General features: G+C 36.6%; 2 protein-coding genes across 2 annotated transcripts; both read right to left on the reverse strand.

Annotated features, from left to right (window-relative positions):
* Positions 1-2548: 2548 nt before the first annotated feature.
* LOC145632898 (uncharacterized) lies at positions 2549-4437 on the reverse strand. The gene is made up of 5 exons (XM_081685224.1): positions 3901-4437; positions 3699-3827; positions 3514-3572; positions 2883-3125; positions 2549-2807 (listed from the first exon to the last, which is right to left on the reverse strand). The coding sequence occupies exons 1-5, from the start codon at positions 4435-4437 to the stop codon at positions 2549-2551; spliced, it is 1227 nt and encodes a 408-aa protein (XP_081541350.1).
* A 4580-nt stretch (positions 4438-9017) lies between these two features.
* LOC145630735 (uncharacterized) lies at positions 9018-23525 on the reverse strand. Its single transcript, XM_081682910.1, has 3 exons — positions 23093-23525; positions 22820-22925; positions 9018-9425 (listed from the first exon to the last, which is right to left on the reverse strand). Exons 1-3 carry the CDS (start codon positions 23243-23245, stop codon positions 9343-9345), a joined length of 342 nt encoding a protein of 113 aa, XP_081539036.1. The 5' UTR covers positions 23246-23525; the 3' UTR covers positions 9018-9342.
* Positions 23526-72089: the final 48564 nt, after the last annotated feature.

Genomic DNA, 72089 nt, shown 5'->3' on the forward strand with positions numbered 1-72089 from the left:
CCTATGGTTGTCCCTTAATAGTGGTTTCCTTTTATGATCCGTGAACGGTTTACAAGTTCCTTAAAAATTTGTTGGCGGCTCCCTACTTTCCTTGTCCCTAATCGTATACGTCAATTCCCACGCATATTCACACATGCTTTAACGTAGGCGCACTTCGAGCGACGTCTACAATCCCCATAAATCCTAGAAAGAAAACTACTCACACATAGTTAAATCTAAACTAATCAAAGCAATTAAACAAGACATGATGAAATAAAGGAATTAAATTACTGAAAATAATAGCGAAGAAATCGTTATCAAAATTAACACAAACAATGGATTGAATTAAGTACAAAGTTGTAGAGTTGTAGAGAGAGAATAATAATCTCAAAACTAAGTAGAGAAAGAAAGCTAAGAGAAAAGGTATTAAACTTGCTTAACAAAAACGTATTTATATTAAACTCGAAAATCCTAAACTTAAATGAACTAAAATCGAGCCTAATCATCCTCCAAAAACACGCGCCCAGTCGGGCACCACAGTACACGGCCCGGTCGGGCGCGCCTTTTCTTCATCATGGATTCTCTCGCGCCCGACCGGGCACGAGATCGGGCGACTTATGTTCTTCTACCTTGCCCAGTCAAGCACGCCTCCGGGCGAGGACGGCTTGACCGGGTAAGGCCACTTGGGCAACTTTGGACTTCTCGTTTGGGCTATTACTTCGGCCCAAACTAAATTACTTCCTTAGGGCTTAACTACTTGGTCCAATGCTCGTAGTCGCTTCATAAAATCCTGGGAAAATTCTCTAAATGTGCAATTCACTACAAAACTCAACCAAAACTACAAAAACACTATAAAACACCAATTAGTAATAAAAGTGGCTCTAAAGAGCCAAAAACACTACCAATTATGACCAAGGGATGGGGGTACAACACTACATAAAATAGACATATCAAGTAGTGGGAAAATGTCTCACCTTAGGAGCTCCGCCTGTCGGCTACTCCTCGTTCGACCGTTTGCCCAAAATGGACGAACGGTAGTAGGTTGCAGAATGTGCAACCGGTTTCTTGTTGGCCGAGAGCTATTTCTTTGCTTTGCCTGCACACAAAATAATAAAGAGTTAGAAACTCAGACAAAAACAAATATTATCAAGAGCAGCTAAGCAAAGTAAATCCAAACGGCCTACTACCTCTCACCCTTAGAGCTAAGACCACAAGCGACCAGATACATCCTGTCAAATAGCCACTCATAAGGGGGAATGTAGCTTTGTGGGGTTACCTCCTTCACCCCTGTTTCCTTGTTAGTTCGAACGGCCACAATAAAAATGCCTCGATCCAAGATTTGCCCCTGCTCCTACCTTGGGACAGGCGGTAGGGCTATCTTTCCATCTAGCAAAGGAGGGTCCCGGTTACACCAGTTGTACCGCTTGTTTAGCAGGCGGTCGGGGGAGGAGACTATGTAGAACTTTCTTCTCTAGTCTTTCCATTTATTCTCCTTCCCCACTGTCATCATAAAGCCCTTATTGCTAGTAAGGGTGAACCAGCCGACCCCGCTTAATTGGGGGGTCTTGCTCAAATAGTGCATATAAGTGAATGCTTCAAAGCTTGGGTCCACCTCCAGCATCTCACAGGCGGCAACATAGCCCAAATAAAGTATTTACCCAAGAGTTGGGGCTAGTTGTCAGATACCTAATTGGTATCCATCAAGAATTATCTCCACTACCGGATGGAGAGAGAAGCTAAGACCATCTTGTATGGTTTCCTCATAGCAGCCGAAGCACTGATCGTCGTAGTTGACCTTCTTTGGCCAGACGACTGTGTCCTTGGAATCCGGCACGGACAGTAGAAATTCATGTCCCATAACATGATTGAAGATAAACTTCCCAAAGTCCTCCGTCATTTTCTACCGCCTGCTCTTGGCAACGTGCAAAAAGTAAGGAGCACGTTCCAGCCAGCGCGAAGCAGACGGCTCCTCCCACCTTTTTCCCATATCCACTGACAGGGACTTTCGGGCATCGTTCAATTTGGAACGCGCCTCCTCCGAGTCAATGGAGGCGCTATCAGAGGATGATGATCCAGAGTCATCATCAGAATCTACTTCAGAGCCGGGGGCCTGCTGACTAGTGTCAGCAGTGTCCTCCCCCATTTCTACATCCAGCATCGATCCACTTGACCCGGGGATTTGTTATTCGTCATCCAACTCTTCCAGAATTGAGGAGCTCGGAGTGCTAATGTTGTTGGGCGGGTCATCACGAACCTCGAAAACAAGTTCCCTAATGGAGCCTTCTGAGTAAACGGTTAGGTCCAACAGTATCTCTACTTTGTAAAAAGTTAAAGCAAACATACATTCCATCAATGACAGGACAAGAAGTTCACAAATTTTAAACAAAAAAGAAACAGAACAGGTTGTTGACATTAACAGCAGCCCTCTGGGCCTTCTTTCTCCTCTATTCCTACAGCCATGGTGTGTTATGGATAGGCTGGGTTGAAACCTTTGGCTCAGAGGTTGTTGTGGCTTCAGACTTAGGTGTAGATCCACAAGTCTTGGCATAATGACCAAAATGATCACAATTTATGCACCTTTTTTGGAACTTTGGACCCTTTGGTTATGCCTCTTTGCTCCCTGCTGCTCCTTCTCTGATCCCTTTTCTAGCTTTATCTTCTTTGATTTAGGCCTTCCTAACATTACCTTAACTGCAGGTAGTAGTGGTTGTCTCAAGTCTATCTTCTCCCAATGTTTGGGGCCTAGCATAGGGTTGATTGCATCTTGATATGCAAGAAGATAGGTTGCCCTACTGTAGTAAGCATCCACATAGTCATCTAGATCCACCCTTTTGTCAAGTATACAAGCATAGGCATGTACACATGGTATGCTAGTCAGCTGCCACTAATAACAAGCGCATGACCTCATCTTTAAGTCAACCATCACTTTATCACCGTTCAATTCAACTTCATAGCTATCCCCTCTAGACAACTGGACAATGCAATATCTAGCAGCCTTTTCTAACCTCCCAAAAATCTTACTCACATAAGGCATGTTTTCCCTTTCCATTTTTTGAACTGCCTCCCACTTCTTACAATTCCTCTTCATCATGTCATTTCTCATCCACTCCATCTGAGTGAGAATGGGCTTATCTCTTGCATCTGTTCTAACAGCATTGAAGGTTTCACAAAGAATTTTGACAGCATGTTGGACTTACATCAATCAAGAAAGGCATATCTTGACCAGTGCTTGTGAGATATTTGTTAAGTACTCATATGCATCCTCTGACAAGAATTTAATGGACTCCATTGCAACCTAAAGTCAAACTATATCACATACATAATAATATGATAAAACAACTACTAACACAACACAAAGCACGCCAGAACACAATAACAGAACACATAGCATGACAGAACATAGTGCCCAAAGGATAACATAACACAATTAATGACAACAGAAACTTACCAAAGTGGTTTCCCTTGCTTTATTCCAGAATAACTCCTTGAAAGTAGATCCAGTGAATTAGAGCTGAAAAAGTAGCCTAAATATGCCTTACACAATATCTCTTCTCAGCATTTGGGACTAACTCCTCAAAGGATTCAAGAAATCCCTACATGTATAAGTGAAACAGACAAGTCAGTAGTTGTAAAATCAAATGTAGCATGCTAAACAAGAAGGAAAAGAAGCATTCTTTCAAAAAGGTAAACTTTTTCTATGTCACTCATGAATGTCATACCCAAGCCTTCACTGCAATCTCCAAGATCTTTCTGCAGGTAGTGTATGAACTAGCCCCATGTGTCTTTGTTCTCCACCTCCAATGTTGCCCATGCAAAAGGGAAAATTTGATTATTCCCATCCTTTCCAACTGCAATAAGAATTTGACCATGATAGGCCCCTTTCAAATGACAGCCATCTAGGCCAATGAGAGGCCTACAAACTCTATTAAAACCATTCTTCAATGTTGCCAAACACATGTATATCCTCATGAATAAAGGGGGTTCTAGTCTATCTGCTCCCTCAACCACCACATACACCCCACTACTTGTATTATACTTGAGAACAACCTTTCCATAATCCCAAACCCTTGCATATTGGTCTGCTGCAGAGCCATAAACCATAAACTTTACTCTGTTTCTTGCTAGCCAAGCCAAAGAATACCCAATGTGTATTCCTAAGTCACTCAGAACCCTAGCTCTAAATGTCTTGGTTTTCCAAGAGGGATTGCTCCTCCACTCCTCTACATAATTCTCTTCCAAGTATTCAGTTGAAATACATGCATTCCTCCTGGATCTCATACACTTGTGCTTTAACCTCAGCTCCTTGATTTGCCAAGCACAAATATCATACAATCTCCTTGCAGACACCTTAAACTCACACTTCATCACCACACTTGCATAGAGGCAAGTTGCTTCTCTTAAGATTCCACTCACAATTGCACCTTTTTCTACAGAAAATATTGATCCACTTTCCACCATTGTGCAGGTAATAAAACTCATACCTTTTCTGTACAGCATAGGTTCTCAGTGCGTGCTCTCCTTAGCATAGTACTGTTGCTAAACTTTTTCTTGTCGAAAAGAACAACTGGCTTTTTAAAGTCAGTGTCTTCCCTGAACCATGGGCTTGAGTCTTCTTATTCATCTGACCCATGAAGACTCCTAAGTTCATCTAAGTCACTTTCCTATACCTGCAGCTTAAGATCTTTGCACCCAATGTCTTTCATAAGCTGGTGTAGATGCTTCTCTGAGTGCTCAACTACTTTCTTTGAATTGTCACCAGCTTGTACAACTTGTCAACTCTTTTCCACCTCACCTATTATACCCCTTCTTATCTGGATATGCCACTGTTCCTTTTCCCCATCACTACCTTCCAAATCTTCTTCACCTTTCTTCCACTTAATATCCAAATCACTTAGCTCTGAAGAAGATGATCCAGATTCTGATCCAGAATCTTCATCTTTGAACATCCTCTTTGTACTCTTTCTCAAAGATTGCCTCTTCTCTTTCACCTTCCCCTGTTCACATACCTCACAAGCTACACCCTTTCCCTTCTCCTTGACACCACTCACACCCTCTTCCTTCTCCTTGACACCACTCACACCCTCCCCCTTTCCAAAATCTTTAATAAACCTAAGGCTTCTCCTACACATAGGGTGAATTGGTTTCCTAGGCTTTAGTTTTGTTCTAGGTAAGGCAGCTGTAGGTGTCTTACTCTCAGCAGACTTAACATTCCTTGGGCTCCTCCTAGTCACATGGGCTTTGTTTGGTTTTGGGGTGTTTGCAGATGCAAGCTAAGTTTCTAAATTAGTAAGATGATATGTTTGAGATGGTATGGATTGGGATGGGTTTGAATTAGAAGGTTGAGATCCTTTATCATTTGGTTTTGGGTCATTTGGATTAGAATGGGGTGGTTGTGATCCAGATGCAGATGGGTTGGATGTGGATGGGTTTGACAAAATTAAAGCAAGAGGGTGATCATACCTGTCCCACTCTTCTAACCCCACAGTTTGAAATAGCTACATATGCCCTTCACTGTGTTTGGACTCTAAGAAACCCCTAACATCATCATCATTTTCAATCCCTCTCTTCCCATTTACCCAAGTCTTTCCTTTCTCCTTATACCACAAGCTATAAATCTTAGGAACCTCCGAGCCCAAAGCTATTAATCCTTCACTTCATAGATATCTTAACTAATTCACACTCCTCACATATGACACTGGGACAGCATACTTCCAATAAACAAACTCAGCTTCATAAACCAAATACTGCTTTCCCCTACGATGCTTTTCCACAAACCCTCCAAATAATCTAAGCTTAATGTCAATAGTATCATCGTCATCATCCATATTTTTCTACAATTAAAGCAAGTGAAACATACAACAAATAAATTTTTATTTCACCCATCACAGTACACAAAGTAAAAATTATAAACAAACACAACATAACACGTGACTATAAACCCACACATGATTAATTAATTGCACAATTAGGGAATAACTTGAGATAAGCACAGAAATCTTGGGTTTATTAAAACATCAATTATGTCCAAATTACCCACATTAACAGTATTATATTGCAAATTGACCACCATTGTTGCTTTGTTGGACCACTACAAGTACGGAAAAGAGTTCTTACCTGTCAAATGCTATCGGAAGATTCTTCAAGCTTCCACTTTAACAATGAAGTTAACACTGCTTCCACTTGGACCTCCTCCTTCAATCAAATTCTTACACACACACACAAACCCTAGATCTGAGGATAAATTAGAGAGAGAAACGAATCTACCAAGTGAAAGAGAGAGAGAAAGAGAGATTCGAAAAGAAAAAGGGGGAAAAAATTTCAATTTGGTCTTATGAAGGTTCAGATAAGTTGATGGGAGAAGAGAGAGAAAGGAAGAAGATAGTTACAAGCAGAGAGAGGGAGTTAGGTGGAGGTAGTTAATTGTGTGGGTCCCACTAACATTTCTTTGACAAAATCCGTTAAGTGATAGTTATTTTAACAGTTAGTGTGTTTATGTGGTAGTAAAATAAAATAAAATAAAAAATTAAAGAGGTAGTAAATGTGAAGTAGGGTGCTTTCCCTGGTAGTAAATGTGAAATTTTTGGATAATAATAATCAAATTACGTATCATGGTAATATTTAATCAACAAATATTCTTTGGTATATGAATATATATACTTTAAGCCGCAATTCATAATTTTATATTATTCGATGCTTTATGATTTGGGTATTTATACCCCATCAAGTGGCCCAATGAGCGTGTGACACGTGTCGCTCTAAGAGGCGTCCAAATGGACTCCCCAGATGTTGACATGTGCCATGCATATATGGTTCTTGGGAAATGATGGTCTTCAAGGCCTAAATCCCAAGGTAGCCGCAAATCGGCGCTGCCCTAATTCCTAGGTCATTATCAAACCCTAGTGCAGGGTACACTTTTCTAGGACCCTATAAACAGGGAGATTCCCCCAATAATTGGGGCAACGTCTTAATCCTTATGACATTTATTGCTCACGAATATAGAGAACACCTGATCTCGAAATCCGAGAAGATACTTACTTTCCGCACGTTTTACTCCGAATCCGTACTAACTTAATCTTCGAAGTCGGACCTCCGACCATCCGGATCTCCTTTCATTTTGTAGGTACAGGCGGCCTTGTCGGATCCAGTCTTCGAGTCGTAACTCTGCCAAGGGACATAAAAGCACCCGAAACACTTTAAGTTGCACAGTGATGCATATCTCCTTAACAAACTTTACCTAGTTCACTATAAAAAGCCACATATAAGTTTCAAACAATTAGGGATGGTTTATAATTGATAATTATATTACTGACTCTTATAAACAATACTAGAAACAAATCCATATATTTCACTTATAGTTTAGTAAGTCAGAAGTCACGAATTCAATTATTGTAAGATTCTAATTCAATACATATTGCAACATAGAAAAATATTAATTGTGAATCGACTGAATTAACAAACTATAATCACATGTACATAACTGAAAAGATTTAGTCAATTTTTAGGAATTCCAAAAAATAGTGAGAAAACCATGAACTAAGAATAACAATTGTATACTACGTGTACACTATACATAGATTTTAGTATTATAACAGGTAAATATTGCTTTATTTTAAAATGATAGAAAATAAATAGTTTTTTTAGAAAATATGAAAATATCTTTTATAACCATCTTTATGTTATGTATTTATTTATTTTTTTTTTCCAATTTATATTTATAACAAACTCCTTATTTGATCTTGAGATCAGGAGATAAATTTATTCTTTTGGATAAAACTTTTTAAATATAAATCGAACAAGTGCTCATAGCTTTCATGCCGGTTCAACAATAGGATAAGATGTATTTAATAAGATTGAAGATTCTCGCCACTCATGGACTCCACATCCTCCAGGAGCTTAGCGTGAAGAAGTTAAAACCAATTTCATCATCCCAAAATTGTATTATATTTAGATTAATACCACAAAACAATAATAAGCCCAACCGATTATTGTGACACGATTATTGAATAAATTGGAACATAAGTTTGAGCATTCAAAGGAATTATTTAAGGGTTGGTTTCTGGTGGCTTAGAGCTTGATGCTGATAACGTGTTGTAAAATAAAGGGAACATGAGAGAAATTGGGAAGAGAATGGACCAGTCTATATTATTCCATAGAGTGGGGGTATATATACATACAATATAAGTAGGGTTTGCTTAGATAACAAAAAACCCTAAATCTAGAATATTGTGGATGATAAAAGGAGGATAATGGATATCCACACAAATATTTCAAACAGAAACGTATATTTAGATTTTTTTTTTTTTTCTTTTATTAGAAGCATATCCTATGAAAGCTATGAAATATATTCTAAAAAGTAATACATCTTGCCTAAGCTAATAAAGCATAAAATCTAAACTAAGCATACTTAAGAAAATAAAAAGAAAAGGAGAGGACAAAGTCTCTGTAAACAAGAAATCCCCCCAAACTAGATTAGACAACGTCTTCATAGGCTTGAAGGGAAGTTAGTAGTCTAGATGAATACCCCTCATCAACAAACTCGTAGCCACCACTATCCCAAGTATTGCAAGATATCATTTTGATACCATTTTGGTTAAGAATGAAACAAAGTTTTAGCACGCAAAAGACCAAAATTGAGTCATGTACAATATTTTATAGGGATGGCAGTGGATCGGGGTAAATTGGAGACCTATCCCATCCCCGCCCAGTGGGGCAGGGATGGAGGGAAGTTTAGAGGTTAATGGGGTGGGGATGGGTATAAAAAGTGTAGTCGCCACGGGTACGAGTTTTAGAGTAAAGTTGCCCCTACTCTGCTTTGCCCCATTTCCCACCTCCGTCTTTTCCCCCCTTCTGCAGCCAAGGAAATAGGATGTCAAGTTCGTTACCAGTCGTGGATATGGCACACTGCTCCTAAATTGGTGTCACAATCTAATCATTTATCAAGTTTAAGATTTCAAAAGCAATTGAGGCCATCAAAGATGCAAGTCATGCAACAATGCAATAATCAAACAGAATTTATGTTCATTGTTGAAATCGCTAACTTGCTAATGGAGCCACGATAGACCTCTGCATTTAATCAATATTCAAGAATCTGGAAATACAATAAAGCATCAAGGTCAACAACTATCCAGCGAGAAATAGCTAACAATTAAAAATTAGTCCGGTTTTTCAAATCCTAGTCAAGAATAAACAAAGGCATGATTCAGGGAGTAAAATGTACAAGCATAAGGATGTTTTTCTTAGACACTTCATGCTAGGGTTTCAATGGTAATACATAAAGGAGCTCGTCAACATATATAACACAGCGCCATGGTGTCACAGATCTTCATCTAATAGCATCACCCTCAAAGGAAATCCTTGGCGTCATCAACCAGATTTGAATAGCAATACAGCCTTCTGATCCAAATAGAAGTAAATAAAATGGTTCGTCTCATGAGTAACATATGAACCTGTTTCAAAAGTCAAAGACAGAAAAATTAAAAAACTGATATAGAAGATAAACATAAAAAATTTTACAGTAAAATCCCATGTTCCCAAACAATATCACTATGCTAGTTGGTACATGCCAATCATCACCAGATTTAAAGAGAGCTCTCCCACTCTAAACTTAATGAGAATAGTTTGCAGATATCACAAAATAACATCATAATAAACATCATAATATAGTAATATTAATCAAACTGATTTGCACAAACAAAAGAGCAATACATCTTGATGAATTTTGTAGAATAACCACAACTACTGTTCATTGAAGGATTTCTCCTAAAATTTAACAAGACAGAGGTTCCAGGACACCCCAAGAAATTGAGATTAAAATTCACGTTTCTGACCTAGTGAGGATTATCAGAGGCTGTAAAATAGGGTCAGTTCTACAGCCGGAAATGTTACTGCAAGTCCTTAAGGCTTATAGATATTCAACAACATACTCCCCACCCCCCCGGAAACCCAACTCTAATCCCCAACAGAGAAGAGTAAAATAAATGTAAATAAATAAAAAAACAGCAGTAATTCAACAAGTATTATTGTTTTGGCTATGTTTTCTTCACCGTATTCCCATTGTACCAAATAAATTTAAACCAGACTAGACAAAATTCAGACATTAAATAAAAAACAAACCAGAATTTCAAAATTTCAGACCAGGACACCTTAATAAAGTGAAGAGAATCAAGCCTTTGAACTAAAACAAAAACAAGGTGAGAGAGCCACAAAAGTCACCAAATGGCCAGATTTTGACCTATTAATATGTCTATTCTTCATTCGGCATTTGAACCTACTCATGAGGCTCAAAAAATGGAAGCAAGATGTTCCTTAAGTACTAGATTAGAAACACTTTGTGCTAGAGGAATTTGCATACTTTTGCTGCCTTCCTATTGTAACAATACTCACATTTCTCAAGCTGCAATGGACGATACTCCCTAAAAGTTGCATATTAAGATGTTGAGATCATTAAAAGAAAGAAACAAAGACCGTAAGATATAGATTCCATCCGCTATCTTGTATCGTCAAAAGCCCTTTCAGCCAATTACAGAGCATATATTTTGACCATTCACAGCACCACAAAATATAGAAGTTGCATATTAAGATGATGAGATCAATAAAAGTAACAAAGTCCCTAAGATATAGATTATATCCGCTATCTTGTATCGTCGATAGCCCTTTCAGCCAATTACAGAGCATATATTTTGACACTTCACAGCACCAGAAAATATTTATCATCCCATCCAAAAAGAAAAGAGAAAATAAGAGAAAAAGAAACTGATATAAGGGGGAGAAAAGTTTAATTTAAGCATAAAGCTCACAAAAGTACGAAGTAGGTCAAAGTATGAGTTGTAGAAAAGTCTTCTAGATTGCAACTTTTCTTTGTGATTATGCGATCTGATATTGTTGTTGATGGTTATTTTCCTTTTGCAGCCACCACAATACAGTTCAAGAGCTGAAATGATAAATTTGCAGCTGAGTAATGCAAGACAGCAAGAGATAGCTTTTCATCATCCCACCGTCACACCAGTTGTCAGGATATGCTTTGTCTCGATTCAAAGCATAGTTTCCTAATTCCATTCTATCTAGAATACCAATGAGATAATATATAGCCAAATGCCAATTTTACATTATAAGGAGAGTACACATACACCAAGCATGATTGCCTTTATAACTGGCCAAATGAAAAAAAAATGATTTCAAGAAAGTATATATCTATAAATTGAAAGTTAGAAATTAAAATTGTTTAATAATAGCAGAGTGTATACTCTGCAACACTGATAACTAAAGCATGTTAAAACCTAGTATGATGACTTGACAATAAAAATTTGACTTGTAATCTGTGTAGGCTACCAAAAAACTGTAGCACAATGCTTCTCAATGTCCCTAAGCACCTCATTTGATTCTGTCAATGGCTCTAGATGGTATGTTGTGCCACAATTCTGTCTAGAAGTCAGAAAGACACAAAAGCAATTTCATGTTTTTATCCTCAATATCGTCATGCAAGCATCTATAAACATATATCTTTCAAGTCTATATGACCTTACTTTTCATAGAAGAAAACTAGAGATGCAATTGGCAAGAAGATAATATGGAGTCAGATATCACCATTCTGGTACAGTCAATTTAATTCTTGGCTTCAGATTAATAGTCTATTACAGTGATGATGAGAAAATAAGCAAAGTTCTCAATGACTGAACTACTATCCAAATAACATATTGAAACATTTTCCATCCCAGTCATACATATGTCCATTTCTATAGCCCCCATGAGTCAATCTTAGTTTTAAAAAGCGCAAGGCACACCAAGGCGCAAATGGTCCTTGCAGCCTAGTCACGCGCAAAGCGAAGGCGTGCGCCTTTTGTATGCAAGGCGCATGTATTTATATATTTATTTCAAATTATTTTTTACTTTGATAGTACTTAATACCAATTGAAAAGATTCATAATATATTAAGTAATGATATATTAAAAGCTAAGGTAGTCTGAATTTGAAAAAATGTCCATCATTCTTCAATTTATAACTTAAATCTTAGTTATTTTCCTTCAGGCGCAAAAGCGCGCCTTACCAAAGGCACTTTGAGGCGCATGAGGCGCGCACCTTCCGTAGGTGACTGAGCCTCACCTAGCTAAAGCCCATTTCTGGAGTGAGGCGCGCTTTTTAAAACCAAGGAGTCAATGACTAAAAACTTTACATATTTTACCAAAAGAACATCTAAATTAATTCCATTTTAATTAATAACATGGCAAGAGCTAAGAACTAGGTAGGATGTGTCAATTAACCAGGCTATAATTACCAAAACTTGGGTCAAAGATTGTCATGGATCAGACTTGCTAATTTCAGGGATGTCATAGATATCATTAAACCTAAAGTTACTAAGAGATAAACCAAATAATGTATCCAGGACTGAGACTAGGTTGGAATGAAGATTTGTAGTAACACAGCTCACCACATGTCCCACAGAATACCAGAAGCCAACAATGCCCATTTCAAATACCACTATATTAAGCCAGCCACTTTAGTCCAACATGGGTAGACATACTAAATCACAGCCATATGAGTCATATGAGTGTTATATTCTTTAATACTGTTGTATATTCTTCCAACACAAATGGCCAAAGAATCAATCAATCAATCAAAGCCTTAATCCCAAAAGTGGGGTCGGCTAACATGAACCAAATTTGATTATTCCGTGTAGTCATCAACATAAATCTTTCTCCTCCATCCCTTACGATCCAAAACTTCATCCTCACGTAAATCCATGCACTTCATATCCTTCCTCACTCCTTCCAACCAAGTCATCTTTGGTCTCCCTCTTCCTCGTTTAATCCCTCCATGGTCCCACTCTTCCACTCTTCGCACCGGTGCACCCTCGGGTCTCCGTCTTACATGTCCAAACCAACGCAGACGATTTTCCCTTAATTTATCTACAATGCCCGCCACACCTACTTTCTTGCGAATAACCTCATTTCTGATTCTATCTCTTAAAGTGTTTCCACACATCCACCTTAACATGCGCATTTCCGTAACCTCCATCTTTTTAATATGCTCTTTCTTAGAAGCCCAACATTCTGTACCATAGAGCAACACTGGTCTTATGGCAGTCCTGTAGAATTTTCCCTTCAACTTTAAGGGAATGCTGCGGTCGCATAGCACTCCCGTGGCCGCTCTCCATTTAAGCCACCCTGACTTAATCCTGTGGGTCACGTCTTGATCAATGTCACCATTCTTCTGGATGATCGACCCTAGGTACTTAAAACATTCACTCATGGTCAAATCCTTTCCATCCAAACTCACCACTTCATTGCTTGTCCCCCTCTGAGTGCCAAAACGACATACCAAATATTCAGTCTTACTCCGACTTAGCTTAAACCCTCTAGATTCCAACCTTTGCCTCCATTGCTCCAACTTGACATTAACCCCATCCTTAGTCTCATCCACCAAAACGATATCATCTGCGAACAGCATACACCATGGAACCTCATCTTGAATTGGTCTAGTTAATTCGTCTAGAACCGTTGCAAAAAGAAAAGGGCTTAATGCAGACCCTTGATGCAATCCGATTGTAATAGGGAAATCTTTTGTCAACCCTCCGCATGTCCTCACATTTGTTGACACATCCCGATACATATCCTTAACTAGGTCTACATACCTTCGTGGGATACCTTTCTTCAACATTGCCCACCAAAGTATCTCTCTTGGCACCTTGTCATATGCCTTCTCTAAATCAATAAAGACCATATGAAGATCTTTCTTCTTTACCCTATAAAACTCCATCATTTGTCTTATCAAATGGATTGCCTCCATAGTAGATCTCCCAGGCATAAAACCAAATTGGTTATCTGAAATGCTTGTGCATGCCCTCAACCTTTGTTCAATCACCCTTTCCCACAACTTCATAGTATGGCTCATAAGCTTAATTCCTCGATAGTTAGAACAATCTTGAGCGTCTCCTTTGTTTTTATAAACCGGGACCAAGGTGCTCTTCCTCCAATCTTGTGGGATCCTTGTAGCCGTCCATATCTTGTTGAAAAGGTTTGTTAACCAATCAATACCAATCTTACCCAAACACCTCCACACCTCTATCGGTACCCCATCAGGGCCAACCGCCTTCTTAGGTTTCATCTTCCTCAGTGCAATCTCCACCTCTACTCTCCTAATCCTTCGCACATACTCCATGTTGATTTCTTCATCACTCATAGAGGTATCTCCTATCACAACTCCATTACTTCCATTAAATAATTCATCGAAGTACCCCTTCCACCTGTCCTTGATGCCCTCCTCTTGCACTAGGACCATTTGGTTCTTATCTTTGACACACTTCACCATGCCAATATCCTTCCTTGCCTCTTGTCTTCTCTTTGCCATCTTATAAATGATCCTTTCTCCCTCCTTGGAATCAAGCTTTTCATAAACCTCCTGATATGCCTTTTCTTTTGCTTGGCGAACAGCTGCCTTTGCCTTACTCTTAGCCTCCTTATACGCTGCAAAGGTTTCATCACTCCTACATTTTCCTAAGGCTTGATAGCATTCCCTTTTTTGCTTAATTACTGCTTTCACCTCTTCATTCCACCACGAAGTATCTCTCTGTACCGAAGTTCTTCCCCTTACTTCCCCTAAGACCTCTTTGGCCACTCTTAGGAAACAGTTCTTCATTCGTAACCAGGTCATGTCCGGATCCACCTCTCCATCCCAATCCGCTTCTTCAATTACCTTTTCTGTAAAAACCTTAGCTTTTGCATCCCTTAGGGTCCACCATCTTATCCTTGGTTCTTCTTGTCTAACTTTTTTCTTCGCCTTCTCTTTCAGACGAATAGTCATTACCAATAGCCGGTGTTGGGTGACCACACTCTCCCCTGGGATAACCTTACAGTTTATGCAACTTTGTCTATCTATGCTCCTTGTGAGCAGGAAGTCTATTTGAGTTGCATTTGCTCCATTCCGAAAAGTTATCAAGTGTGAATCCCTCTTCTTAAACCAAGTATTAGCCAAAATTAAATCATATGATTGGGCAAAATCCATAATAGCTTCACCACCGGCGTCCCTCTGCCCATACCCAAAGCCTCCATGGACACTCTCATAGCCATCTCGGCTCGCCCCAACGTGCCCATTTAGATCCCCTCCAATATATAACTTCTCTGAGTGGTGGACACCCTGCACCACCTCGTCTAGGTCCTCCCAAAATTGTCGTTTCTCTTCTGCATCTAAACCCACTTGGGGAGCATAAGCACTGATAACATTCACAATCTCCTTGCCACATAGCAACTTCAGCCTTATCAACCTATCGTTCTTCCGATAGACCTCGATCACCTTGGCCCCTAACCGTGCACCTTAAACCACAAAAAAAAAAAAAAAAAAAAAAAAAAAAAAAAAAGGGGGGGGGGGGGTGAATCCCGATCTAATGTTCGAAACTTAACCCGGCATAATTGAACTCAAAAACACTAACACTTTGATTGGATAGAAAGAAATGGAAGGAAAAGAAGAGAAGTGAAAGGGAAGGGGACAAATTCTCTTGTTTGGGTAAAGGATTAAGGGAAGGAAGGGGAAGGGGAAGGAGAGGGAGGGATCCATTTTCCCTCTCTCTTTAATAAGCTTAATCCCTCAAATATTGAAGATATTTGGAAGGAAAATGGAGCTCACCTCCCCTTCCCTTCCTCCTTTTTCCCTTCCTTTCCTTCATTGCTATCCAAACAAAGCGTAAATCATGGTTTAGAGAAATTGTACACCTATGAACCTAGCATTCCAGAAAACAAATTGAAGAAAGTTCAATAAATGTCTCCACACCAGATTAATTGTTTAATATCATGCCCCCATCTTATATTGTGCACTCGTAATTACCAAGAATATCCAACTGATAGTCTAATTGGCGTGGCACAAAATTGGTAGACAGGAGAAAAGGCAGTTCAGAAAGCCAGTCTACTGCACACTACAATAAACGATTAAATTTCACCAGAGTAGTATTCAGGTAAATAATGGATTTATCTAACTGAAAAAAAGGAAGGGGATTGTGTGTGGTGGGGGGGGGGGAGGAACAAGCCATCATTGTTGGAAATTGAAGGTGACCAACACCTCATGATCTATGTTTTCAGATTATGAGCAAGGCTGGAATACCAATGCAGCCATTTCCAAGGATTTTCAATGTACCTTATAAGTTAAAGCGTGATGCAAGTGAGACAACGATTTTAAAATGTTAGGGTTTTGAGTGCATAGTGGAAACAAAGATGTAAATATCAAGAAGAATTATATGGTAATAAATGAGACAACTCAAATTAGAGAAGTGATCAAGGACACACAATTTATGTGGAAAAAATCCTCAAATTAAGGCCAAAAACTCACGGACGACAAGCACTCGAAAATCAACTATATGAAAATTGGAGAGAACAAGAACCCTGAAATATCAGATTAAGTACACTAATAACTCTCACTGTTATAAATATAACCTTATGCAGGTGAAGTAAAAAGAAAGAATAGTGGACTAGTAAAATACTTGGATTGTATACGTGGCTAAAATGAAGGAAGGCCCATTGTATGAGTTTGATTTCTTGTGTGCATGATCATAGTGTGTCTGTATAAATATAGTATCACTTAAGCATTCTTACAGCTATAATATTGAAGAAATCTCAGGAGTCATTGCTTCTGAATTTAAGTAACCTCTAGAAAGTTCTAGCTTGCTTGGTACAAGCTTGTAGATAATTTTAGAGAGCTAGAGTGATAGCTTTTAAGATTACATAAATACATACACTGCACAAGACATTAGGCTTACAAAATTTGGGCAATACCCAACAGTCTAAACCTTGGACAAAATTTTATGTGTACTTGTCAAATGAAACCCCAAAATATTTGCAACTTTTTTCATAATTTTATGAGCACCATTGAAGACTTTAAGTACTCCACCCGAGTCAAAATAATTGCAAGGTTTAAAATTAAGAGTGCCGAAAGAGATGATGGTCTGCTTCAAATCAAAAACATGTTAGATAAAGTCCTGATTTTAACATCCTGTGTTTTGATCCGAACTAAAATAATGTCATGAACTTTGCAACATGACTCGTTGCCCATTGAATAAATCTATATTTTACAGACACATAATCAATAAGCAATCCTTCTGAGAATAAATATGGAAAATCACATTTTATGTCACCATCATCAGTTTCTAGAGTTCTCTTACATTTCTTCTCGTTTTTTCTTCAAACAATTGGGAACAAGATGCATTTGTGCCCATGCCTGTTACAATATTTGCATAAATATTTTGATCGATTCCATTAGATATGAACCAATTTTTGGGCAGTTCTTTTATTGTTTGATCTCCCTACAACATTTAATCCTTCACCTTAATAATTGGAATGACCTTTAAGGACCTTTTGAGAGTTAAACAAACAAAGAATCATTGCTACCATAAAGCATAATTTCCTTCAAATGTTTATAGGAGACAATAAGGAGCCAATTAATAATTTGGCTTTATCCTCATCATCATCTAAGTTTTCAAGGTATATAATAATAATTGAATTCATTGAGATGTTTTGGAAAAAATACCTTTGGCTATTTGAATTGAATAAAGCCTTTCCATAAGAAGAAATTTGTAAGTGGATACTTTTAGTTTTAGTCATGTAGGGACACCCATAACTAAGTGATAGTGTGTATATCCTCACATAAAACCTATAACCTCCTTAGGTAAACATATTTTGTTCATAGAAAGTGCTTTCTCATCCAACACTTCTCATTGCTCATCAATCATCATAGTTCATGACTTTCTCCTTGCCACCTAAGTGCTTGGTTTGAGAACCACCTTCATTTGGACTCTATCTAAATTGATCTTGCATCAAACTTATCAAACTCAAACTTTACCAACAAAAATGTCTTTAATTATGTAAACACTCTAACCATCCTTAGCTCGAACCCCACTTGTTAGGGTTGTAAGTGTGTGGCAGAAACAAAAGATGTAAAGATTGAAAAGAATTAATTGCGAATAATTCAATTAATGAGGCAAGAAAAGTAATTAAAAAAAAACACAAATTTTTATGTGGATGAATTCCTCATGTGAGTGCAAAAAATCCACGCACAACAAGCACATGTGAATCCATTACATGAAAAATAAGAGAGTAAATTATCCGTAAATTATTAAGGGTGATAAAATAATAATAACTCTCACTATTACAAGAGTATATAGAATAACAAGATTATGTGCGGTAGAGAAACTTGAACAAAAACTAAGGATCATTATGGTAGATTACTCCCAAATGATACCTAATATCGTATATTTTAATTTGAAGTATGATGATGATTGATGGATAAAGTGTGTAGAAAAAGATACACACATGCTCTTTACTTTGCGGCATAACTCTAGATTTCTCATAAGCATACACTATTAGTCTCATAATCATACAACCTTTGTAGTAACTTCCATAATTTAGAATTATCCAACAACATTAAAATAATTAATTAGTCTTAATGGAATTTAAACCACACTGTCCTAACAATGGTGTGGCCAAAATTTTATAGGCTTGTGTAGGTTTAATTAACTGAAGTGTATGTTTTCTATAAATCAAGCAAGATTATTGATTGCACCTAATTTTTCAAATATTATCTACAAGCTTTTATTACGAAAGCTTCTTGATCTTTCTAGAGACTACTTGCATTGAAAGCAACTAGAAGCAACTGGGAATTCTAGAACATTAATTCTACAAGAATGGTGAAAGAAATTTCAACAATTTTCTAGCTAATTTTTTCTGCACCATCTACAACTTTAGATTTTGGTGTTTGACTTTCAGTCACAAGCATGCAAAAAAGAACCCATACTTATACTACATGTCACCCTACACATTAGCCCGCCATCTTTGTGTAGTTTTCACCTAATTTACTCGTCCACTATCCTTTCTTTATACTTATCCTAGGTGAGTTTAATGATGAGAGTTGTTAATATATTACTCACCTTAGTATTTTAGGGTTTTTGTACTCTCCTAATTTACCACTATATGTAGATTTTTTCCATGATAAATTGTTTGTCTTTCTTGATTAACTCTCTTACCTCATTTATCCCCAATTTATTCTAATTAGTCTCTATCTTGTTGCTTCTACTACACATTCACAACCATAATGTTGTATCATTAAAGAAGTCTTTGATGAAGAATCTCAAGAATGTCATGTATGATGGATTCATCATTCAACTGCGTTACATACTCATCAAAAGATTTCAAGTCTCTTTTCTTACACCTAAATATGGTGTGGGGAGAGGGGGTGGGTTTGCACCCTTAAGTTTCATACGAAGAATACATAAGCAATTTGTCTCGAGGTATATATTACTAAGACAGTGTGACTAAGTGCACAAAAGGAATTATCTTTCCCAAAGGTTGCTAGATAATTCTAACATGGTAACAAAAAATAGGAAAGCTACCAAGAATGGTGTATGCACATGAGACTTCCTTAATAATGCAACAACTTAAAGAGCATGTGTAGATTTGTTTACACATCTCATCCACGTTATACACAACAACATATATGAGAGATGTTGGGCATCGTTTGAGAATCATACACACCCCTCCATTGTTTATACTACACACAATCTCCCTTTCCACTTGTCTTGGTGATTGTAGTATTCATCCCTAATAATTTAGAGTTCTTGTAATCTCTTAATTATCAAACAATGGACGTACATGGTTTGTCGTCCTTCAATTTTTTTGCCTTTTAACAAAGAATACCTCCCACATAAAATAGTGCTATTCTTTACCACTTTTCTTCTCGCAGTTATTTCCAATTAATTATCTCATTCTCTACATATGTGCCTTGGCTACACACTCACAAACTAAACAAAGAATATCAATCGATCAATTAATCAATTAAAGCCTTAATCCCATAAGTGGGGTCAACTAAACAAAGAATATAATGAAGAAAAAATAGTATTGCTCTTTAAAAGAAATTTAAACCTCAAAGTTTTTTATTTGGAATTTTACATAGTGGCTATTAGTGTTAGCATTTTACATTAGGTGGAACTTATTTTTACCACAATATACAATGACCTCCTAGTTTGCTGAACTTCATCGAAGGGAAAAAAAAGGTGGAACGCTTTTATGGCTCATTGTTTAACCTTAATGAATGCAATTACTAGCCCACACTTTAGTAACACCACACCACCACCTAGCCACCAAAACCACCACTGTTTAGCCGACACCACCACCACCTAAGCCATCAAAACCACCTTATTTTTTACTCAACCACCGTTCAGCCACCATCACCATTGTCTAGCTTACACTACCCCCTTTGCACCACCCTCTAAAACCACCTCCACCCCCTGAAACCAAGCCCAACACCCGGATAAACCAACCCCTTTCACTCAAAAGTAATCAAAACACTGTGAATGACAATAGGATCAAGGGCATAATGATGTTTTTAATGGCAGAGATTTGCCCTAAAAATCTAAAACCGATGTTCACGATCTTCCTATGATGAATAACTCTTGATAAACTTTGATTTAGAAAGAGAGAAATGATGGTGGGCGCTTAAGAGGTCATCCAGTAGACTTGCCAAATGATGATGTCTTCATCAACAACGGTTTTAACTAAGTAGAGAGAAGAATGGGGTGGTGGCTTGAGGAACGATAAAGAGCTTTTGTTAAGGGTAGGAATCTTTTTAATCATTAAAGTTAGATAGAGGCATGAATAGCCATTAAATGACAATTAATGCACTAAGTAGAGTTAAGAAAACTAAAAGGTCACTATATATTATAGGGAAAAAAAAAATTCACTAAACAAAAATTAAGGGGCACCTTGTGGAATTTCCCTCTTTTTTCTTTTAAAAGGCTATTAGAAGTTAAAAGACATCACTTCATTAGGGAGGAACCAAGGAAAAGATCCCAATGAGATTTTTAGACAAATGAAATATCGACTACCTTAGCAGATGTAGATTCTGCAAAGATGAGAGTGAGTTATTCACCTCCTTGTTTTTTGTTCTTTCTTTATAACAATTAACTTCTACCGTGTTTCAAACTTTAGCTCCAAAGACCAGTTGAATGCCATTTAAAAAAAGAGGATGGAAAAAGTTATAATATCTCATGTGAGAACTGCCCATGTATAGGATGATAAGCAGTCACATTTCTGAAAATAATACTGGTATATGCACATTTTTTCTTCTCATATCCACAATCTATATCTGTTGGGAATTCATTAAATTTACCTAATTTGAACATGATCCTTGACCAAAATTCATCAATGATTGCATGTTTCAGGTTAATGATATGAATAAGCCTCTCACAGATCAACTAAAACTAGGGAACAAATTGCTTAAGCTACCAATTTGAGGAGAATAAACTCATGAACACGCATTTCACAAGATTACATGTCCTTATGAAAACTCAATTTACTCTACTAACAATAAATCGTTACAACCTAAGTCCCCTTTTATATAGGCAATATAAATTCTAGAATAATCTAACAAAGAATCCTTATTACCATAAAAAATAACCTGGTAACTAGACTTAGACTCCTATATATATATATATATATATTTTCCTACACGTAAAATTAAATCCTTAAGGGACTAGTATAATCGTGTAGGACTCCTTATAAAACATTAGAAACATATGTCTGATCCTAATTGGACTAAGATTAAGCCTACAAGCTTTCTTGCACGTCAAGCGTCCTTTACCATCCAATTACCCTCGTACCAAAATAGCCAATAACCAACTTAAAATAAGAACATACAGATATCTTAATGATAATCCTCACATTATTTTATTTAATACACAGCTTCAAGTCAGGTTTTTGCTTTAGGTCTTTCTATTGTTTTCCATTTGGTCAATTATTCAGAATCTTAAACTTCATAAAGCTGTTTAGTCAGTTTCTATTCCAATTATAGACAGATAGAGAACAGCGCCATACTAGACCTTCAGGTGAAACTGTCTAAGATCCCAAGAGCCATAAAGATTGAAGGACTGGAATAGGTCAACAAATAAAGCACAGTAACTTGTATACTGTCAATTTTTACGCCAAGAGGATAGAAAACACAATCACAGTCTTCTTTTAGACAACTAAACAAGAGAAAGCACAATCAAAGCCTTCTTAAAGAAAACTAAACAAGGCAGTATTCTGACCGCATATAGTAATCTAATCACCTTCATACATTTTGAGAACATCCGTATCTAATACTCATATTGATTTCACATAATTTATGCTATAAATAGAATGTGGAATTTTTCATGAAATGTCTCTCCACTCAGGCCTAGAGTAACAGGAGGGTGATAATATGCTAAATACTGGAGGAAACAAAATACACTCCGTATGTTAATGCGTCAAGTTTGTCTACCAATGTAATTCAAAATTGTTTAATTCCATCCTTTCAAGCAGTACGGTACTTCCAACAGTGATAAAACCTTAACTTTTGTAAGTGAATTAGGAACGCCCAATCAAAGTTCCATATTTAAAGAAGAGTAGACACATAATGTTCAATGAAACATTTGATGACGCAATTTCATAAGGTTGCTAAATAAGGATTAAAATGTACCACAATTTGAGATGCCAGTTTACATGTCAACCATCATCTATTATGCCCAAGCACCCCTACCCAGCCCCTCTAATCGTTGCTTTAGTGACAACATACCAAACAGCATCATGTAACCAACCTCTAACCAGGTAATGCGAGTAAACAATTGTCAATTACCACCACTCAACCACTAGTCCAGATTAACAACATTTGATCTAGTTGAAAAATCAAAACTAGTAAGGACATACTATACTCTCATCTATAATGAGAATATCGTTACAACGTCTCCTACAATCAAAATCCAACCCTAAACCCAGACAATCATGTTTAAAAGCTTGCAATCATATTAAAAAAAGAAAATAATAAAATAAAATAAGGCTAAGAAAGAGAAATTTACCAAAATTGCGACCAACAATGCAGTGCCAAGTAGGTCCATGTTTCTTATCAAACTCCTTCTTAATACTCTCCGCTACATCTTTCTCAACATTAACCTTCTCAAATGCCTACAAATCAAAATCACAACAAACAAAAATCCCACAGAACTCAAATTACCAACTTAAAATCATCAATACCTAAACCAACAAAACAAAACAAATCAACACAAAATTTGCTCATCCAAAGATCGGAAGAGACATTATACAAATTCCAACAGAGGAAAGTGAGATAGTACAGCAATTGCAATGTCGAGAGCTTCTTTCTGCATGTCATCAGCCATATCCGCGTTTTTAATAATGATCCGCTTACCAGCCCCCATCAATGGCGGTTTCCGATCTTCGGCTGCAGGTTTCCCAGCTTCTATTGGTGGTTTAATTTCCTCACTCATTTATCTTTTTCGAAAGTGAAAATTTGAATTAAATTGTAGAATGAATTGTGATTGTGAATTGTTTGAATGTTGATGGTTGTTGATGAAGAAGGTTGTTTGTTGTTTTGTTGGTTGTAGAGTGATTTTCAAGGTTGGGAAAATGTGAAGTAGAAGAGAAGAGGGAGGGAGAAAATACAGTCACTCCCTCTTCTTCTTTCTCCAGTTTTGAGCGTAGTCAGTGGTGTGATTGGACTCTGACTGGAAATTTACTTCGGTTTTTGCCCTTTTTCTACTGGAAATGTTTTTCTCTTTCCTCTGGATTTATTTTAGGGAAAAGTAGCTTATTTAAAACGAAACATTGTCAAACTTTGCTCAAGATTATTAATCTCAAACTTCAGTTTATTCTCTGTCACTCCAAAATTTGTACTCTATTAATTTTTATAGTCTATCTTGTATGGAACCAGTCCACATAAAAATAATGTGGACCGAAGCCCATGACTTTTACCCCAGCAAAAAAAAAACAACAAAAAACCGTACAAAATTAAATCATGCATAACTATTCTTCACTCTCGCTCTAAAATTGCTGAAAAATTCTCATAATTTGAGGATTTTTCCCCCTCTCCAATTAATAATTTATTTTTGCAAAAAAAAGTCTCAAATTCTATATCACAAGATCAAATTGAACAAAATCAGTATATATATATATATATATATATATATATATATATATATATATATATATATATATATATATATATATATATATATATATATATATGAAGAAGATCTACTATTACAATCTATGTTCAAACTTTGATTTGGCATAATCAGTTTTGTATCGATATAATCAGTTTTGATTTGGTATAATCTGTATTGATTAGATATAATTATCTCTAATTTCGTGTTATCTCATTTAATTCTAATTACTTCTAAACTTACTTTTGAGTAGTTGATGTAGTGAACAATGCTTCACATACTACATAATCAATTTGATAGGATATAATCACTTTTTATTTCTTAAAATCACATTTGGTTTGATATAATCACTTTTCATCTTTTTAGAATCACGTTTAGTGTGATATAATCACTTTTAGTTTAATATAATCACTTTTTATTTACTTTGATATGATCATATTTAATTACTCCATTTTAATGAAATTTCACCTTTACTTCCCACCGACATGGTTGATTTTAGTCTTCACCATAGTACGTAGAAGCGTAGTGCAGGCTCTACCGAGAACACTAAAGAGAGATAAGATAATAGTTACAGAAATAGAGAGAAAGAAGCGCGTGATAAAAGTAGGAGGAGCATAAATTATTATGTAGACTGCGTGATAAACTCAGGTAATATTTACTCGGTCTACAATAATGTTAATATAGACTGGGTTTATTATAGTGTTTATCTAATTTTTATCTCCCCCAACCGGTCATCCAATCTAATGTAGGAGGTTACCATAAACATATTATTGCGTGATAGGTTCGATTTTTTTAAAAATAAATAAATAAATATTTAAAAAAAAACAAAATTAAAACCCTAACCCCTTCCCCAACAGGTGGCAGCCCCTTCCTCCTATGGCCCCCTTCCCTTCCCCCTCCCCTGTCCATTTCCGACCACCATTCTACGCTCCTTCTGCTGCCTCGGGTGCGTGGGCGGTTGATGCAGTCGCTGCTGGTTAGTGCTGGATTTGATGTCACGGCTGCGGCCACCACTCTAGTGATTACACATCCCCTCTCAGACTCTCCCCGACCATGAACAACGCAACCCATCCCCTCTCCCCAGCCGCGACCATCGAAACCCACCCACCTTCAATTCCCGTAGCCCTAAACCGTCCAAAATGAAACCCTTTTCCCTTCAACAGCCACGAAATCGGCCACTAACTGCCAAAATCGGTCGTTAAAGGGTTGAAATCAACCATTTAACCCCCAAAACCAGCCAATTTCAGCCATTTATGGCGAATTTTGATGGTCATTTTTTGGGGAGAGGGGGTTGTTTTTAGTGGGGAAACGACCGTTAAGGACTGGGATAGGTTTTTTGATAGTCATGGGCTAGTGCGTCGTAAGTGGGGCATGGGTTGGATTGTGCTGCGTTGTCGATGGTTGGGGTGTGGTGGCTTGGTTAGTTTTATGTATTTTAATATTTTTTTACATTTTTCTTTTTTTATTTTTTCTTTTTTCTTTTTTTTCAACCAGTTAAATATTGAAACACGTGCCAAAAAAAAAAAAAAAAAAAAAACAACAACACACGAATGTTAACTTGTTTAATCGGTTGCTAATCATTTGGGTGCAATGGGAGCTGATTGGGTACAAAGTTGAGATTAATAAAAAAAAAAAAAAAAAAAAACGAAAGCTGGGATTAATATTGACAAATGGAGCAAAGTTGAATTAATCATGACAATTTTTTTTTATTTAAAAAGTTCTCCTTATGCCCTTGTGGTTTTGCAAGTCACGATGTCTTTTTAAGTGTTACTATGTACATTTTAACCATCACATAGTAATAGATAACTAGTGTTAGGCCCGGGCAATGCCCCGAGTTACTGCATTATATTTATGATAAAAATCTTTATTAATATTTATTTTTGATTGAATGACATGTAATATGGTATTAGCTTAGTGGCTAACACGTTGAAATTTAAACTTGAGGTTGTTGGTTCAAATCTTATAAGAACCATGTTTTTAGACATGGAGTGAAAATTAGATTAAATGAGGAAAGCGCCACGTGGCACCTAAACTTCTTTAGGAATGCCTTGAGGAGATCGCCACGTGTCACCTAAATTCTGTAGGAACGCCTTTTAATATATAGTATAGATTTAATTTTAAAAACAATTATCCTATTTTATATATAAAGTGAAAGGGTGGTTTTGGGTGATGAATTTTCCTTTCCAAAAATAACCCTCTAATATTTATCATTCTTTTTCCAAAAAAAAAAAAAAAAAAAAAAAAAAAAAAAAAAAACATTTCATATCATATCACTAATAAATAATGTCAGTCTCGTAGTCAGGCCACGAGACCATGACACTTGACATTCTAGTTTTTCGCCAAGTGTCATTCAACGTAGGCGACAAATAGTTATTATTGTGACACATATGATGCTAATTAAGCAAAGTTTGGATAATTTTTAAAAATAAAAATTTTGTATAGAGTTTTATTATTGATATACTTCATATATTCCATATATACAAAAGTATCATAACTGTTAATAAATATCTTATAATTTGGTACTATTTCCATCATAAATGTAATACTCTGTATTTTTATGTATATTTATAGAATATATTTTTAAGGGTTCAAGTATTTTAATTAAATATTTTAAAGAGTTAAAGCATTTTAATTATAAAATTTGATATAAGTAAATTTTATTTTAGGCCAAATGTTTATTAATTATTTGGGCTCAATTAAAATATCATATGTAAACTAGTCTTACATACTCTTATTGGAATAACCCATATCAATTGAAAATTTTACACTACACCCCGGTGTAGCTTCTGCTACCTACACCCCCCTCCCCAAGTGACGTCATTTTAATTTGTTCTTTTTTGTGTTTACTTTCTTTTTTTATTTTTTGTTATATACCATTGCAAGTTAATTCAATGTTTTGAGTTTCGATTCCATGTAAAAATTATTATACTCGTATAAAATAAAGAGTGTAAAGAGATTTCCATGGTATCAATTATAATAAAGCAATTGATGATCCTTTTTTTCAAAAAACTAAAAAAACAATTAATGATCCTAACTCACAAGCAATCAACTCAATAAGCAAATTGCAAGCCTATTCGAAGCAATTACAAACAAATTGTAGTTGTTATGGCAGCGGTGGTGGTGAGATGATGGTGGTTATGTGGCAGCGGTGATAGCGGCGGCAGCGAGACAACAGTGGTTGTGGGGCAATGAGACAACAATGGTTATTGTGGCTTAATTAGTTGAGTGGGTTAAAGGGGGAAAGTGCAAAGGATTAAGAAACAAGGAAAATATAAAGAAACTCATATCACCATTGATAAAAGCTTGCTTCTGATTTTAATGAGAAGTGTATAATTTTTAATTTTTTTATAAACAGTATACTCGTATAATTTTATAATTGAACATATAATATTTTTAAAATGAACATATTTATTTAATAAATGTAAATGAACAAACAATTATTTATAATTGAACATATAATATTTCCAAAATAAACATATTTATTTAATGGTTGTAAATGAACATACAATTATTTATAATTGAACATATAATATTTCAAAAATGAACATATTTATTTAATATTTGTAATTGAACATATAATATTTCAAAACTGAACATATTTATTTAATAGTTGTAAATAAACATACAATTATTTATAATTGAACATTTAATTAAGGAGCATTATCATAAATGAAAAATGTATAAAAAATTTTATTTTTGTACTTGTTATTGAAAAATTTTGAAGGTAGCACACACTCCTTATTGTAATTGTATGTAACTATGTAAGAATCATTTCCATGACAACTGTAAGGAGGGTGATCCCATCGTAAGGGGTACTCACCTTAAATGTCTATGGCCCTTTAAAAGCCTAGGACTTTACACTTATTAGGGTGTATTAGGATTTGAATTCCTGACTGTTTGGGGGACCTTGAATTAGAAATGATTCTATCATACACGCTTTTTTGTAAGGAACAAGTAGGAGTCGCCAATGAGTTCTAGGAAAACCCATATACCTCGTTCATGCCTTTCTCCCAAGTAGAGTTCAAGGGATATTTAGCATGAATCATAAGTTTACCTATGCCCAAATTGGTCTACATAAACCAGAAATGAGTTCGGTTGCGAGGGTACCAAGATAACGTTCCCTTTAGAGGGGAATCGTGATCCTATCCCTAGTGCGGCCTCTACTAGCTCTTCCTTTTGCACAATTTCATTACCAAACAATATACGCAACGTGATACCTAAAACTATGTTAGTTAATTTTATTTACACACATCAATTCACGTAGGAATTATATCGTAAGGTCGTTATTCTTACTTAATCAAATTCGTGAAAAGAACAAGAAAATAAACAATATTCGCCTTGACTTAAGTGATCAACCAACAATTATTTAATTCAATTCTAATCTTTATTTAACGAAAGATACTATGTGGAATTGATTAATTAATTATTTTAAAGATGATCAAACAACACTAATTAATTAATTAAGGTTCTTTTAAACAAGAAAATAGATGTGATTTAACTAAGTGCTCGGGAATTTACCACTTCTCTTTGCTAGATCTCCGTTTAGAACACTTATGGATTCCTTGTTGTTGGGGAACCTCCACCGTAGTAACAAAGTATCAAAGGGGTGAGTGTTTAGGACAAGAGGGTTAGGAAGCACAAGTTCACAAGTATTCTGCCAGCATTTTAGGTTATTTTCTGTGTGTTTAAGCCTCGGATTAGGGTCTTATTTATAGGGAATGATTAGGTTTAGGGTAAAGAGCATTCTGCCGCAGCAGGTGTCGCGCGCAACTGGATGAGTTGCGCGCGGCCATAGCGCGCAAGTGAATAAGTCGCGCGCAGATTACGCGCGCAAATATTTGTCTTGCGCGCAGCTTTATGGTGAGATTCGATTTTCCGATTTTTTGATATTCTGAATCTTTTGCAAGCTCATCTCCAGAAGTTGCGCGGCGTGTCGCGCGCAACTGAATAAGTTGCACGCGACTTCCCAGCGCGACTTTATGAGATGCGCGCGACATTTTCCGCGGCAGCTTAAATTTTAACCTAGGCGCTCCTAAATCCGTCATTATTGGGTTTTAAGCACGGGCTTAAGCCTAATTATGATCGGGTTTAGTTAATTGGACCTTGTATTGGCCTCGTTCTTCTATTCAGGCTAGTCTATTGTGTTTTGTGGCTTAACCAGTTATCCATAAGTATTCTTCACTTTGATCCAACACGAAGATGGCTTTATTTATCATCATTGCACTTCTTGTGGGGACAGGACGCCAAAAGTAGATGTCTACAGTTAGCCCCCATTTTGATCAAGTCTAGGATAGACGATGATCAAAGTAGTCAAGGAAAAATCCGAGACTCCTTCTGCGAAGTTCTCTAAGGTTAGAGAATCTTTCACTAATGTTTAAGGATGTCGAAACAGTCCTCGGTTTGCTAAGTGTTTGAAACAAGTAGCTAATAAGGCTAGAGAAAGTTTTCCCTAGTCTTAACGGGCTAAAGAATCTAGATTGATTCTTTGCAATTGTAGAATACTTTTACAAGTAAATGTAATCTGGGTGATGTCAAGTCATGAGAAGAGATCGGTTTTAAAAAGAATAAAAGGGGATGATTTCCTCTCAATCATGTCATCGTTGGTCTAAAGTCCCTCGATATGTCATTGAAACTTTAGCCTGACTTTAACAAAGTAAAAAGAATGAAAAGAGGTTTTCGATATTCGAACCTAAAAGGGTCCGGTATTCGAACCGGATGTCCACAAGATAAAAATACATGTCTCAGGACTGGAGGCATATATCCAAATCTAGTGAGAGGGAAGAAAGTCAGCAACTCTCTCAGCAGTTTTGTCCACAAGATGAGTACACGTGTCTCAGGACTGGGAGTACGTGACTACATGGGTGCAACATTGTCTCGTCGCTCTTTATACAAGGGGTGGACGAACACCCTAACTGTCCGGTTAGTTGGTAAGCTCACTAACTACCGTATTTTCTTCCATTCAAGAAGTGCCTATTCCTGAAGGTTCGGCGCGCCTGTCGACTCGTGAGCTAACGCCTACAGTAATAGTCTACCTTTTAGTTCCGAGAGGTAGATCTCGCAAAGCTTGGGCTGAGGTGAAATTTTACGCAACACCTACGCCGTACAATTTTACGCTGTACGCTACGCCATTTGTATTTTTACGCTGCATGAAAATGCCTTCCTTTTGCTTCGGACGTGAAAAAGAAGAAAACCCGGACACTTATAATGTCAGTACAGTAAAATGAAAAACCTGTCTAAGGGTGCTTTTACGTAAAGCACCACCACGGAACGTCTTAAGGCACGCTTACGAAAAACGTTCAAAACGTATGCTTGGGGAAGGTACAAAGCACGATGTGCATGCAAAATGATGCAAAAAACTATCAATGAAGAAAATAAACTACATATGCAAAGCAATTAAAAAAGGATTTTGATAATTTGCGCGCCATTACGTCTAATAACGAGCAAAATCCGTTGAAAAAATGATAAAATGGATCAAAATCTGGATACCGGTCATTTTAGTGACAGTATCCGCGCGCAACTCAGTAGGTCGCGCTGGCCAGGCGCGCGCATCATTCTGAGTTGCGCTGGTCGATCATGCGCAACTGTTTTACTTGCGCGCGACATTTAAATCAGTAAAAAGAAATTGTTGAGCGCGATTTTCATTTCGCTCACTTCTTCTTCTTCTTTCTTTTTTTTGTTCCTCACTCTCTCTAAGAAGCTTAGTTTTTTGCAATTTTTTGAAGCCAAAGGAAGTAGATTTTGCCCTTAATTCATATTCGCCATAATCTAATGTAAAATTTTTGCTAAAACTTGTTCTTTTTCGGCTGAATTTGGACGATTTTCGAATCGTTGAAACCCAAATTTCGAATTTGGGGGGTTTTTTATTCAGTCCATTATTCTTGAAATTGTTTTATCTATGTTGCTATGCTATGTTTAGGGAGTGTTTTGCAACAAATTTCATGAAAAATGGTTAAGTATTGAACCTGGTATGAGCATTTCTTTGTTTGAGTGCGTTTTTTGCAATTCTACTCGAATTTGGTTTGATTTTCTATTATTTTGTTTGCTCATTTTGGTTATACTTGTCAATTATGAAGTAATTGTAGTATTAGAACTAGTCTTACTTTCATAACTAATATTTTGAATTGAATCTGAAAAAATTGGCGCGAAGTGTATACTTAGCCTATTTTTGCCATATTCGAACTTCAAAATTGTTTGGTAGACGATAATTGTGTTAATGCTATTATTATTCATCTGGGAATAGTTGATTCTTTGAGATTTTGAAATACAATCCCTTGAATGCTTAGTTAAAACTGGTATAGGATGACTTTTGTGGGTGTTAAAAGCCCCCATTTACTGAGTTTAACTGCAGGTATCGTAGCCCCCAAGTGTAGGTGGCATTCGACTTGTTTTCATGAATTTGTTTGTTTGTCGTTTATATTGCAACAAATTTCATGCGAAGTGATAAAGTATTGATCTTGTATGAGCATGTCAAGCATATATGTGTTTTTTTGTTTGTTCTAATTTTGAATTTGTGCTTGAACTTTATTTCTCTTTTGTTTTGCTCACATAGACTATACTTGTTACTTTTAATGTAAATTGAAGTGTTTAGAACAACAATTATGCATTAAACTTATAAATGAAATTTTGAACTTTTATAATAGCATGAATTTGTTCTTGTGTCTCATGTTTATTTATTCATGCGTAAGTTGCAAAATTTAGTTTTATTAATGATAAAAATAACCGATGGTTATTATTATTCACTTATAAAATTGTAATTTCAAGATTTGCACCAAAACTAGTTAGTTTAGGAAATTCTTAAAGACATCATCGAACTAGAGTAGTTTGGCTATACTTCGGGCTTTTGACCCCCCATTTTATGTTATCGAATATTGTAGCCCCCAATGTTGGGTGACTTCGATGACTTATTTGTTTTTAATAATTAGACTCATTCATGTTGCTTGCAATGGGTCTAGAAATCCTGTGTTTCGTTTTATTATGATAACAACTAGGATCTTGGAAACGAATAAACTAGTGTGTTTAAATCGTTTTTTGACCATTCATACTTTTAACAAAGAAATTTGCTAAGTCTAGCAATATTGGTCATTCATTAGAACAAGTAAGAGGAAAATGGAATGTTGTTCAAATTTTTCGTCTATTCTTGCTACTTTTGAATTCCTTCTTTTGAGTTTGAATTTTGTCAATGTTTTGAAGCTCGAGAAAGTAGATGTTATCCTCCTTGCGAAATTCCAATGGAGAATAATTTAGAATGAAGCCTCCTTAATTTAGAATTTAGGAGTCTTTTGTTTACATTCTAACTCATGAAAGTGTTTGTCTTATGTTAATTATGTGTCTTGATACAATTTTCATGATGAATGATCGAGTACTAAACTTTCGTATGAGCAAGTATTTTTTATGTATCATGATTTTGTTTATTTTCTCTTTACTAGTCATACTCTCTAATCTCTAAAGTAAATTGAGGTATTGAAACAACAATTATGCACTAAGATTAGTTCTTGAAGTTTGAACTTGAAAATGGCTCGAATATGTAACTTGTTTCATGGCCAAGTTCAACTGTAAACTTAGTTTTCAAAGGAACAAAATGATTATTAAATCATTGTGATGCATTTGAAAATTGTAAGGCTCGAGTTCTACGTAAACTATTTGTAGTTTAGGCGATTCATGAAAGTAGCTCGAACGGCATGAATATATCAATTTTTTTTGTTGATATTGGAGCCCCCATGTGTCGGGTTATGCACATTCTTGCTATTTCACAAGTCTTGGAGCCCCCACTTTGGGGTAGTTCTAATGACTTGCTATTGTTTAGGTCATTCATATAATCATGATATTGGGATGGACCTATGTATGTATCCTATTTTTGTTTTTTTAGATATTTAGGACAATGACATGGCTTTTGCATTTAAGTTAAAGTCATGTTCAAGAAAGCAAGTTAGTTCTTTGCTTGTTTACAAACCAAAAACAATTGTGTTTAAGGTTTAGTAATCTTACCTAATGTCTAAACGTTTGTAAAGATCATTGCGGTGATTTTATTCTCAAAGTTGATTTAGAACATCAAATATTTTCTTTGTTCTTATCAATCTTTGATTTTGGTCTTGTAGGTGGTTCGTTTACCATCCCTTAGCCAATATTCGCAAGAAAACTGAACAAGTTCGAGTTAAGAAGAATTCGAATCTTGATTCATTCCTTTTGGAAATATTTATGTATATACATGTATTATCAAAACGGTTTTTGAGAATCTAAAAATTTATTTATTTGAGAAAACAAAAATTCAGAAAGGAAATTTTGAATACTATTTTTATTAGAAACATGTTGTTTCGAATTAGAATTCAAAATTTGAAAAGGGTCCAATAGTTTGTTTTGAAAAAGCAACTTTTTCTAGTAGGCAAAAATCATAATCATATTATTTTCAAAACTGGACCCAAAATAGAAAGAAAAGTCTAGCTCGTAATTGAGTATGACTTTTTTGTCCAAGATTGATGAAGGTAAGTTGTAATTTGCAACTTATTTCAACAAAGATATGAAAATGTGAGCAAACTTTTGTATATCCAATTTTGTCATCTCTCCTTTTTTAGTGTTTGTCATCATTGCATATTTTGATAATTGAAAGTGAAGTTCTTCCAATTAGAAAGTGTCGTAGTTTGAAAATGAATGTTTATCAAACTTAGGTTTGGTGGAGTGTTAGAATAATTTATGAAATTTTTCTAATCACTTTCCAATATATGGTCTTATTTCAAAACGAAAGTTTATGTGAGACTTATATTTTTAATTTGAAGCCTCCAAGCATAGACCTTAGGTGGCTTTTGGAATTTATGTATACATATGCTAGGGGATATTTCTCATGTTTATTTCAAGCCCCAAGGTTTGTATTTTTAATTTGTGGAATATTGCATATGTTTATCATGAATTGTTTGATCAAGTAACATAATTAATTATCTTGGTCAAATAATAGGAAGTGGTATTCTTCCTTTAGTCATTTAAAGTTATTAAGTTGGTTTGTAATAATCTTTGTATGACATTGATTTCGCAACATAAATGGCGTGTTCAAATCTATAAATAGAGAGAAATGGGGATGTCCTGTCTTTTTAGCCCTCAGTTTGATGCAAAGAGCGAAAAAATTATACTATTTTTTAAGTATTTTTGTTGCCAAATGGGACTGATTATCCCAACTTACCCCCTAAAAAATAAATGAACAAAAAAGACGGATTTGTATAAAAAGGAAGGGGAATCCAACTTTCCCATAGAAGAATAAAGAAAGAGAATTAGACATGTTTTCGAAAAGCAAGGATTATTGACTTAATATTTGAATCATCGTGATGACTTGGCACTGAGGTATACGTTAATACGTGTGATAGTGATAATGATCATTTTTTCTTGTAGCGATCATGTTCAATCAATGTTCCTCGCTTAGAGAAGATGGAGATATCCTACACAGGCGGACATATAAGTAAGAAGACCAATTCTCAAGAGTTGTAAAAGACATCTGGAGTTGACGTCGAGGTTGTCAATATATCAAATCAATTTATTGTATTAACTCTTTTTCTTTCTAGGCAATGTATATAGAACTTGAATTGCCTTGGTAATAAATAGCCTTATTATTAAAAGAAAATAAGATGATTTTTTTTTAGAGTGATAGTCATCTCATTTTTCTTTGGCAAAAATATGGAAAACATCGAATTTAATTTGATTCGATTGCTTTACTGAAAATGGTGTCATCAAGCCAATGGATATCAAATCATCCAAATCATTTGATTTTTTTTAAATGATTTTGTAATCATAACTCAACACTTCATGCATTTTATATATGGGCATGACTACTCAATAGTAGGTCCATATGTGCAAAAGGCCTAAGGTTGGCCATATTTTCATGGAATGATGATTTTGGTACATGGTTATGGTCTACCTCAAGGAGGGCCTTTCCAAGGTTGTAACGTGGCTAAGCTTGGGGTTATGAAGAATGGACAGGCTCAAGTATATTCCCAAAAACCCTTACTTTTGGTGCTTCTCAGATTAAAACCTTTTCTGCTTTATGTGGCAACTTCCTACATTAGGTGTCTTTTCCTTGTCGTCTCTCTCTCTCCTTTTTTTTCTCTTTTTTTTTGACGAGCTTTGTTTCGGGTTTAGAACGATTGTTTTCTTTCTTTTGCATTGGATCATTCCTTTTTGGGCTTAGACTAACTTTGTGTCCCCCTCTTATGTTTCGTTCCCCCAATTTTCTATTTATATCTCTTTACACCATTCCCATCCCAAGGTATGGAATAATGTAGGTTGAATAACTAAGGCTTAACTGACGAGGCTCAAAAGGGCTGCCAAGAAGATGGATTTCCTCTAAGGTTAAGAACATGGGATTATCTTTGTGGAGTTTCAAGTTGCCTCCTGTGTTGGTGAAATCATCATATCCTTTCTTTGTGGGCCAAAGATGGGTCTCTTTTCGTTCGATAGATCTAGTAAGCCAAAGCTTATCAAGATTCTTGAAGTGTTGAGTATGTATGCCTTTTTCATATTGCCTGTTTGTATGTATGCATTTTATTTAATTCGAGCCAATAACAATAAAAAGATTTCAAAGAGCACAAGATAGACGTACTTGAAAATATATTTTTTATTCATTAATTAATGAGAGTACAAAATAAGTAGATTCGACAGCATGAATCTCTTAGTCTATCATAAATAATAAAGGAAAGAAACAAAACAAGACCTAGGGTGCTACATCTTGAATTGTTGACAACTTCTTGAAATCGCGTCTAAGAGCTTTGTCCGTTTCCGACGTAGGTTAAATCCTCTCTAAAAATCTAGTCCATCTATATGATTCATGGTTTCATTTATCAAGTCCCTTTTAATTATTGTTCCCACAGTATAGACCTTTTGAAATGTGTCTAAACCAAGGTATTGTAAATGGCACTTGTATGGTGGAGACATATTGTCTTTGAACTTTGGGACAAGTTCATGATCCGGAGGTCTTTATGAAAGTAGAGCAACCTTTGATCGCCACCTGGAAAAGAAGTTAATGAAGGCTTCTTTTTCCCCTTGCTGAAGCAATTCAAGATCGCGTAAGGTAGTTGTGAGCTCGATGCTATCTCCATATTGGGTTAAAAACGCTTTTACAACGTCACTCCTAGTGGAATTTTGTTTTTCATCGAGGTTATAAAACCGTGATCTAGAATTTGGGTCCAATGAAAGAGGAAAAGTACGTGCATGTAGGCTTTGCTCAACCCCTTTCAATGCCATTATTCCAATAAAGCTCATTAAGTGAGTCCTAGGATTGTCTGTAACCTTAAAGGTTGGCAAATCCGTAGTCAAGAACTTTTTTGGGAGAGTCTTGCCACTAGGTTGTGGTGCAAGCTCATAATTGAAGTACTTAGTCCTTGAGCTAACTCGAAGGACAAGTTTCTCTAAGGCCTCTAGCTTTTCGGCTCTTGCTTTTTCTTGCATAATATTTTCTTTTTCTTTCTCTGCTTTTATTTTAGCCTTTTCTGCTTTTTTATGAGCCTTTAATTGGGCTTCTTCTTCTCGTAGGGCCTTTAGGTTTTGGAGTTCCTGTCTAAGTTTCTCCAATGCTGCTTTGTCACCCATGATTGGACTAGTATGCGAATGTGGAATATGACCTAGTAATGTGTGTCACGAGAAATTGAGCGCGTTCAGTTAAACCTTTTCTGCCAAGCATTCAAACAATGAACCAAAGTCAAAATGATTGTTTTACTTTTTTTTAATCCTTGTAATACAAATTCACTTTAAGCAAGTTTGTTGATTAAGAATGTTAAAAAATTCACGAACAATCATTAATGGAATGTCATGATTTGTGTTGACTTCAACAAGGTAATCATCTAAGGATTTTACTTTAAATGAATTGTTTTCGAAAAAGTTAGAAGAGAAAGAAAAGAAAGTTGGATTGAAAATGCTCATCAAATTTTTAGGAATATTAATCGAACTGAACACACACCTTAAAATGACCGAATACTATAGTATTCTTTGATCATTTAGATTACAATAGAGATCAATATCGTTTTTTTTTTTAAATTTTGATTCTCATATTGTTCATCTTTAAAGGATAATATGTTACTATTTGCTTAAAAAGAATGATGGCCTCCGAATGTAAAATCCAAGAAATAATCATTTTCTCGGTTTTATCATTCCTTTTTTTTTTTTTTTTTTTTTTTTTTTTTTTGTGAGGCAATCATCCCGAGTAAAGTTCTCAGGATTTTCTTTTTAAACAATAGAAGAGGTAAATACTCTTAAATCAAGGTTGACCAATTACAACTAAAAAAAATGATGAACACGAAAATAGGCACGTTTAAGAATAAACATATTGATGACGTTCTATTAAGGGATGTGAGCTTCTAATGACGAACCTCATAAGAATTAATGTCATTAGTTCGATTATAAAGTACGTAAACGAATCATCATAATCAAAATAGTATCGCGCGCAATTTTCATCTTGCGCTTAAGGTGGAAAGTGCAACTTCTAGAGTAGCATTGCCACATTTTTTTTTGCGTAAACGCAAGGAGAACGATAAAAAATATGTTTTTGGATTTTTTCGAAAATAAAAAAGACAATCAAAGTAAAAGTTAGACAACGTTGTTAGCCAAAGAGTTATTTGTAGCACCTACTTAACGATTAACCTTGAAGCGGTAGTATCGTTTTCTCCGTATGATATTGCTCCTAACGAGTCAAAGTCAACGTTGAACAGTGGGCGCGCGCAAGATACAGTGTTGCGCGTGGGTGTCGCGCACAACTTCTGAATTTGTGCTTGGAGGACGCGCGCAACTTTGACAGTTGTGCGTGCCACCTGGTAGGTTCGACATTTTTTTTTTTTTTTTTTTTTTTTTTTTTTTTTGTCGAACCACAATTTTTTTTTATTGCGAAAATTTTTTTATATCTCTTGGTAACAAGTTGGAATTAGTTAGATTATACACGAAGAACATATTCCTGTAGACACATAAGCATGCCACAAGTCAAGATTCACGTATTTCCATTCTAAGGTCAAAAAGGCTTGGGTGTCCAAGGTACCATATCTTAAGAAACGACGCACAAATCAATCACTCAACGAGTTGACCTATGACATCGTCCTCCCAACATTTTGTTGGCGATATTGGTGGGATGATTGTTATTGATTTCGGGATAGAAGCCTAAGATAGTGTTGGCAGCCCCTAGTCAATGAGCCAATCCCCAATGTTTAAGTGTGCTATACTTATGCATGATGCAATGTTGCTTGTTTGGTTTTTACTTTTGTGCAAAAGGAAGATATTATGCGTTCATGTCTCGCTCTCTAACTAGAGATTATCCAAGTTAGTTCTCGTTACAACCCATAGGCAACCTGGTGTTGAAAACCTTGGGCCATAACTACAAACTAATCATGTAACCTCTAAGTCCCCTAGTGGAGTCGCCACTATAAGGAGGGTGATAACATTGTAAGGGGTACTCTCCTTAAATGCCCATGGCCCTTTAAAAGCCTAGGACTTTACACTTATTAGGGTGTATTAGGATTTGAATTCCTGACTGTTTGGGGGACCTTGTATTAGAAATGATTTTATCATACACACTTTTTTGTAAGGAACAAGTAGGAGTCGCCAATGAGTTTTAGGAAAACCCATCAAACTCGTTCATGTCTTTCTCCCAAGTAGAGTTCAAGGGATATTTAGCATGAATCATAAGTTTACCCATGCCCAAATTGGTCTACATAAACCAGAAATGAGTTCGGAAGCGAGGATACCAAGATAACGTTCCCTTTAGAGGGGAATCGCGATCCTAGCCCTAGTGCGGCCTCTACTAGCTCTTCCTTTTGCACAATTTCAATACCAAACAATATATGCAATGTGATACCTAAAACTATGTTAGTTAATTTTATTTACACACATCAATTCGCGTAGGAATTACATTGTAAGGTCGTTATTCTTATTTAATCAAATTCGTGAAAAGAACAAGAAAATAAACAATATTCGCCTTGACTTAAGTGATCAACCAACAATTATTTTATTCAATTCTAATCTTTATTTAACAAAAGATAGTTGTGGAATTGATTAATTAATTATTTTAAAGATGATCAAACAACACTAATTAATTAATTAAGGTTATTTTGAGGTGATTTAACTAAGTGCTCGGGAATTTACCAATTCTCATTGCTAGATCTCCGTTTAGAACACTTATGGATTCCTTGTTGTTGGGGAACCTCCACCGTAGTAACAAAGTATCAAAAGGGGTGAGTGTTTAGGACAAGAGGGTTAGGAAGCACAAGTTCACAAGTATTCTGCCAGCATTTAAGGTTATTTTCTGTGTGTTTAAGCCTCGGATTAGGGTCTTATTTATAGGGAATTATTAGGTTTAGGGTAAAGAGCATTCTGTCGCAGCAGGTGTCGCGCACAACTGGATGAGTTGCGCGCGACCATAGCGCGCAAGTGAATAAGTCGCGCGCAGATTACGCACGCAAATATTTGTCTTGCGCGCAGCTCTATGGTAAGATTCGATTTTCCGATTTTTCGATATTCTACATCTATGCAAGCGCATCTCCAGAAGTTGCGCGGAGTGTCGCGCGCATTTGAATAAGTTGCTCGCGACTTCCTAGCGCGACTTTATGAGATGCGCGCGACATTTTCTATAGGTGCTCCTAAATCCGTCATTATTGGGTTTTAAGCACGGACTTAAGCCTAATTATGATCGGGGTTAGTTAATTGGACCTTGTATTGGCCTCCTTCTTCTATTCGGGCTAGTCTTTTGTGTTTTGTGGCTTAACTAGTTATCCATAAGTATTCTTCACTTTGATCCAACACGAAGATGGCTTTATTTATCGTCATTGCGCTTCCTGTTGGGACAGGAGGCCAAAAGTAGGTGTCTACAGTTAGCCCCCACTTTGATCGAGTCTAGGATAGACGATGATAAAAGTAGTCAAGGAAAAATCCGAGACTCCTTCTGCGAAGTTCTCTAAGGTTAGAGAATCTTTCACTAATGTTTAAGGATGTCGAAACAGTCCTCGGTTTGCTAAGTGTTTGAAACAAGTAGCTATTAAGGCTAGAGAAAGTTTTCCTTAGTCTTAACGCGCTAAAGAATCTAGATTGATTCTTTGCAATTGTAGAATACTTTTATAAGTAAATGTATTCTGGGTGATGTCAAGTCATGAGAAGAGATCGGTTTTAAAAAGAATAAAAGGGGATAATTTCCTCTCAATCATGTCATCATTGGTCTAAAGTCCCTCGATATGTCATTGAAACTTTAGCCTGACTTTAACAAAGTAAAAAGAATGAAAAGAGGTTTTCGATATTCAAACCGAAAAGGGTTCGGCATTCGAGCCGGGTCCGGTATTCGAATCGGATGTCCACAAGATAGAAATACATGTCTCAGGAATGGAGGCATATATCCAAATCCAGTGAGAGGGAAGAAAGTCAGCAACTCTCTCAGTAGTTTTGTCCACAAGATGAGTACACGTGTCTCAGGACTGGGGGCACGTGACTACATGGGTGCGACATTGTCTCGTCGCTCTTTATACAAGGGGTGGACGAACACCCTAACTGTCCGGTAAGTTAGTAAGCTCACTAACTACCGTATTTGCTTCCATTCAAGAAGTGCCTGTTCCTGAAGGTTCGGCGCGCCTGTCGACTCGTGAGCTAACGCCTACAGTAATAGTCTTCCTTTTATTTATAATATTTATTTGTTATTTTTCGATATTTAATTTTAAAAGTTTCAAATTATTAATTTGGGTCAAAAATTATTTGAACAAATTATTTTATGCACCTTTATTCTACAATTTATGTCTAATCAAACAAGCCTAACCCATTTGTTTACTTAATTGACACATTATTTTTATGAGGCCCAATCTTCCTATTTACCCTACAATTCTCTCCTATAAATACCCCATGAATCCCCAATAATTTCCCACACAAAAAAGTTAGTCTTATTTTCTCCTTTGTTTTATGAATTTGTGTAATTATAGTTATTGATTTTTGGGTTTTGATTTTATTGTTTGAAATAAATTTAATTAGTATCAAATTGTATTTTGATGATTAAACCTTATAATTTCAGATTTTATAAATGTCATAATTTTCAGATTTTGTAAATTTTATAACCTAGGGTTTTTAATTATTGAAAATCATGATTTTAGGGTTTTTATGAACGATTGATTTAGGGCTTTTATAGTAATGATGTTTTGAAATTTTGGTTTATAACTACTTATTAGTTTAACTTAATTTCAGATTTTTTTGAACACGTAAATTCGTGTTTTAATTTCTAGATTTCCGTTCATTAATATTAATCCCGTTTCAATCCTGATCAGGTTCTGAACTCATCCGATTTTGATAAGATTGTAGTGTTTTCCATGTGGAAACAACGTTTTAAGAAAGACATACTACCTTCGGTAGTAATCACCACCTTCTCGTGGCCAAATTCAGCCTCTAAATATGATTTTCGAGCAGTTTTTGATTTTTAACGAAGTTTTTTATGCTTAAAATTATATCCTTGAGTTTGATTAAACAAATTATAAAATTAATTATGTTTAAAGTTAATTAAGCATAAGTTTATGTTTTTATTGAAGTTTTAAGAGGTTTTCATCATGATATATTATTGGAAATTACTTGGGTTAGTGATTATTTCCTATGGGACTTTTAATTGAGTATAAAAGTGATGTGTTGATAAAGTTTTGAAGGGTTTTTTTTTTAATCTAAAGTGCTGGAAATAGTTTCTAAGTACTACTTTTGATGTTTTATAAAGAGGGTTTAATCACCCATTAAAAAGGGAGATTATTAGCGGTTTTTAAATAATTTTCAGAATTTTTAAACTTTAAACTTGCTGTAATTTCATGTATAAGAGTGTATTTTAAGGTTTTTATGAAGAAAATTTAAAGAACTATAAGCCTTTAATTTTAACTAAAGGGAAGGTTTTAAAATGTTGTTTGATTTGGATTTCGAAGGTTTTAAAGTAAGTATTGCTGTAAATTTGATTGATTGAGTATTGATTGAGATGTCATTGTTTGGTTTAGGAGAGGAGTTTATTCAAGGTGATTTTTAGATAGTAAAGTGGCCAACCAATTTGTTTATTCAATGTACGTATAAGTTACAAAACCTTGCCTTTAGAAGCATGTTTAGGAACGAAATAAGAACTTAGTATCATGTATAGAGAAGACTGAGAATAATTGTTTGGTTATACATTGTGATTTCCGTATGATGTGCTCTATTTTACTTTGCAAATATTATTTATGCATTAACTTTGCAAGATGTGCTTAGAGGCAAAGGTATGTGAATATGTGGAATGATTTATTTATTACTCATTCATGATTATTGAAATAGAATGAGTAAAGGAAGAATTCAAGTCTTGTAAGACGAGGTTAAGGTTTTGGGGTGCCTTATGCACTCAAGGTGTGTATACACCGAGGTAGTTAAAGGAATAATAAATGTTGCTTTTCACTAATAAATCAAGAATTGAAATTGGAAAGTTGTATTACTTGATTGAATTGATATTGGATTGATTGTATTATTTGCATATGAGTCATCACCAAGTCTAAACTTGTAAATCACGTAAAGTGCAAGATGGATGAGCAATAAAACTCTGGATTGGTGCACATCTAGAGTAATGACAATCAGGGGTTGGGGTACATGGGGTATTAGCCGTGCACTTTTCTCGAGGCTGTCTGATCTACGAGTCTCTTATTTCAAATACTTTTCAAAACTAGGAGTTAGATGAGATCTCATACTATCTACGATCACGGAGTCGCGCCCGTGGTTGTTGGATGTTTATTGATGTTTCCGAAAGGAGGCATGGGTTTTTTTAATGATGTTCCAAATGGAGCATGGGTTGGACAACCTTGTTTATTGCTTAATCCAATGAAATAAATAAATGAGTTAGCTACTATCAACTAAATAAAATTGATAGTTGAGTCTATAATTTAATGATGCATGATGTTTGATTATTACTAGCATGTTAGGGATTTCTTAATTTATTTCGCAGCTTGTATGTACTCAGCTTGTATGTTTTATTTATAATTTATTAGTATGTTCTATAATTATGTTTTAATGATTAATGGTTGTAAATTTTGGATTATAAAGTGTTTTATTTTCAGATTTATAAAGTATTAAAAGTTAGGGTTTTAATTTATTCAAGACTTGATTTTTAGGGTTCTTGTATAAATTAATTTGGGGCTTTTATATACTCAATGTTTCTATGGATAATTTAAGTATAAAGATGTATTTTGATGAAGTTTTAAAGGGTTTTTGATTAGTTTAAAGTGCTATAATTTTATTTAAAGTAGTATAATTGTGATTTTAATGAAAGAGTTTAATTACCCAATATAAGATAGGTTAATTAGGAGTCTTTAAATAATTTTCAGATTATTATAAGTTGTTTAAATTGAGTTTAAGTTGCTTGAAATTATGTATACAAGGGTAATTAATATAGTTATATTGTCCCCTTATGTAGGAGAGTTGGTTCTGAAATTATTGTAGTGTATTCGACTACTTTAAGGGCTTATTTGAGGTACGTACACGTACTTAGAAATTTATTAAGCGTGTAGAAACATGCTAGGATTTACTTAATTGATTCCAAGTTAGTGTCATGCTAGGAATTAATTGGAATGATTGAATTGAAATGAGATTGGTGATTTGAATTGGAGTGATCGAATTGAGAATGGTTTTGGTGAGCTATTTGCGAAGCATGAGTGGTTGAAATAAATTATTTATTGGAATTGATGATATTGGAATATTGTCATTGAACCATATTTTTTATTATTGGCATGTTTGAAGGTTTATTTAATTAACTAAATATTTAATTTTGTTTGAAATATTGAAAAGGAATTTTATTAAGGTTCATATAATTTTTATTGATGCTATAAGCATGAGGTATGAGCTATTTAAGTGTCTTTGTACACGAGGAATAAATTATATTTTAGTGTCTTAGAGCACTTAAGGTGTTTCTAACACAGAGGGATAGGAATTGTGGCGCATTATGCGTTTAAGGTGTATTTGACACCAAGGTAGATTAGAAAAGGGTTCAACATTTAATATTATGTGGTCACTAATAATTCAAGAATTAAATCGGTATATTTAATAGTTTGATAATTATTATGATTGATTGTGTTATGGTTTGAGAGTCATCACCAAGTCTAAAAATATGTGAATAAACAAAAAGTGAAAGAAATTACGCACCAAAACTCTTGGAACGTATATACCTTGAGTATGAACACATGGGGGGAGTTATGGGGTTTTATATTTAACCATAACTTCTACTGGGGGTACATGACGCTGTACTTTCCATTTTATTATGCGCAGGAATTCTGCCACTTACGAGTGGTTCTCTTATACTAGCACGGTTAGCTTCCGTGTTAGTACCCCTTTATTGGGGCAGGTTAGGGGGGAAACTCGTTCGATGTTTAATCAAGCTAAATAAATAAATTAGTTATTTATTGGATGGTCATGATATATGTCGTATGTTTGTAAAAAGGTGCAACAAGGTAAGTTGTGTGATGATAGGGTGAAAGCATGTTAAAGTGTTCTATTTATGCTTATGTACTCAACATTGCTGATTGTGTGTGTAACACCCTAGAAATTCCTTTCTTTTAAAATACCAGTTTTGCCCTGTTTAAAACTTTAAATAGGAATATCTAAGACATTACCGTCACCGTGAAAATGGCTAAGACAACTGTCAAAGACACACATCGGAACACTAATCTCAAAACCATTCAAAATAAGTCAACTTAAACAGTCAACCAATGAAAGTAAAGTCAAACTAAATTCAAACAAAGTAAAATAAAATTAATCTACGACTTGGAACCATTATAGGCCCTTATTAAAACCAAACCAACTTAAACACTTTTGCTTTAGTCATGCATAATAATAATATCATAAATAATTAAAGCATTAATAAACACATCATACTTATAGAAACTAGCATGATTCTGCTTCATCACCTGAAAAGCTTCTCTCTACTTGTTTCCACTACTCTCCATTAAAAATGGGTTATCATAGGGCCAAGATAAAGACAAGGCCAACAAACACCCAATCAACAAAAATAAGTACATAAGCGTAATTAACACACTAACATGCAATTACGTATCAACACACAACTTATCATGTTGCACCTGTTTTTCAAGCATATATAAAACATTCAACAAAACTTCTCACTAGAAAACTACATAATTTATTTAGCATTGATTTCGCATCGAACGAGTTTCCCCACTAACCTCCCCCAATAAATTGAGGATACTTGTAGACACCCATTTGTGTCTCCCCAAAACCAAACCCGGTGATGAGTACCTTTCACGTCGAACCATAATCGAATGAAACGAAGTGTGGAAAGGTCTAGTGTAGCGGAAAGTTTTATTTCTTTTCTTTTCTCCCTGTTTTGGAAAACTTTATTTTAAGAAAACAGCCAATCCAGCTTGGTTGGTCCATGATATGGGTCCAATAGTGGTGTAGTTGGATGGGGCTTGCAAAGACCTTTCCAACCATATATTATAAGCCCAATTCCGATGAATATTGAGGAAGTTATGGCCAATTTACTAAACTGGGCCCGGTTTGAGCTTTATGTACGGCCCAATGATCTAGGGGAGGGCCTAATATGATTTATCATTCCTAATGCAATTAGGAATGGTTTTAGTCTTCTAGAATCTTCTAGAAGGTTCTTTTCATTCCTAATTCAATTAGCATTGATAAGTTGACTTTGTTGACTTTTCAGAGTTTTAATCAAGATCAAATAGCGTTTTCGAAGAAATTATATTATTTTAACTTCCAGTACGGGAAATTTATCAGACTTTCGAAAACGCGTTGAAATCCAGTTTGGCGTCCAACCCCAGGCCTTGGCGCCAGGCGCTAGCCACCGGTGCCTGGCGCCAGCTAGCCAGGGTTGGCGCCAATCCTGTTTTGCGATCGTCAGACTCTGTTTTGTTAAATTATCTTTTTTGGCTAATTTTCTCTATAAATATCGTATCGAAAACTCCGTTTTCATTCACCAATTCACCAGTATTCAGCAATTCTCACGAACTCTCTTCATTCGCAATTCATTCATCATCTACATCTCTCATTCATCAATTCTCAACAAACATTAATTCTTTAGCATTCTTTTCTTTCTTCAATTCTTTCTTGCTTTTTCATACAAAATTTCGCATTCACAAGATCTAGAGACACCTATCCATATTCGAAATTGCCTTCGCCCTAGACGTGAAAGGTTTAATTTCTGAGGGTTTGGTCCCAAATCTCTATTTCAATTATTTAATTTAATTATTTTGTTTATTATTTTCCTTGAAGTTACTAACGCGTGTATTTTGTTATTAGAAAGAGGTACGAGGCATCCAAGTAATTACTTTAATTGATTAATTGATATTATGATGTAGATATCATGTTTACATTGTTATTATGATATTCCTAGTATCATGTCTAGGGTATTTTTAATATTAAATATGATTGTTGTGATGCTTCCTATGTTCTTCCTAATTTTAATTCATGTTAGTATCATGTTAGGGCTAAAGCTTTGATTTTTATTGCTTAGTGACATGCTAAGGTTTGTTATTAATCTTGTTAGTATCATGCCTAGGATCTTGCTATTTTTATTATGCTTTAATATTAACATGAATATGATTATGATTATAATTGTTATAATTTATGATGATTATGAATATTATTATTATTTTGATAACAATTATAATTATTGTTATTGATTATTTTTATGTTGCTTGATGCTTATTATTTTATTGCTTGATCACGCCTTTTATGCATTAAAGGGAATTTGTATTTGCAATCGCGCTTAATAAGATAATTAATAATCTTGTGAGGTTAATTGTGATTATAATTCAAGTGATCGCCAATAATAGTTTATTTGTGCATTAATATTCAACCAACATAGATAAACAGGTTTAGGGTTAATCCTATTGATTGTATGTTAATCAAAAAGCGCACATGAATACGAGCAGAATAAAGTAGAGGCCTATTATTAGGGCAGGTTCAATCTCTTTTTAGGTTGGATTTGTACCTTCATCCCCGAACCCTTATTTGGTTCATGACCTTATGGAGTTGACGATCTCTTGGATCGTTAAGGGGTGTAACCTTCACCTCGTGAACGGTTTACAAGTTCCTTAAAAACTTGTTGGCGACTCTTTTGCTCTATCTTCTTCCCTTTTGGACGCCACCGTACTTTAGTGTATGATTACAGTGGGGTTCAAGCTAGTGGGATTTAAAGGCTTGAAATTATTCCCTTCAGTTTTTTGGCGACTCCACTGGGGAGGATTTCTATTTTAATTCCTGAATTTGTTTCGGCAATGATTTAGAATGAGTGGATTAAACTCGAAAAGTTCTAAGTATTTCATGTGTGTAATTTTGATTAACATTATTGTCATATGCATAAAAAGGTTCTCATTGGAAAGACCATCCGTAATGAGTCAAAAATATAGGATTTTACACGTAGGAAATTTGAGAAATGTCTTTCACAAGTAGGACTGAAATAACACCGCGTGAAACTGGAAGATTTTATCGAGCACAGAAAGCTGCTGAGGCATGTGGGAAGTAGCGTCAGGGGCCAGAGCTTGGCGCCACACTTTTAGCCGTAGCGCCAGACGCCAGTATTGGCGCCAGGCGCTACAGTTAAAAGTTGGCGCCAGTCTCTGTTTGCTGGCGCCAATTTCCCCCAATACCGAGCCAGAAATATGCGTTCTAATTTCGACCGGTTTTTCGTATTGTTTGCTCGATCCTACTTCCTGATTGAATTTTTTCTCACTTTTCTGAAACCCATATGTGTTCTACATATGGACATAACCCTCTGGAAATTCATGCTCCATCTACCCGATTGAACGCTCCGTGCAACAAAGGGTACATCCGAGATGTTGAATTCACCAAACCATGGAAGCGAGTTTTTTCTAAAGCTCGCGGTGTCCCATCCACTCGCGCTAACCCTTCACGGTTAGGCTTCCGCGCGGTGCATCCGGACAATTAACCATGGACCCTATTTGAATAAACCATATCCTGAACTTTAGAGAACTAGAGCCATGGTTAGGTTGCGAACTCATTGCATCATATTGTGCCTACTTGACTAATTGTGCATTATTTGTTGTGCATATATATTCTATGTTTCTCTTAACCGTTTGTTGATTTGTTTTGAGACTAAAATTAATGACTTAAAGAACTTTGCCTAATTAATTAATTAATTAATTATTTTGAGTCAATAAAGTCTATTTTTTTAATCGGAATTGACCTAGTACGACTTTAGGCATACCCCAGTTGACTAATAATACCGAAAACAGTCCCAGACCGAAGCTCCATTATTGGCGCCAAAGTCTGAGCTGTAGCGCCACATTATAGTGTGTAGCGCCAGACATTTACTAAATTGTCTGGCGCCAACCACCATAGTGCGACGCCAGTCCTGTCGCTTGGCCGACAGTTCAGATTATTTGTCGAGTCATCACCTAATGTCTAATTAATCAGTTTTCTGTTTAATTCGGTTATTTTTGCTGACAATAATGTTTAATTGAATCAATGTTCGATTTTAGGCACTAAGTCCCATGGTCTTACACAAGAGTCCAAGCATGTCATTTACACTCAATGCACACACCAATACACATGTTTTGACCATGATTAAGAGAGTCTTGTGTGCGCGTTCTTTTTCGTCATTTTTTTTAAGGGGGTAAGTCGGATATTAATCCTCCAATAAATAATAATACTTAGTTCCCTAAAAATATGCATACTTTTTTTAAACCATAAAGTCAAGTTGATTCGAGTCAAGTAATTAAAACGCGAATTGGCTTAATTTACAGCGCGTGGTCAAGAAAGGAAGGACGATTAATCAAAGATAACCTTTTCGTACAAGTCCAACTTTTCGACAAACCTATAGCCCGCAAGAGGAAAGCAAGAGTTATAATAGCAACTCAAGAAGAAGTCAATGATCTCAAGAACCAACTGGCTACTGTAACTGAGACACTGAAGCTCCTCGCACTTAAGATCGATGATCCCGTGAAACAACAACAAATGGACCTCATGCAAGAGAGCCTAAGCAAGTTGTCCAGCGACTACAAGTTTCAAGAACTCACATCCCAAGGGGTCTCGGTGGATAAAGATCTTCTTCCGCAGAAGTTCAGCGCCAACGACATCCCAAAATTTAGGGCAATTGACAACCCTTACTTCCATTTAAGAGCATTTGAAACAATAATGAGTATGAAGGGTATCGATAAGAAAGTCTTCCCTTCTCTGTTCTCACTATCTCTCGAGACCGTTTGCCAACAATGGTTTTTTTCTCTCAAAAAAGAAAAGACCTCTACCTGGGAATCCATAGCAAACGCTTTCGTTGATAGGTACAAATGCAACATTCAAGTCGAAACTGACCATAGAGAACTTGAAATCCTCAAACAGAAAGAGAATGAAGGCTTCACTTCTTTCTTTAACAAGTGGAGAGAAACCTCAGCTAAAATGATCGAGGTACCAAGTGAAAAAGAGTCCGTGAGACTGTTCATTAAAAATCTCCAAGAAAAATATTCCAAACATCTTAAATATCAAAATAACCTTCATACCTTTAAGGCTGTTTATGATATTGGGATCAATATTGAAGATGACTTGGTTAAATCTAAAGCTGCCAACAATAGCTCCAACAGTGGCTGGAAAGGAAAGAAGAACGACAATCCTTCTTCTTCCAAAACCGCCCACTCAAATAATGTTAGCACCTTTAATCTAGGAGAAGTCCTCGCCATGAACAACCAAGGACAAAGGAAACCATTTAGGAGGAACTTCACTCCTATTGGCATGAGTTATGACACCGCATTTGATCGATTAAATGCAAAAGGTATTATAACTCCTATTGGACCATTCGGGGATCCACCAGTTGAGAAGAGGTCGGCTAACTGGAACCCCAACGCACATTGCAAATATCACCAAGGTAGGGGCCATTCTACTGAAAGCTGTTGGAAGCTTAAGGAAGCTATCCAAGACCTAATTGACAGTAACAAACTGCCGTTGCCCCCTGCCAGTAAGAATCCAAGTATTGACAATGCACCTTTAGCTCATACTTTGGCTATCTCCGATGAAGAAAACGAAGTTGACCCTTCATCTCTCATTAAGCCTGTCAAAGCAACCAATGTCGAAGGAGGAGGAGAAGAGATCTTTTTCGATGTCAGAGATAACCTTCCAGAACCAGCAAACAAGGAAGACATACAATTGCTCACACTGTCTATGAGAGAGGCATCGCAACTATTACGTGAAGCTCTCAAAGTTATGAACGAACTTCACAAGAAATATGATGAACTTCCATGTCCAAACGAAGAACCTAAAAGAGAATTCACACCAGTGAAAACGACTTATGAGGCGAAGTATTTTCCCTTACAAGTCATCGAAAAACCCAAGAAGAGCAATAGAGTTTACACTCCAATTGGGATCCCATATGCACAAATGTTCGAAATGCTCTTCGAGAGTGGCAAAGTCAAACCTCTCGAACCGAGACCATTTGAATCATTAAAAAGGACAGATAGATATTACTGTCAGTACCATCAGTCAGGGGGGCACACCATAGAAAACTGTTTCAAATTCAAGGATTTGGTGCAGAAAATGATTGATGAAAAGGAATTAATCCAAGTTCAACAAGAAGAGGACATAACTGTTAATGGAGTATGGGACAGTGATGAAGAAGATGTCTACCTAAAGGACATAGTAGGACCTTCACCTTCTGTATCATACACCACAGACGACATTTGGGCTGAAGAAGATTCATCAATAGACGTCCTCACAAGATCCGGGAGAATGCAACCTCCCGTTTCAACACAACCTATGCCTACTGTACAACAAGTTCCCATACCTATCATCGAAGACAACGACATCGTTAAACAGTTTAAGAAGACAAAAGTTGAGATGAATGTATGGAAGCTCCTGGCAACATCTCGAGAACATAGGTTGGCTGTAATGAATGCCTTGGATAAAATCGGGATAGATTCTGACACCACTCTTGAGGGACTAGCTAACTTCCTCACAGGTGACCTCCCTAGTCCGATTAATCTAATCACCTTCTCTGATAAAGATTTACCCCCAGAAGGTGACAAACACTACAAGGCGTTAAACCTCACGGTAGTTTGCAAAAGGATGAATGTTCCCATGACTCTTGTAGACAATGGATCAGCTATCAATGTCTGTCCACTTAGGACTGCGAGGATGCTCGGCATAAGGGATGAGGATTTAACTCCGTCCACACAAGGAATAAGAGCTTACGATAATACTCGCCGTCAAGCTCTTGGCAAAATAACCCTAAATGTGACGGCAGGAGCAATAGAACATGCTACTACTTTTCAAGTGGTAGACATCAAAGCCTCATTCAATCTGTTGTTAGGACGCCCTTGGCTCCATGATCTAAAGGCTGTCCCTTCATCTCTCCACCAACAATTGAAAGCCATTAGTTGGAGGAATTCCAATCACTATTGACGCTTCGCCGATGAGAATCAAATCCATAGAAAATCCAATCATCAATGTGGAGCACGACGAAGACGACGAAGACCTATGGGGCTTTAACGAAGAAGTCTCCTTAATCCAAGAGGACGAAAGGACATCTCTTTGCCACGACCCCCATTCCAACATGATTATCAACACCATGATGAAGAAACAAGGACACTTCCCTGGGATGACCTTAGGAAGGAAGAAGGGGATAACAAAATCGATGGAGTCACCTGGCCTCCCTAAACTAGATACTTTCGGACTTGGTTTCGAACCGACTCGGAAAGATCTCAAGCGAGCCCAGGACAAGTTGAAAGCACGTAAGGACGCTCGCATTCAAAAGAAAGCAATTCTAATGGATCAGTACCCTCTTACGCTTAATGGTCAGTTTATAAAAGAAGGAGAGGACTATCCATGCCATGAATTTCCCGAGCCATTTGTCGTAAATGGCATACGACAACCAGGATTCGAGATCTTCTTAGATTGCTACTTCACTGACGAAATCCCAACTCCCGTCCGTAAGGAGAAAGCACCCCCATGCTATGACTTTAACGTCATGGGATTACTGTTTGGGCGAGAAAAGAATGAGCCAGCTTATGAGGAAGATAACTCCTCACTCATTCAAACGGTCCTACAAAGCGAAAACTTCGACCCCTCGAAGCTAATTACTCCAGCCGAAGGATCATTGCAAAGGTGGCGCAAGACTATCAAGGTGACTACTCCGAGTGGAAGGAAGATATCAATCACAGCAGGGCAAGGGCCGATGTTCGAAGAGTCGTCGGAGTCAGAGTCCGAGTCAGAGTCTTTCCCTTTAGAATCTTCTAAGTCTTTAGCAATAATGCCTCCCCTTCCTGTTTCTTCTCCTAAGATAGTTAGTGATCCAGTCCATGAGGACATATCACTCTTTGATGTAATGATCTCAGAGTATAATAATATTTCTCGTTCTCCTTACTTCTCGTGTTCTTCCTTAACCCAAGATGACAAGCATTGCTTAGCTAACGATGAAAAAGATAAAGAAATTATTAAAGCAATGGAAACACTTGAAAAGAAAACACCAGTAATTGAAGAGACTGAAACAGTCGACATCTCGAATGATTCAACTCATAAAAGAGAAGTTAAAATCGGACTAACGTTGAATAAACAAGAAAGAACCGATTTAATTAACTTACTTAAAGAATTTATCGATGTATTTGCTTGGTCATATGAAGATATGCCAGGCATTAACAGAGAAATAGCTCAACACACTATACCATTAATCCCAGGAATGAAACCTGTAAAACAAAAGTTGCGTCGAATGAAACCCGACGTAGCACTTAAAATAAAAGAAGAAGTTCAAAAACAAATAACTGCAGGTTTCATCAAGGTATCCAAATACCCCGAATGGGTCGCCTACGTCGTCCCAGTTCCAAAGAAAGACGGAAGGGTAAGGATGTGTGTCAACTATCGAGATCTAAATAAGGAAAGTCCAAAGGACGACTTCCCTTTGCCACACATCGATATTCTGGTAGACAACACGACAAATCACGCGCTTCTCTCATTCATGGACGGATATGCAGGGTACAATCAGATTCTCATGGCAGAAGAAGACATGGAGAAAACGACCTTTATCACACCGTGGGGCACTTACTGTTACACGGTAATGCCATTTGGGTTGAAAAACGCAGGTGCTACTTACCAACGTGCAGCAACTGCCTTACTCCATGACATGATGCACAAAGAATTTGAAGTATATGTCGACGACATGATTGTGAAATCAAAGGACCGTCCAGGCCATCAAGTAGCCTTAAGGAAATTTTTCGAAAGGCTAAGAAAATATAATATGAGGTTGAATCCATCAAAATGTGCTTTTGGAGTCACCTCGGGCAAGCTCTTGGGATACGTCATAAGCTCTAGAGGAATAGAGATAGATCCAACCAAGATTAAAGCAATCATGTCGATGCCACCGCCCAAGACCGAGAAACAGATTCGAGGATTTATTGGCCGGTTGCAATACATAAGTAGGTTCATATCAAAACTGACAACGATATGTGAACCAATCTTCAAAAAGCTCAAGAAGAACGTACCAGTAATATGGGATGATGAGTGTCAAAAAGCCTTTGACAGGATCAAAGCCTATCTCGCAAATCCTCCCGTATTAGCGCCAGCACTTCCCGGAATACCTCTTAGGTTATATTTGACGGTTACCAAAGAGACAATGGGAGCCATGCTAGCACAAGAGGTAGAAAGCAAAGAGAATGCAATCTATTACCTAAGTAAGAAGATGATCGAATACGAAACACGCTATACACCACTCGAGAAATTGTGCCTCGCTTTGGTGTGGGCCACAACTAAGTTGAGACATTACATGTTGGTACATATCGTTTTCGTAGTATCCCGATTGGATCCACTCAAATATTTGTTTGAGAAATCAACACTCAATGGACGTATTTCAAGATGGATGGTCAACTTAGCCCAGTTTGATGTGCGGTTTATGCCACAAAAAGCTATTAAAGGATCTGTGGTGTCAGACTTTCTGGCAGACTTTCCAATAGAAGACTCGACACCAATACAGGACAATGAATTTCCAGATGAAGATTTGATGGTCACCGAAGATGATACTTGGACCTTGTATTTCGACGGATCCTCAAACCAAAAGGGATGTGGCGTCGGAGTGCTACTAGTATCACCTAAAGAAGAACACGTCCCAATCTCAATAAAGCTTGATTTCGACGTTACCAACAACGCTGCTGAATATGAAGCATGCGTGGTAGGCCTTGAAACAGCCCTGGCATTGGGAGTAAAGAAGTTAAGGATATTCGGAGACTCTTCTTTGATTATCAATCAGATATCTAAAAGGTGGAAAGTAAGGAGCGAAAGCCTAGCCCCTTACCAAACTTATCTGGAAACTCTTACCGATCAGTTAGAGAAGGTAGAATACACATATCTACCTAGAGAAGAAAACCAATTTGCTGATGCCTTGGCAAGATTAGCCTCAATGGTTAGGATTCCCATGGAAATCGAGCAAATGCCTCTAACTATCGAAAAAAGGCACAAACCAGCATATATACAGGCTATAGAAGATGACGACTCAGTCCAAGACGAAGAAGGAGAACAAGAAGAAGAACCATGGTACATAGACATACTCAACTATGTCACCAATGGAGAATACCCTCCTCATGCTGACAAAAGAGCAAAGCGAGCATTGAGACTTTTGGCTTCTCAATATGTACTCATAGACAACGAGCTACATAAAAGGGTACCTAAAGGTCGAGCTCTCCTATGCGTAGGAAAGGTGGATGCACAAAAAATAATGAGAATAGTTCACGAAGGAATCTGTGGAACTCATGTAAATGGCAAAATGTTAGTCCAGAAAATAATGCGAGAAGGGTATTATTGGACTACAATGAATAGGGATTGCCATCAATACGTGAAAAGATGCCCTAAGTGTCAAATTTATGCCAATTTACAACATGTTCCTCCATCTTTGCTCTACACATACACATCACCATGGCCATTCTCTACATGGGGAATTGACATAATTGGCAAAATCACTCCCCCAGGGACAGGAGACCACGAATTTATTCTAGTAGCAATTGATTACTTTACAAAGTGGGTCGAGAGAAATATCATTTGTCGATATGGAGTCCCACATGAAATGATAAGTGACAATGGAACTCACTTTCAAGCCGAATGTGAAGAATTGCTACATAAATATGGTATCCAACATCATCATTCGTCCCCTTATAGACCTCAAGAAAACGGAGCAGTTGAGGCAGCTAATAAGAATTTAAAGACTATCATCGAGAAAATGACAGAAAATTATAAGGATTGGCCCGACAAGCTCCACTTCGCACTGTGGGGTTATCGCACGTCAATCCGTACATCAACGGGAAATACACCATTTTCTTTGGTATACGGAATGGATGCCGTACAACCTGTCGAACTAGAAATACCATCTCTACGCATTGCACTAGAGAGTAAACTTGATGAAGTTGAATGGACTAGGACAAGATATGAAGAATTGATCCTACTCGACGAAAAACGATTAGAAGCTCTACATCACACTCAATGCTATCAAACTCGTATGGCTAGACATTTTAATAAGAAGGTCAAGACAAGAAATATCAAAGTAGGAGATTTGGTATTAAAAGCACTAAGAAAAAATGTTTTAGATCCAAGGGGAAAGTTTAGACCTAATTGGTCTGGCCCCTACATTGTCAAAACAATCCTGTCAGGTGGTGCAGCAAAACTAACCGATATGGATGGCAATGAATTCTCAAACATGACCAATCTTGACCAACTTAAAAAATACTACCCATAATTACTTGAGTAGGATACTCAAGAGAGCTACGTTCAGCCTGATTCCTTAGGAAAGGATACGTAGGAAACCCTTTACGGGTGCGGCCATTTTTTTTTGACATCTCCGCGTTCCAGAATCAACTAAAAGACACCAAAAAGTCGGCAAATTATTGGCGTCGCAGAACAGAGTCTGGCGCCAGCCATAAGCCATTAGCGTCAGCCGATGGTATTGGCGCCTGGCGCCAGACCTCAATAGCTGGCGCCAAACTACAATTACTGGCGCCAATTCAGCAATAAAATCTGGGCGAATTTCGGTGTTTTTTCGGAAAATTTTCGACTTCCGTACTCGAAGAATTTCTGGAAAATTAATTTTTTTTCGATTTTCATTGCTTTAATAAAATAAATTTAAAGTAACAATTTAATTGACAGCTGAAATTTCATTAATAAAATAAAATTACATTGTTAATGGAATTTAAATAAGGCTGAAGTAAATTAACTTTAAATAAAAATTTACAATCTAATAAATCTAAAGCTAAGCAATGTTTTTAATCTTTCTTTTCCTTTTTAGCTCTTTTCCAATTATTTTTTGTTTCCTCCTCTTCATCCATTACTTTAGCTAGTAGGCATCCTTTAGAGGACCTACATTCAATTTTGGAATAGATTGTTTCCCCTTCAGCTAGCACCCCATGCTTCTTTTCCACCCAAGCCTTTTTTTCCGTGGTGTTAGCTTTCCTTTTCCCTTTGTCTCTAGTAGCATTCTTCTTCCTAGGCATTAAAGGTGTTTTGAATTCAATTCTTGCACCTAAGCGTTCTTTGGCCGGTGTCACCCTGTCACCTAGACGGTTCTTCACATCGGTTCTACCCTGATCAATTGAAGATTTCTTCAGCAACCACTTCTTTACATCATTAGGTAAAGAAGGGAGAACCTTTTGGGTAATCACTTTCCATAAAGGTCTAGCGCTCCAGTAAGTGTCGAATCTATCTACTTCTTGAGATACGGGGTACTCATAGGGAGGACGAAGATCCCCGGAAGGAATATTTTGAAGCAAGCCGTATTGTCTTTTTACCCTGCAGGGATAATAATATGTTACACGAGACAAGCTTGGGAGACGACAGAAAGGTTGCTTGTTAACACCAACCATCCTTTCTATTTTCCACCATGGGATGACCCACTTGATAGCAAAATCACATGATTCAAAGACTTTTCTCCACCCATGGCGCCCAATTTTAGGGATGCGCTTCTTCCTTCTCACGAAGCAATTGGGGGTATATTTTTCAATGTCGTCCGGAGGGCTAATTAATCCTAGCCTCTCCATTAGCCACATCTGTAAAAAATTGCAATGCAAATAAATTATTATTACAATACAAAAATATATTTTTTGATTTCTGTAATTAAAAATATTATTTTTTCTACCTGTAATAAAATTGGAGAGCCGCGAAGAGGCGCTTTTGGGTCCCTTTTCAATTCATCTAGACTAATCATAGTCTCTCCAACTATCAATGGCATTGGATTTCTCCCTGATTCAATTTGTTCTAGTACAGTGGTTATAATTGATTGACCCTCGTTATTTTTATCACTACTAAGAAAAAATTGATTAAGCATGCAAAATAAGAACGCCCTTCTTCTATATATATGAAAGGATTCAGAAAGAGGTTTATCAAAATAATAGCGTGCGAATTCTTTCAAATTAACTATACTGCCATCTTTGATAAATCCCTATCCTTTAAATTAAAGAAGCGTTCGAAATCCTTATAGTAATATGCATCTACTCTAGGGATTACTACGAGGTCTATTGCAGGGAAGCCTAAAATAGCACCAAATTCCTCTGGCAAAGGGCTAATTTCATCATACCCTATTCTGAAACAATGAGTATCAACATTCCAAAATTCTAAAGCGGTATGTATGAAGTCTAGGTCAAGATCTACCCCTTTGATGCCATAAATTCCCCCCAAGTGAAATAAATCTAATTCTTTTCTTTCTCTAGCATTAAGAGATCGACACCATTCATGAGTGTATTGGGTGAAGGTTTTAGTGGCTAAAGACATGATTATTATTTTTTCTAAAGAAGAGAATAATTTTTTCACTGGAATTATGAGAAGAATCGGCTGGGCAGGGGGCTATTTATGTACAAATTGCGAAGAATTTTAATCTGAATGAAATATGGAGTCAGCGTCAATTGGCGTCAAAGACCCGACATTGGCGCCACCCTCCAGTGCTTGGCGCCACACGCTAAGTGTAGCGCCTGGCGCCACGCGCCATAGTGTGGCGCCAGCTGGCGCCAAGTCATCAGGGCAGCCGCGCGTGCTCAGTTTGCGTTTTTGATATTAAACTTGAGTCGGTTAATGACTTTATGGCCCCGTTTTATTTTTTCTAAATATCTTTTCTATCTTTTTTCTTAATTAATTAAATATCGCAATTATTTTAAATTTATTTTATTTCTTTTTTTTGGATTTTATTTTAATTTTCAAAAAATCGGCTTTTTTCCGTTTTCTTTTCCTTTTTATTTTTTCTTTTTGGGGGAGAGAGTCGGATAATATCCTCCATCAATAATAAAAATGACGGAATTTTTGTGCAAAATTGGTATCACACTTCTCTTGCACACACTAACATACACTAACATAATAATAAACAATCAAATGAATTTACGATAAACTAAAAATACAAATGTGTCTAAATAATGAGTTAAAGGCAAAAGTTCTATAAAAAAGTCAAAATAAAATACATATACAGAAACAGACTACGGCGCCGGAGGACGTAGGCCCATCATGCCATAAAACTGCGCCGCACGAGGAATCACCTCTCCACCAGCTCCAGCCTCAGCACCAGCTCTAGTCTCCGTAGGAGGAGGAAGACTCAAGACAGGACCACTCCAGCCAAGATCAACCTGAGGCTGAGACCGCGGAGGCTGCTGCGATGACGAGCCAACCTCGTACATCCCACCACCTCTGAAAGTCGAGGTAGCCTCTCCTACTGGTGCAGTAGGAGCACCCTCAGAAGAAGATCCTGAGCCCTCAGCAACGTCGGCTCGAGCAGCCTCGGAACGACCACCTCTACCTCCTGATGAAGTTCGACGACGTCTCGAGCTAGACCTCGCCGGATCTCTCCGCCCCTCAGGTCGCGTACGGGTGTGAGAAATGATGGGCTGACCCTGCAAAAAAGAATTAAATCAGAAACAAGGTAAAACTGAAGCCATAATGCAAAAATAATAAGTGAAGAAAGGTTACCTCTCGGACAACGTCGTCCCGACGACAAGTAGCCGCGTTCCTCATCCGGACGAGCTGGCTCCGGAAGGCATCTATGCATCTTGCCATAGCCGAAACCACCTCGCGTGAGAACTGTCAGAAAAATAAGTCAGTGAAAATACATGATAACTGAATACAAAATTCTGAATTAAAACTAGGCTTACAATGGTCTGGTGGCGAGGAATCAACCGCTCCACGAAGCGCTCGCCCTCGGGAGCCGGAGAAATCATCTCCTCGATCGGCCCGTATATCCCTTGGTAGTGAATGGACATACGGGGCGGCACAAACTTAGCGGGACCATCCTGATAAAACAGAAAGAAATCAGTAAGGTATTACTTGGGGGCTACTTAGCGAAAAATAAAAAGCTAAGAATCTTACCCTCACATCCTCAGCCGGTACAGGGGCTAGAGCTAATAAAGGAAGTAGCTCCTCAGCGTAACACCGCCCAAGGATCACATGGGACCGCCAGAGGGAACCAGATCCCTCGGCCATGTTCGACAACTGTCTCTCGTCGAACATATGACGTGGCGGAGGAGCAGGAACGACGAAAACATCAGAAGAGTGCTGCCTAACAACTCTCTCTCCTAAATACACAACCGCTCCGTAGGTCCCCAGAAAATAGGGACGCTCAGCAGATTACTGTGCGGCTAATCCAGGGACTGTCCAATCGCCCCACGGTCGGTATACTACCTCAGGTCCCTATAAAAAGGACCAATCAGGTAAGAATATGTCTAAAACACCACAGAAGAGCAAGATAAACACTAAAAGTCGTACCGAGATGATCCGGCTCCGGACACGTGCAGTAGACATGTCCACATGGTGGCCGCCCCAAGAGGCGCTCACCGGATATCCCCTCGGCGATGGTCTCGCCGGCGCAACAGAAGGAAAATACTCGTAGAACCAGATCTACAAAAAGTTAAAAGCGTGAGTAAATGCTAACTAATATATAGGGCTAAACTTTATAGGGAATAATGTTTACCTTTACGACCTTCCAGAAAGCGGACAAAGCGACGTTCGTCCTAAAGGACCAGTGACGACACGAGTCCCTCAGCGCACAAACGAAATCAGCGTAGGCCAAGCTGGCCCAGTCATAAGTCCCGATCCGTTGGAGATCACGAACAGCAGGGAGGTAGTAAAGCAATGCCCTACTACCCTTGTCAGGGGAGAATGTCCCTGACAATAACATCAGCACAAAGATGCGCACCCGCTGCTCTCGGGTGGTTGCATCATCATCAAGAGCCGCTGCCAGCGTCGAGCGGCGAATCCCTCTAGCACTGAACTGAGTCGTCTCGACCTCAGCTCGGGCCCAAATAGCAATCGGCCCCAACAACTCCTCGACCTCTAAAGAAAAGACGTCGATCCCACCGTCGAACGGCAGCGGCACAGAAGTGAACTCTAGTCCTGTGATGTGACTGAAGTCTGTAGGGGTGACCATCATCTCGCCCCAGGGAAAATGGAAAGTGTAGGTGGTGTCCCAGAAGAACTCCACTAAAGCGCGCACTACGTGGTGACCCCCGCTAGAGGCGACCATAGCCTCGGAGGTCTCGAACAGAGTAACTAGCCCGCAGGACTCCCATAGGAGTCTCGTCTCACGGTCTCTGGCGATGTGCATCCTGTACAAATAGCCTAGACCATCATAGCCAGAGCCGTGATGCCGTGTCCTCCCAGGCTCGGTTCCCCGTCTCACCCTCTCAGAAATGTGGTGGATAGGGACAAAGAACAAAGTCTGCTCGTCCCACTCCGGGAGCCGACCAAGCGAAGTGGACGGCGTGGCGTCGTCCTCCACGGGCTCATGCTCCCGTCTAGTGTTTCGGGACCGTGAACCTGAGCCTCGTTGTCTAGCCATGCTACATTGTGCAGAATCATCATAAATTAAGGTTCTATAGTATCTAAGGTTCGCCTAGCCGCATGATACTATGTTCGCAAAATACAAAGTACGTAGTACTAAAACAGGGCACAAATTCAAATTGAGCATGACAGTATTTTTTCAAGCAATCAAACAATTTCTTGCAATACTATAGTGATTATTGTGACAAATTGAACAAGAATTGCTAGCAAAAACGTCAAGAACAAACCACGTTGTTCTTCACGACCTTAAGAGGTCCAACAATGGCAGATTGCTCATTTCTTCACCAAATTGAGTCAAACAAGTCTCAAATTACTCCCAAGGCAATATATAAGTAGAAACAAGCAATTTCATGGCATAAAACTTGATAAACAAAGCAAATTGAGCATCATAGAATTTGAATTTTCATAAAATTCGTGAATAAACATGCCAAGAATTCATAAAAACCGGTGTGAGTTTGAGGAAAACTTACATAGATCGGGAAAATAGATGAAAAGAGATTTGATTTGCAACAAATTTGAGCGAATTTGGTTGAGAAACGAGAGCAATTGAAGCTTTCGGTTTCTTCGAGCAGCTTTCGCGACGAACAGAGCCAAGAAATGAACCGAAAACGAGAATTTAAAGAGAATCCCGTGCTGGCGCCAGTCCCTTGGCATTGGCGTCACCATCTGGGCTTGGCGCCTGGCGCCAACGCCGGCGCTTGGCGCTAATGCTAATAGGCTGGCGCTGATGGTTTTTCAGCGACGCCAAAGCACCCAGCCACTTGTTGGGGTTGTGCTAGCCTTCTGCATTATATTTTTGGGTTCCTTGGTATGCCAGTTAGTCCCTCCAAGCAATTTGACATGATTAAGTAATCGGCTTGATTACGTAAAGTGATCGACCTGATAAAAGATCGTCTCACTTAGCTTAAAGCGCCTAAGCATTGGCTCATTAGCTTAAAGGCACCGACGTATAAGTTCAAGAGAAAAAGGCACCGACATACAGGTTCAAAGCAAAAGAGCGCCGACGTACAGGCATAGCAAAGGCAAAGTTCAGGCGAACTTTTAAAGATCGACAGGCGTGGATCTTCGGTAATTTCCTTTGGAAAATTATCGCATCAAATGAGGATGAATTCAAGAGAAGATATCTTCGACATCATTCCCTAGCTTGCGGAAAGTTGTCACAAACAACTGAAGGTAATTTCGGGCGAAGTTGTCTTCGATCATATTCCCTTAGACATGGAAGATGATCATAATGCGGATGAGAATTATTTCAAGAGAAATAATTTTCGATAGTGTTCCCTTGGACGTGGGATATTATCAATGCAGATGAGAAGTATTTTGAGAGAAATAATTTTCGATAGTGTTCCCTTGGACGTGGAATATTATTAATGCGGATGGGGATTGTTTCGAGAGAAATAATCTTCGATGATGTTCCCTTGGACGTGGAATGTTATCATAGCGGGGAGGATAGTTTCAGGCAAAGCGATCTTCTAATTTGGAAGCAGTTACAGGCGTAGCGGTTTTCAAGCGGGATGGCATTCTCTAGCTTGCAGGAGGTCATCAAAACAACAGTACAACAACAAATCGGTTACTTTCAGAGACGTGTGCTCGACGGTGCAAGATACGCGTTTCTTAACTCTTTTATCTGTTTAGCTAATGCTAGTTTTGCAGGTATCGGCGTTACAAGAGTGATTTAGGATCGCAGAACGTTCTGAATCATTCTCCGTCCCTGTCGTTACTTTGACTTTCGTTTTCGAAACTTGCGTTTCTCCAAACTCAGTCAAAGTGGGGGCTTCTGTAGACACCCATTTGTGTCTCCCCAAAACCAAACCCGGTGATGAGTACCTTTCACGTCGAATCATAATCGAATGAAACGAAGTGTGGAAAGGTCTAGTGTAGCGGAAAGTTTTATTTCTTTTCTTTTCTCCCTGTTTTGGAAAACTTTATTTTAAGAAAATAGTCAATCCAGTTTGGTTGGTCCATGATATGGGTCCAATAGTGGTGTAGTTGGATGGGGCTTGCAAAGACCTTTCCAACGATATATTATAAGCCCAATTCCCATGAATATTGAGGAAGTTATGGCCAATTTACTAAACTGGGCCCGGTTTGAGCTTTATGTACGGCCCAATGATCTAGGGGAGGGCCTAATATGATTTATCATTCCTAATGCAATTAGGAATGGTTTTAGTCTTCTAGAATCTTCTAGAAGGTTCTTTTCATTCCTAATTCAATTAGCATTGATAAGTTGACTTTGTTGACTTTTCAGAGTTTTAATCAAGATCAAATAGCATTTTCGAAGAACTTATATTATCAGACTTTCGAAAACGCGTTGAAATCCAGTTTGGCGTCCAACCCCAGGCCTTGGCGCCTGAAACCAGGCTTGGCGCCAGGCGCTAGCCACCGGTGCCTGACGCCAGCTAGCCAGGGTTGATGCCAATCCTGTTTTGCGATCGTCAGACTCTGTTTTGTTAAATTATCTTTTTTGGCTGATTTTCTCTATAAATATCGTATCGAAAACTCCGTTTTCATTCACCAATTCACCAGTATTCACCAATTCTCACGAACTCTCTTCATTCGTAATTCATTCATCTACATTCATTCATCATCTACATCTCTCATTCATCAATTCTCAACAAACATTAATTCTTTAGCATTCTTTTATTTCTTCAATTCTTTCTTGCTTTTTCATACAAAATTCCGCATTCACAAGATCTAGAGACACCTAGCCATATTCGAAGTTGCCTTCGCCCTAGACGTGAAAGGTTTAATTTCTGAGGGTTTGGTCCCAAATCTCTATTTCAATTATTTAATTTAATTGTTTTGTTTATTATTTTCCTTGAAGTTACTAACGTGTGTATTTTGTTATTAGAAAGAGGTACGAGGCATCCAAGTAAGTACTTTAAGTGATTAATTGATATTATGATGTAGATATCATGTTTACATTGTTATTATGATATTCCTAGTATCATGTCTAGGGTAGTTTTAATATTAAATATGATTGTTGTGATGCTTCCTATGTTCTTCCTAATTTTAATTCATGTTAGTATCATGTTAGGGCTAAAGCTTTGATTTTTATTGCTTAGTGACATGCTAGGGTTTGTTATTAATCTTGTTAGTATCATGCCTAGGATCTTGCTATTTTTATTATGCTTTAATATTAACATGAATATGATTATGATTATAATTGTTATATTTTATGATGATTATGAATATTATTATTATTTTGATAACGATTATAATTATTGTTATTGATTATTTTTATGTTGCTTGATGCTTATTATTTTATTGCTTGATCACGCCTTTTATGCATGTTAAAGGGAATTTGTATTTGCAATCGCGCTTAATAAGATAATTAATAATCTTGTGAGGTTAATTGTGATTATAATTCAAGTGATCGCCAATAATAGTTTATTTGTGCATTAATATTCAACCAACATAGATAAACAGGTTTAGGGTTAATCCTATTGATTGTATGTTAATCAAAAAGCGCACATGAATGCGAGCAGAATAAAGTAGAGGCCTATTATTAGGGCAGGTTCAATCTCTTTTAGGTTGGATTTGTACCTTCATCCCCGAACCCTTATTTGGTTCATGACCTTATGGAGTTGACGATCTCTTGGATCATTAAGGGGTGTAACCTTCACCTCGTGAACGGTTTAAAAGTTCCTTAAAAACTTGTTGGCGACTCTTTTGTTCTATCTTCTTCCCTTTTGGACGCCACCGTACTTTAGTGTATGATCACAGTGGGGTTCAAGCTAGTGGGATTTAAAGGCTTGAAATTATTCCCTACAATACTGTCATGGGAGCTAACCGTGCCAGCATCGATAACCACTCGTAAGTGGCGGAATTCCTGCGCATAATAATAATAATAATAATAATAATAATAATAATAATAATAATAATAATAATAATAATAATAATAATAATAATAATAATAATAATAATAATAATAATAATAATAATAATAATAATAATAATAATAATAATAATAATAATAATAATAAAAGGAATGTATAGCGTCCTGTACTCCAGCAAAAGTTATGATCAAATATAAAGTCACATAACTCCCCCCATATGTTCATACTCAAGGTATATACGTTCCAAGAATTTTGGTGCGTAATCTCTTTCACTGTACGTTATTTACAGATTATTAAACTTGGTGATGAATCTCAAACCAATAATCATTCAATCAACAATAATTATTCAAACAATCAAATATACCAATTTAATTCTTGAATAATTAGTGACCACATAATATTTAATAAAGCGCCACAAATCCTATCCCTCGGTGTTAAAAATACCTTAAGTGCAATAAGGCACCAACATATAATTTATTCCTCGTGTACTTAGACACTTACATAGCTCCTTTCCCATTCTTAAAGCATCAATAAAAACTATATAAACCATAATAAAATTCTCTTTTAATATTCCAAACCAAATTAAACATTAGTTTAATTAAACATGCTCTCTAATATGCGATAAATAAAAATGTGGTTCATAAACAATATTCCAACCTATAATTTTCCAACCATTAATCCATCACAAATAAATCATGCTTCATAATTCAATCACCAATAACATCTAGCATGATACTACTTTTAATCAATTAAACACATTTAGCATGCTACCACATTAATAAAATCATGCTAAGTACGCGAACGTACATTTTGTACGATCTTAAAATCGCCACGACTTATAGAAATCACTCACTTCAAAGTCTACTACAATTAAAAATCATAGAAGAGCATTAAAATTCACTCTACACAAATTTCCAACAATATATACTATTATAAAACCCCTCATAATTTAATTAAAACAAGCTGAAATTATATATAAAACATCATACTTTAATCCCAATTAATGGGTAATTGATATTCCTTAAAGAAACTTTATTTTTAATGCACTACCAAAAATTCCAGCATTATATTTTCATGAAAACTTGCTGTAATTAGGCCTTAAAACACTTTAATTAAAGATTTAAACGATAGTATATCATAATCCTTCAATAATTCATAATTCAAGAACCTAGGGTTTTAAAAATTGGGGCTTTTCAATTAAAAATAAAATCTGAAAATTAATTTACATGATGCTCATAATAAAACATCAAAAATCAAATCACAAAACTCATAATTAATAATTAGATCTAGGATTAAACTAGTTTTTAAAACAAAGATTTAATTTTTTTTTTGTTCGAAAAGAGGTTGCAGCCGACAGCCACCCTGGCTGCTGCCAGCGGCTGGCGCTGCTGGCGGTCGGCGGCCCATCGCTGTTGGTGGTGTCCGGCGGTGAGGGGGAGGCCGAGAAGGGGAAGGGGGAAAAAGAGAAAGAAAAGGAAAAAGAAAAATAAAGAGAAAGGGAGAGAAGTTTACCCTGGGTTTTCTCTACTATGGGCAAAGTTTGATTTGCCTCAAGTGTTGAATATTTATACCCCTTCTCTAGAAACCCTTCTCCCTAAACATTCCTTTGTTTTTATCTTTCCTAATTCCATCCCTAATAAAACTTTACTAAAATAAAACTTTCTTAATATAAATCCCAACTTAAATAAAATAATTAATTAAATGAATTTTCTTTTTATAAAATAATTCTAAACTTATTAAAATGAATAATTAAAATACTTTAAATAAAATATTTCAATTTAATTAAATACTTCTCAAAATACGTATAAAAATACGAGGTATTATAGTGTGTTTGTATGTTTGTTTGGCCTTGTCTTTATCTTGGCCCTACGACGACCCATTTTTAATGGTGAGTAGTGGGGATAAGTAGAGAGGAACTTTTTAGGTGATGAAGCATATTCATGATGGGAATGAGTGAAGAGCGAAGCATGCTTAGTTTTCACGAGACTATGATGTGATTTATTACTTTATTTATTATATTATAGTATGCTTGTGAGACTAATGCAAAGGTTTTTAGTTTTATTTGATTTTACTAAGAGCCTTTATGGTTCCAAGTTGTAGGTTGAATTCGATCTACTTTTCTTTGACTTCGGTTTCCTTTGGTTGAATTTTTATGTTGACTTGTTTTGAATCTTTTTATAGATAGTCATCCGCTGTGTGTCTTTGATAATTGTCTTAGCCGTTTTCACAGTGGCGGTAATGTAGACACCCAATTGCGTCTCCCCAAAACCAAACCTATTGATGAATACCTTTCACGTCATTTGATTATCGAACGAAGTGAAAGTGTGGAAAGTCTAGTTATGAGGATGTTTTTATTAAAATATTTCTCTTTTTGTTTTTGAAAAAATATTTCTTTTCTTAACTTATTTATGAAAAATAGCCAGTCTAATTTGGTTTGGTCCATAATAAGGGTCCAATAATAGTGTATGTGGATTGGGCTCGAAAAGAGCTTTCAAATGATATATTATAAGCCCAATTCCGATGAATTATGAGGAAGTTATGGATTAAATTAGATTAGGCCCAATGATTTTAAAGGTGGCCCAATGATCTAGAGGAAGACCTATTAATTATTATTCCTAACATGATTAGGATTGATTGTAGTCTTCTAGGAATAGCTAGAAGGTTCTTTCTAATTCTAATAAAGTTAAGATTGATAATTACTCCCTCCGTTTTCAAATACTTGCTCCAAATCTCAATGCGCGGAGTTTTAAGAGAAATTGGAGAAAGTAATAAAATATGGAGATAGTGGGGTAGTTGAGAAAATAAAAAATTGTAAAAAGCAAAAGTAGTGGAAGAATAGGAGGAGAGAGAGTATTATGTTGGGTCCACTAAGTGTGAGAAATGAATTAAATATTGTACAAGCTTTCCAAAAAAGGAAATGGAGCAAGTATTTAAAAACGGATGAGTATATTTTAAAGATGATTTATTTAGAATAAAATATATTAAATCTAATTTCAAAAACTGCTCGGACGCATAATTACCTGCAACCGGTTTGTAAGGTAATTACACGTGGAAAAGCGCGTTGACTTTTGGACCAGTGCGAGACGACAAAGTCGTCGCCAGGCACTGACCTTCGTTGTCTGGCGCTGGTTCCTGTCGTTTGCGACATGAGGTATTTTATTCCGAATATGATTTTCTTCGATCCCGTGCTATTTTTCCTATATATAGGGGTCGTATCTCCCTGGATTCAAATCATCAACACCCAGAATTCGCTATTCTATATCTCTCTCTCTAAAAGCTAGAAGCTTTCTTTCTTTCTCTTCTTTTTCTAAACCTTCCACTAGTAGAAAATCATTTATTGCGGCGGTTAAAAATGATTAATTTGCTTCGTTATTGGGGTGGCAGCAAACGCAGGGGCAGTAAATCAATGATTGATTTGCTGCATTTAAACAACTGCAGCAAATCAATCTATTGATTTGCTGCATTTAAACAACTGCAGCAAATCAATAGATTGATTTGTTGTGGTTATACCTTTAACCCCTGCCAATTAATACATTTTACAATTAACTAAAAATGTAATTGTTGCAGCTGTATTGATAGAACAAAAAATTAACCAATATTTGTATTTACACTATTAAAAGTACCAAAATTGCACCTTAAATTTATACAGACATACACTTATATTTATATAAATAAATCTGATATTTCCATTAATAAATCCTGTAAAATTACACTTTCACAAAAAATAAAATATGACAGTGTTAGCTAGTTTGGTAGCTTAACATTATACAACGGGAGCACATCCACAACAGTAGGGGTGTTCGTGGTGCAGTTTGGTGCGGTCTAAACCGCACTCTGTATAGCCCTACACAACAGGGTGAGAAATAAAAAATTACAAGCTCCAAATCTAAAGACCAAAGAGGAAATAATAGAAGGCATCAACTATAGTGGCGTCACGTAGCAGCAACAGCAGTGGCGTCCAGCAGGCAGCAAGTAGTGGTGGCACAAGCAGGTACAAGTGGCATAAGCAGTAGTACCAGCATCCATAAGAACTAGGCTTGCAAATTTCTTCCTTCCCTCCTAAGTCCTAGCACCACAAAAAGAGGATGGATTATAACAGTTAAAGACCCATACAAAACCATTTTAGCCACAACAGACAGAGATAAAATTATAAAATCACATATTTAGGTTGCATGGCAAAATGAGGAGCGTATTCATATAACTTGTAATGCCAACACCATCTCACGATCTCAGAACTATAACAACAATGCATTTGAGAGGATAATTTCAACCAATTATATGATTCTCTTTCTGATAACTAAGGAGTAAAAAATAAAAACCAATGTGGAGTATATATGTTCAACAAAAAAAAAAAAATGAAAGAAATACTCAAATCACTTCTCATTTAATTGAGGCTTCTATAACAACCCACACGAATATACCCATTATTTTGCAAGTAAAGCTGCAATATTTCAATATTAAATTTCAACCCAAATGATCTAACACATCACATTTTCACTTGTAGAGTAAAATGAATAGTACTACCCAAATTCCCATGACGTATACCTAACTTTGACACTAGTAGTGGGATTCTTAAAATAGGCACCAAAATACAGGGGGAACAAGTGGTCTATGACCTTTCAATTCAATTCTACACAAAAAAAAAGATTAAGACAATTAGCAACACTAAGATTAACATCACAAATAAAGCTTAATAATCAAATCAAACACAATGTAAGATCTTTTAGTGAGTGAACCATTCCATCAACACTTTCTAAGCAAGATCAACTATGTCAGACCCGTCCTCCTTTAGGCCCTGGTTGCTGTATTTGGTGTTTGAAGCCCTTAAACTTATGATAAAAAGTTGTAAAAGCCCTTTTTGCACAAGCTCATCCCTTTTCTAAGTCAAATCAGTACCTAGCAACTAGTAAAGCATGCTTTGCACATTTAAGAAGCTAGTCAAATATAAGGTTAACATGTAACACAATATATAAAATGAATAGATGAAACTTTGCACATTAATGGCCTAAAAACACTATATTGTCTCTGCAATTGATAGACAAATGACCTAAATGTATAAATTCAATCACACGTTCACAAAATAACAAAATCCCACGCGGTATAACATCAAAGCAAAGCACAATTAAACCAAATAAAAATTTAATTTGATAATAAAGAATAGTTACCTTGAGTAAGATATCTCTTTATTTCAGTATCTTCAAAATTGGCAGTGGTAAATCGTGTCTTCTTCCACCATTATATGAAATTTGATCAATTAAATTCCAATTAAGAGCCAAAAGAAATCAATTTAAAATTGGACGAATTTATCGATAAAAACCCTAATTTACCTTCTCCCTCGCCGTGTGAGCGAATCTGCTCTGTTGAGCGAAATGCTTGGGAAAATGAAGCAACGAACATGCAGCTTTGCAGTCCATGTCCATCCATCTTTTTGCTTTCAAAGTTTATTAATTCAATTTTCTTTTTAATAATCAATATTAGAAGCAATTAACTATAAATAAAATAGCCAATTGTATTCATCAAATCAATAAACCTTAGAACTTCAAACATGTTCAAATAAAGCAAATTGAAGATTTAAATAAAGAGAAAGAGAGATTGCTTAAACGGATCCATAGAGAAGGGTAGGACAAAGAAAAGGTTTGGAGGAGCGGAGGAAGACGCAACCACAAAGATTGACAGTAATGATGGAGAGAAGGTGAAGCATCAACGGTGAGTGAGAACCTAGCAACGCCGGTGACTGAGAAAGTCGAAGCCGTGCCGTGAGAATGATAGATTTGAGGAAAGAGAGATATGAAGGTTGAGAGAAGTTTTGACAGCTGAATGATTAATGAACGAGGGTTTTGGGCATAAAAGGCGAGAGATGATTGATTTGCAGCGGTTTGAAGGTTTTAACCCATGCTAATTAATTATTTTAGTTAAAAGAAGTGAAAAGACACTTTAATTTGCAGCGTATGATAAGAAATGCAGCAAATAAATACCGGCAAATAAATATTTTTCTTGTAGTGTTCCCTCTCACAAAATTCCTCATACATTAGTTCTAGACACACCTTACCAAGTTCGAAGTTTCCTTCGCCATAAACGTGAAAGGTTTGATATTTATGAGGGTTTGGTCCCAAATCCCTATTTCAATTATTTGATTTAATTGTTTATTTATTCTTTTCCTTGAAGTTACTAACACATGTATTTTGTTATTAGAAAGAGGTACGAGGCATCGAAGTAAGTGCTTTAATTGTCTAATTATTCTTTTGATATAGAAATCATGCTTAGATTATTATTTTGGTTCCTAGTATTATGTTAGGATTTTTTATTGCTTCTTAGTACCATGCTTACGGTTAATTAATATTTCTAATATCATGTATGTTTCTATGATGCTTCCTATTCTTTCCTAATATCATGTTAGTACATGTTAGGGTTAAAGCTTTGATCTTTATTGCTTAGTGACATGCTAGGGTTTGTTATTAATCTTGTTAGTATCATGCCTAGGATCTTGCTATTAATATTATGCTTTAATATGATTGAGATTGTTATTATGATTATTGTCATGATTTATAATTATTATTGTTATTACATTGCTATTGCTTGATCACGCCTTTTATGCATGTTCAAAGGGAATTTGTACTTGTAATCATGCTTAATAAGATAATTAATAATTTTGTGTAGGTTAATTTGATTATAATTCAAGTGATCGCCAATAATATATTTGTTTTGCATTAATATTAAACCAACATAAATTAAACAGGTTTAGGGTTAATCTAATGATTGCATGTTAGTCAGAAAGCGCACATGAATACGATAAGAATAAAGTAGAGGCCTATTTTAAGGGCAAGTTCAATCTCTTTTAGGTTGGATTTGTACCATCATCCCCGAACTTCCAGTCATGGTTCCAGACCTATTGGAGTTAACGATCTCCTTGATCGTTAAGGGGTGTAACCTTCACCCTGTGAACGGTTTACAAGTTCCTAAAACTTGTTGGCGACTCTTTTACTCTAGCTTCCTTCCCTTTGGACGCCACCATGCTTAAGTGTATGATCACCGTGGGGCTCAAGTGTGGGATGGCTTGAAATATTCCCTACCGTTTTACTCCACTAGGCAGGATTTCTATTTTTAATTCCAAAAATATATTTTGGCAGTAATTTAGAATGAGTGGATGAGACTCGAAAAGTTCTAAGTATTTCATGTGCGTAATTTTTATTGACATTATTAACATAAGCATAAAAAGGTTCTCATTGGAAAGACCATCTGTAATGAGTCAAAAACATAGGATTTTTACACGTAGGAATCTAGGGAAATATCTTTCACAATTAAAATTAATATAACGCTACGAAAAAACTGGAAAATTCAAGAATAGATAGCTGTCGAGGCACGTAAGAATTAACGCTGAGAAAACAGCGTCAGCGCCAAGCAACGACGCCATCACCTGGAGACAAGCTTGTCGTCTGGCGACAATGCCAGCGTTTGGCGACGACGCTATTTTCTCGTGCCAAATTCTTCCACTACCGAGCTAGAAGTCTACCTTCTTGTTTCGACTAGTTTTCTAGTACTATTTGATCGGTTTTACTTCCTGATTGAGTTTTTCCTTTTTTTCTGAAACCCATTACATATGGCCATAACCT

Source organism: Chenopodium album, chromosome 5 (genome assembly GCF_948465745.1).
Source record: "Chenopodium album chromosome 5, dcCheAlbu1.1, whole genome shotgun sequence".
NCBI classification, from domain to species: domain Eukaryota; kingdom Viridiplantae; phylum Streptophyta; class Magnoliopsida; order Caryophyllales; family Amaranthaceae; genus Chenopodium; species Chenopodium album.

Excerpts from the sequence above, each read along its gene's own strand:
- LOC145632898 (XM_081685224.1), bottom strand. The coding sequence starts at position 4,437 with ATGGTGGAAAGTGGATCAATATTTTCTGTAGAAAAAGGTGCAATTGTG. Across the intron at positions 3,573-3,698 it reads AGATTGCAGTGAAGGCTTGG|GGATTTCTTGAATCCTTTGA; the intron begins GTATGACATTCA and ends TTATACATGTAG. Across the intron at positions 2,808-2,882 it reads ATGGTTGACTTAAAGATGAG|GGTGGATCTAGATGACTATG; the intron begins GTCATGCGCTTG and ends ACTTGACAAAAG.
- LOC145630735 (XM_081682910.1), bottom strand. The coding sequence starts at position 23,245 with ATGAGTGAGGAAATTAAACCACCAATAGAAGCTGGGAAACCTGCAGCC. Across the intron at positions 22,926-23,092 it reads CTCTCGACATTGCAATTGCT|GCATTTGAGAAGGTTAATGT; the intron begins GTACTATCTCAC and ends TTTGATTTGTAG. Across the intron at positions 9,426-22,819 it reads CATTGTTGGTCGCAATTTTG|GTTCATATGTTACTCATGAG; the intron begins GTAAATTTCTCT and ends CTTTTGAAACAG.